Genomic DNA, 63,185 nt, shown 5'->3' on the forward strand with positions numbered 1-63,185 from the left:
CATGTTGAGGTGGTTCTCCCAAACTCTGTAGACACGGAGCAATATCTCAGGTGTGATTTGTGCACAGGCTTCCAATATCCGTTGCTCCAAGTGATCCACATCCAGAATCTTTTCGGCATACACGATTGACTTCACATGACCCCACAGGTAAAAATTGTGTGGGGATAAATCTGGTGATTGGGGAGGCCATTCCACTGGCCCTCATCAACCAATCCATCGACCAGGGAACTGGAGGTCCATCCTGCTGAAAATATGAGAGGAAGCTGCCATCCCCCGTCAAAACTGACGGTAAAATGTGTTCTTGTAACAACTGCAAGTAGCCCTCTGCATTTAAATTGTCATGAATGAAGAATGGGCCAATGATATGTGTTCCCCAGATTCCATCCAATACCATAACCTCAGCACCAACCATATTGCTCGGATCCCTCCACAACGGGTTCTCTGAGGACCAATACCGCATGTTCTGTTTATTTACATAAAAATTTGCTTCATAAGAATGCAGTGCAAAGTGTGTGTCCTGGCAAATTTGCTCCACAGCCCATTTACAAAACTGCATTCTCCTATCCGGTTCATCCTCAGCGAGATGGAGCTGCAGCTTGTACGGGTGCCACATAACCATCTTTAACACCCTGCAAATTAAACTCTGGCTGACACCACATTTCACAGACATTCGACGTGTGCTGCACTGCCGTTGCAGTGGCAGTTCTGAGCCTACTAGATCGAGGCCTGTCCTGGACTGTACCGCTCTCTTCGAACATGGTCAGCAATTGGATACTGTAACATGCAACACTGGGTTCCGTTTGTTGAAATCACAGGTACTCCCCCCCCCCCCCCGCCTCCCTCCAGCTTGATGATCTAGATTCGTTCGGCCTTGGTCAATGGCATGGTTCAGCACCTGCAAATGATACGTAATTATCACTTTCATATGCCCATAACTTCCTTATCATTAAAGTTTTCATAAATCTGACTTCACCACTGAATTCCTGGTGAAATTCTAGCCCAAAACCATACTCCACATGACCCCCTCCTAGGCCTAACATATTACTACCATGACTAATTCCTGCAGTCTACTCCCCCTTTCATTTTATAAGCGGTGGTCAGGGACTTTCGACTCACCCTGCGAGTCATGATTGCATATGATTTTTATAATCAGATCTATAAAATTACTTGATTGAAAATATTATACCTTTTTCATGTAAACAAGGTCATGTTATATTGACTGCAAGACCATGTTTTAGCATGCCAGCTGAGTGAGTTCTACATGGTCAGTGTACCAGAACAGTTGTATGCAAAGATAATAGTAAGCAAATTGTACATCACCATGTTCATTTGTGGTTCATGACCCACGACCAATAGGTTGAGAAACGATAATCTAAATTAAATAAATTGTGTGAGAGAGAATGCCATGGCACACCCTGAAATTATTTGCACCTACTTAAATAAATATTGTTTTCATTTTGCAAAAAAATTGGACTTAAAAATTTTCTTGCTCGTTTCGCTCGCAATCTACACTTGTATTCTGTAATACATTGTAAATTACCAGAGAGAGAAGGAAGAATTTTCTTCATAGATTTTGTCTTAAATGCATGAACAATTGTTTGGAGGAAAAGGAGAGTGCACATTTGAGAGACAATTTATATAATTTATTTAAATAATATATGTTGTATACATAGTGTTAAAGGAACTTTGATACGTACACAATTTAGTGTTAGAAAGTTGCATATGTATTTTCTTATTTTATGTCGCTCCATGTTCAATATGTGTAAAACATTTGCTCTAAATGAAAGTTATACATGTTACATTTGCAAAAAATAATTATATTCGGAATGCATTTATCAAACATTTCCTGTCCTTCAAAAATAGATTTGTGTGCTTGTTTTCCATTATTAATGTGAAATTAAACATTGAAAAAAAAAAAGAAATTCAAATCATTTCTTCCAACACAAATGTTCCAGCACCGACTGCTCTCCTTTTTTCAGTAATTTACGATAATTGTGTCTTTGATACTACTACTACTACAAATAATATTATTATTGTTGCTATCATTATTGCTGGTATTATTATTATTGGCACTTTTATCCTGGTACTTGCCCCCAGACAAAAATTCGTGGTTGCGCCTCTGCCCGGGTTCGAATCCTGGCCTGGGCATGGATGTTTGTGAGTGTCCATGCATCAGTTTCATCATATAATCACTCATCCCCATCTTCCCAAATTAGCCAAAAGTGGCACAAGAAGTGCAGTAAAATAAAGCAAATGAATCAATTTTACATTAAGCAAGTTTATTAAAAAAAAAACCTTTGTTTGAAAACTGTTGCTCAAGACAACCTCATCCCTTTTTATAAAGTTATACTATTCATGACTTGCTTATAGTTATTATTCTATCTAGAGCACACAAAGAGGTTGTTTTGTTCTCGTAAAATTCAACTACATTTCTGACATTTTACCCTGAACACCAATATATGGAGCCAAACAAAAAATCTTATAAAAAATCGGGGTTTACAGTACAAGAGGTTTTGAGCATTGTCATCTATTTCAAGAATTCATTGTTCACTGACAAGTTATCTACTTCTAGAGACAGTGGTAGGAATATGACATAAAATAATTTTTAGTTAGTATAGAGGTTGTTCGCTTTATATCCGACCATTGTCGATTCGGTGCTGCCACCTGGCGTATCATGCTGGAATTATGGGTCTGCTAGCAGGAGCAGTGTTGTGTCTGACCTTGTAAGTGTGTGAGTGTTGGTAGTGAATGTTATCAAATGGCACTGAAAATCAACCCGGTATTGGGAGGGTTATGTAATTACGTACGCATTGTGAAACTGTATGAAAAGTACCTGGTGGGTTCCAAATGGAAGAAAGTTGTCACAATGGATGAATCATATGTCCATCTCACTGTTGGTGGTCACATTCGGGTGATCACATACCGTGACATTGATGGCAAGGGGCACAGCAACTTTGTTCGTCAGTGCAGGAAAAGTTTCCCAGGTGGCTTTGTGGTTGTGACGGGATTCGGATATGAGGGTAAGTTGATGATACGCAAGGTGGACAAAAAGGTGAAGTTGAATTCCAGATACTTCCAAGACTCCATTCTGACACCTATCTATCGGAGAGACATCCCAAAATTACATGAACCAGGTGATGATCCATATGGACAAGGCTTCGAGTCATACCGCCAGAACATCACTACGTTTTTATCAGGAAATGGCAGAGGAATTAGGAATTCCTGTCATTCCGTTTGAAGACATTCCTGTGAAAAGCCCAGATGCCAGTCCAATGGATTTTTGCACATTTGGACTGTTGAAACGACGTCTTCAACATCGCCGCCCGCGCACCCTGGATGGTCTATGGAAAGCTTGCAGGGAGGAGTGGGACAGAATTCCCATGCCTGTCCTGTGCTGGAGCTTGCTGCAATGGAAACTGCGATGCCGGGCGATTGTTCACAATGCTGGGGGTCCAATAGAACATGATTGGTGGTGGCGGCACGGTATCTCTTAAGGTGAGTACCCGTCAAACATGGTCGGATATAAAGCAAACAACCTTCTGTATATTGCACTGGGTGCTTATGCATCCACACATTTTAACAATAATTAGTAGTCGCCATCAAACTGAAAAAAATAAAGAATTCGTGGTAGTCAGTTTGATATAATCACAAAACATTCTTGTGGAAATATACTAAATTGATGGATTGAATTACATTTTTTTAGTACGTTGGCACATTACACCATTTTGAACCCTTCAATGTATGCGGGGAAGATCCCCTCATCTAAAACCCCTACCTCAAAATTACAAAAAGGGGTGTTCAAAGTCTCTTGAGAAAGGTTAAAAATTCAGGTTGTAAATGGATCTGCATAGGACAAACACAAAACATTAAAAAAGTTAAGGATAGTTTAAAACTACGTCAGAAACAGTGGAAAAGCTCTTCTCGAAAATCTAAAAACATTGGCTAAAACACTGTCATTGTTCTCCCAACATAGATTTGATTGATTGAGTTGGTGTTTTTAGTCCACTTTATGGGACTGGACCTACAGTTTAAAGTGGGATCCGTACCACTATGTGCCTCCACCAAATATCGAACACGGGACCCCTTGATTACAAGGCTATGACGCTACCACTGTGCGTGGTAGAAGACAAATCGTTAGGGTGACCAGATTTTCTGAAACGAAAAGTAGGACATCCATGGATGCATATGGGGAATTTTGCAGCTATAACCAAGAGAGCACATGGTAAAGTGCACCCCCCCCCCTCTTTGGCAAAGGAAAAGTCGTGCTGCTTACATGTTTTCTTAAATATTACACAATTCTCTTTAATCTGTTTTCTTCTTGGTTTCATTTTAAGTTTATTATTTAACGTTGCCTTTCTGTCACTTTTAGCTAATTGCAACAACGAATATGAGTGATGATATTAAATTCATGAATGGACACTCACAAAGAACATCCATATCCAGGCCGGGATTCGACCCCAGGATCCTTGGCATCTCTCTTTTTCGTTCCTCCTTTTGCTTATCTTTTTAATGTTACAAATTAACCTTACTTTCTCTCTCTTGTTCTTACTGTTTTTTTCCTTACTTACTTACCATAAAGCATCCATACATTGATAATAATAATATTAAAATATTAATCAATACTGAGAATATATATGTCTCTTTCCGCAGCTGTAGTAATAATCTCATCAATGAACCAAACATGCAAATCCACAGAAATGGGTTATTTTCAATTTTCAAAGCACCCTGCATATATGTACTATGTCATCACTCAGTACCTTGCATATGATATCATGAACAGACTGCATGCAATCTCTGCTTGTAAGCAATAAATACAACCTTTACAGTAAGATGAAGGTTGCGAGCGTGATTTTTTTTAGATCTACAAGTGTTTCTTTGCAAACTAACAATACTATTAATTTAAAAGACACTAACAGTTTTACAAAGGAAAACAATTCATCTGGATGTTTTGCAGAACATTTCGCAGGATGTGGTTGAAAAATAAGACATATTTCGATTTTTGGAGTAGCACCGCAGACTGCAGGACATGACCCTCAAAAAAAAGGCCTGTCCTGTGAAAATCAGTACGTCTGGTCACCCTAGGTTAAGACCCTGTCTGAGGTAATTAAAATCGGAACATTTTATTTTAATGTGTCAAACATTTAAAACAACGTTGCAAGTACGGCACAATGGATGGCCCAGTCCTTGTAGCAAATGGCTGTGTGTGAGAGTGTTGTATTCAATTTCGAGTTGTGTTAAGATGGTGGGAGGGACGGGATGAGGAACGCCAAAACAAGTGATGGGCTTCATAGCTCGAAGATTGTTCCCCTGGACGCTAAATTGAAAAGTTACAAATGTAACAGTTCTATAATCTCAAAGCTCCTGTGACTAATGCAAAGCGAAATATCTCCATACATGGCAAAATTTAATTCCTGTTGGCAGCATTGCCAGTTGCACTTTTGTACAACTGAAGCAACTGCCACATGGCTTCTTAGTTCTGGTAAAGAAAAATGCATACTAGTACTTGAGACCTGTGAATTTTTGTTCAAGGAAGCTCGGTTATGCAGTGTCTTACTGCTTTGCTTGACTTGTATGTTGCATGTTACATTAGACGTGGCTCCTTGTAGATGGGTGTCGTGTGTACACTTCTGGAAACAAATCTCGATGAATCACTCTACAACTCCTGCATTACGATCAGACGAATTTGATCCTCAAAATGCACAATTAGATGGGTTATTAGCTTACTATTATCTTTTTACACAAAACTAAAATTAATCAAAGATATGTACCTGAACTGCTGCTGTTCATTCAATTTGTTTTATACACTGTCAACTTCAAGACCAGTCTGTGTACAGTGGGATGCACAAGTATTGCTTGGCAATTTGTCCATGACCATTTTCATTAAATTTTCTCTTGCATCCTGTGTGTTTTAAAGGAGTGAATTTTTAAGCATGGTGATGCAGAGGTGTCAACAGCTTGTTTGGTATTTTGGGTAACAGTATGGTATAGTGAAAACACATTTCTTCAAATTTACAGGAGAAACTACTTACAGAAATGAGTTTCTGTAGACTTTTGGAAGCTCGTGGAAATGTTTTCTCCCTTCGTTCAACTTATTCGGCCAGTAAATCATGTATTTTTCGACATTAATGTATCTCCGATGCATGATAGCTCTTACCACCATTACCACGACTACGTGAATCAAATGTTCCGTGCGTTCAATTATGTAGTTTATGTATGTTAGTGTAGGAACCACGTGGTAGTTTTACAAGATGACATGTGAGCATTTTTTTTTTTCAATTTAATTTTCTGTTTGCCTAACCTAACCTTCCATGATGGTTTGTGGATCAATTTTCGCCTAAAAACCTTCTGTGAATAGTTTGTGCAGCATTTTTTGGTTAATAAGTTTGGAACACTGCATATCAGCTGACGATAGACAACGTAAGTCAAGATTTGCCCGCCATATTGTGTGTAACGAAATCGAATTAACAACGAATAATAAATACTTGTAATGTGAAAAATTAAGCTTTTTTCAGTGAAAAAAAACAAAACCCCACATTCAAAAATGTTCCGCTATGCATACAGTTAAGTACAAATGTAAATAATTAGGAAATAAATGAATGGAATGTGTTTTCACTATACCATACTGTTACCGTATTTTGTTTCAGTTCTTGAACCTCTCATTGCATAAAACAAATAGTATAAATATGGTGATGGACAATTGGCTTGGTAATACTTATGCATTTCTCTGTACAATACATCCTTAAGAAAATAAAAAATAAAAATAATTTAGCAGTGGGTAATTTACATTAAGGGCAAATGTTCCAGATGCAGTTCTTTTATCTTAGCCTATTCATGCCTGTTGTTCTAATTATTTTTTAGAGGAGCAGAAATTCTGAAACAAGAAAGCAAATAAATTACCTACTTATCATGGTTTGACCTTCCTCCATGCATTTATCTGCAAACCTGATTTTGACACTATCCAATTATTTAGTTCACCATTACATATTCTGGTACTAATCTGATATTCCCCGGACAGATTTCTTAATTTTTACAGAAGAAACTGCTTATGGTAATAAGTTCCTGTAGCATTGTCTAACATCTGGAAGGTGTTGTGTGTGATGTAACGGATTTCTTCAAATTTACAAGTTTGGGGCTCATTTGGGAGCAGGTGACTCCGGCCAATTTCTAACATGCCTCTAACAGGGACTCCATAGATAAAGCCGGGGAGCCAGAGTGGAGCGGAGGCAGGGCCGCTTTAGCGGTTGGGGGCAGTAGGTCAATTACCCCAGGGGTGGAGCCCGGAATCGGTGGGAAATTTGGACTCAAAAATTACAAACAAAAATAATTTTTTAGTTTAAATTTCCCACTGATTCCGGGACGAAAAACGTGAATACAAAGCAGATGGGTAAGTACAAATGTCAAAAATTGACAAAACGAATATCAGATTTGTACCCATATTCTAACATTACATAAAACTTTAAAAATAAAACTAATATTGTTAGTGAATACTTTCTGTAAATTGTATTCAAATTTTATATTTTTTACTCAAAAAACAAATAATGAATTTCATCCTAACAAAAAAATCACATTTATATACATATACACCACACACACATAACAATTTACATGAACAATTTTCAAAATGTAAAATAATAAGAACATTTCAAATTCACTTCTCAATTTCTTCTCGTTTGCAGTTTCCTACAATTGTAACTAAACAGTTTATATATTTCTGCATTATGTATATGGTGATCCTATTTAAAAGATATACAAAAAGATAATATATATATATTTATGTATATACCTCTAGACTGTTTCAGGAAAATATTAAATTTACTTTTCTAACCGCATTTTGTGCCTAACACTTAAATCTGGGCTTGAGGATTATATCCTCTGCCCATATAGATAATGCTGCGACTAAGTTGAGTACTCGATTGTCCTGCATTTCCACTTCGAAAGTAATTGGTTCTTACAGGAGCTTGATCCTGATTCTTGTAGTAACCTTGACTCCTTTCTTGATTCCTATTAGGGCCAAGTGTGCCTTGGCTTCTACTGATTCCCACAATTCCTTGAGCTCGTTCTTGACTTCTACTAAACCCTGCCTGCCACCCTGCATAATATGCTGCTTTCTGCTTGCCATGATCTTCTGCAGTTTTGACATTTAACGGTTCTGTTCCACACTCTGGTACAAAACCATTTAGGGCTCTTATAGCTTCCTGAGCCTCTTGTCGTCTATCATACCGGACAAATGCAGCACCTTTGGGCAATCCAGATATCTTGTCTTTTAGAATATTTATTTGAAGGATATTGCCATATTTGCTAAAAATGTTTTCTATCTGCTCTTCATTAATATCCCGTGGTAAGTTTTTCACATACAAGTTAGTCTTCTTTATGTCTTCTCCTGGTGGTCTGGCGTAAGATACTTTCAGTCTTTTATTTTGTACCTGGAGCCCATTAAGTGTCTTGATTGCTTGTGCAGCATCATCTGGGTTTTGGTAGTTGACGAAACCGAATCCATAACTGTACCCAATCTTGGTATTTCTCATTACACGGCAGCTTTTCAAAGGACCCACAGTAACAAACATGTAATACAGTTCAGTTTCTGTCATAGTTTGTGGCAAGTAATTTACTATAAGACTTGTCCTTGTTTCACTTTCTCGAGAACCTTCAATATCTGCCATTGCGAAATTGAGCACTATTTGCGGTATATTTTCAATGAATGTTCATTGTACACAATAAGGAAAACCCGGTGGAAAGGGGTGAAACATTTGTGTACTTGCTATGCACTTTACGAGAATAACAGTTTTAATACTGTACACATCTTAAACGCCTTTCTCTTTTTAATTCGCGATCAACATTTCCGATAGCCCTACAGGGTCTATTAAAAACACATCACATTAACACAAAGCAGACGTAGTAACTTCCAAATTAGATTCCGAAACAGAAGCAAAACAACTACAACGTGATTTTCATTTGAACAACAAAACAGAATCGATCACATTGCTGCATGCATATTATGCTACGAAGTTGCCACCTTTTATAATCTGAGGTTTCACTTTCCCAGTCATTTATTGTGTTGCATTCGAGAAAAATGTTGACTGAATTATGAAGATGGCACAATGGTACGGATAAAAAGTGCAGCAGTCGTTTTTTAACACATGATAAACCCGATCACGGATGAATGGCTCGGGTGTCGACTTGAGGAATAATTAGCGTTTTTACTAGTTAGTAGTGACGGAAAACTCAAAACTGAGATTTGGGAAAAATATACATCAAAATATTGGAGTTTAAAACGTTTCTTAGTATGGGCAATTGTAATTGAACTATAAACTTTAAAAAATATATAAGCAGTCTTTGATATTTCTGCATAATAACAAGTTAATACAAAACAAGTGTGGTGGTGGTGGTGAATGAAAGATGATACATCGGTTGAAAGTCAGGGAATCATGGTAAAGGGCTGTTCCATTATATGTAAATAAATAAATATAACACCATCTTACACATGTGAGAATATTTGGTACTACTTTACTATAGGGGCGACACCTATAAATCATTCATTTCACACTTTTTTACATTGCTAACGTACTATTCTGCATTGCGGAACATTTCTTTAGATGAAATGACGAATTTCTAACGAAAATAATGTGCTTTTCTTACATTTACGAGTACTTACTGTTACTCGTTATTTCGATTCTGTAACACACATTATGGCGATAGCGTACTGGTTCATCGCGCGTTGTGAGAGTGTTTTGTCGATTTATGCAGTGTTGCAACCTTGTTCACCGGAAAATATCTACTTGCGTGCCCGGATTTCAAATTATGCTAATACCTCGCAAACCATTGACGTTAGCCTCACAAACCATTGACGTTAGCCCCACAAACCATTGATGGTAGCCCCACAAACCATTGACGTTAGCCCCACAAACCATTTTCCGTAAGGTTAGGCTAGGCAAGCATAGTTAAAAAAAAAAAAAAAAATACTCGACACGTCATGTTATAGTGAAAACACAGCGAGTTTCAAACACTAACCACGGGGTTTACGTCATCTAACACACGGAACATTGTGCTCTCGTGCAAAAAGCAAATGGCGGCAGCAGAAACAGTGTGTCGGACAGAGATTTTCGCACAAAACAACATGCATTCGCATTAAAATGAAACAAAACTATATTCACAAGCTTCCACAACGGTACAGAAAATGATTTGCGTAAGTACTTTCTCCTGTAAAAAGTAACAAATCCGTCACCCCTATAGTAAAGTGTTACCCTTCATTTTTACAGAAGAAACTATGTTAAAAATATCACAACCGGGAAATGGATTTCTTCAAATTTACACGAGAAAGTACTTACGGAATTGAGTTTCTGTGTAATTTCGGAAGGTCGTAGAATTGTTTTCTCGCATTTTTCAATGTATTTGGCTGCTAAATCATGTATTTTTCTGTAATAATGTCCGTCTGATGCACGAAAGCTGTTGCTTGCATTTCCATCCATGTACTTGAACCGGATGTTGCTAGCATCTAATGACATAATTCCCGGCAAGTGTATCCAAACGCACAGTTTTTTCACTATTTGCTCAACTAAAGCAACCTAACCTAACCTTACCGTAATGGTGCGTGGGGCTATTCGTGGATGGTTATACGATCCAGAAAGGTTTTTGGGGCTATGCGGTAATGGTTTTTGGGGCTATTCGTAGATGGTCATACTATTCTGAATGATTTTTGGAGCTATGCGTTAATTTTTCTGTTGAGAAGGTTGAAACACTGCTTTGCCATTTTAAACACAACGCTAGTCAAGATTTGCCCGCCATTTTGCGTGTTCAGGAAGCGAGAAAAGGACGAACAATAGTTACTCGATATGTAGACAATAGATACTAATCTCGTTTTTTTTACGAGAATTTTTTTTAACTATGCTTACCTAACCTAACCTTGCCGGAAATGGTCCATGGGACTATCCGTCAATGGTTCGTAGGGCTATCCATCAATGGTTTGTGATGACATAATGAACACAAAAGTAGGTATTTTTCGGTTAAGAAGGTTGAAACACTGCATACCCGCTCCAAATTGACAAAACACAAGCACGATGTACGATGATCCACATATTGTATGTTCCGCAACGGAAGAAAGGAACCAAAATAATTATTCGTAATGTGAAAAATCAATGTAATTTGACGTAAAAAGCATAATGGCACCTTCAACTATGTTCAGCTATACATATTTGGTAAGTACGAACCATCCGAAACACAAAATATCCAATTTTAATGTGTCTCCGATATAACAGACATTTAACAAAATTGTTGTTTAAAACTAAATTCTAGAATTTTTGAAGGGTAGGAAATATCTTCACGGCTAGACTCTACATCCTTATTGCCTTTTGGTGGTAACCAATGGGAGTTAACAACACTGCAGGCCTGTCTTTGGGTCTGCGTTGTTAATGCGTGTGCTTTGCTCGTTTGCGTTCTGCATGGTGATTGCTTCTTCGTGTTCACGGTGCATTGTGCTTGTGTATGGTGCATGAAGAAGAACAGGTTCCAAAAACTTGTAGATTGTGTAAAATACATTTATCCCCAGTAATAATTTAGTGCATCATTCAAAACCATGCTTGCAGACAACCGGCATCTCTTCGGTTAAGTACCTTTTTCTGTTTACACTTTCTGTTCATGATAGCCCCACTAACCATTCACGGGTAGCCCCACGAACCATTCACAATAGCCCCACGAACGATTCATGGGGTATGCCCACGAGGTTAGGTTAGGTTCGGTTCCATTAGCACTCATTTCACCCCTAAATATGTGCTTCATCATCGAAAAATTTCCTCAATACGTTCAATTATGCATATCCGGACCACATCGGTTTTTATAGATTTCCGCCACCAGGTAATTTTTCCTCGCTTTGAGATTTACGTTGTTGAATTCCTTATACAATAAGCTTTCCAACGATATATGACACGTATTCCTTAGGAAAGTGACGTAAAGTAGAGTCTTACCATCTTCACTAGTGCAGATGAACTAACAAATCTGATGATCGAAATTCACACAACCCTTGACCTACATAATTATTGAAAACTAACTTGGCTGCTTATTCAGACCACCATTTACATAAAAGAAACGCAGGTATGAGAGAGAAGGGTGAGTGGAATAGATGGCCCAAGTTCTGATTGTATAATTTCGAATTTATCGTGATCCACAGGAATATTTTCCATGGTTCTATTTATACCTGCTAACACATACTTCAGAGTTTTAGTCATTACTGACTGCATCTTGTCTGGAGAACAATTTTTTCCCTTCCTTACATGATATTTTCTTTGTGAGCAGCCATTCATTTACTGTCATAGCCTTCACATGCAAGGGGGTTCGAAGGAGTAGTATGGGCAAGGGTTCCGATTGTTTTATGATTTTTTTTTCAAATTCTCCTAGCAGGAAGACCAATTATCGTAGAATTTTGGCAATCATTGTTACACGAAATTTGAAATTTGAGCACTGTTTGGATTTTGAAAAAAGTTATTTATGTTGAAAAGAAGAACTTAAAAATTATCTTACGCAAGCATGCACGCTTCCCATGGACAATGTATTTTCCATTGACAAGCGACTGTAAGTATAGGAGACTAGTGGGAATTAATGTAGAAGTAAATCGGAACCTTAGTAGAATGCATTAAGGGACTTTATTTTAATGCTAAGAGAACCAAACCTACCTGCCTAACCTAACGACAAAAGCATATATTGAGCAAAATCTTAAGTAATCGCGAAAACTTTGCAATATGTGTTAACAGAAGTAAATCGAAATTGAACCATGTTAAAATTGCATTCGTAGCATGATTAAATTGTAATAAAATAAAAGGAACTTGGGCCATAGTATGTCCCAAAATGCTTTCAAGCCTTGCATGAAAATCTGCCAGAACTTGGAGTCTGCTAATGGTAACAGTTCGTTATATCGGAGACACATTAAAATCTGATATTTTGTGTTTCTCATGGTTCGTACTTACGAATTGTGTATTGCGGAACATAGTTCAAGGTGCCATTATGCTTTTTACACGAAAACAAACACAATTTTTCACATAGAGAGTAGTTTTTATTATTCCTTTTTTCGCTTCCCTAACACACAATATGGCGGGCACACATTGACTACCATTCTCGGTATGCAGTGTTTCCAACCTTATTCACCGAAAAATACCTACTATCGTGTTCGTCACGTGTGCAAATTGCACATTATGCACGGGTAGCTGACAGATAGCCCCACGAACCATTTCCGATACGGTTAGGTTTGGTTATGTTAGGCAAGCATAGTTTAAAAAAAAGGAGTTGGAAACACTGACAGGGGTTTATGTCATCAAACGTATGGAGCAATTGTACGTCGGTGAGATATTTCTCTTGCAAAATTCAAGATTTCCCGGTCAAATAGATTCCACAATGAAAGAAAATACCTCGAAGAACATTAGAAACCTTAGAGAAACTCATTTCTGTAAGTAGTGTCTTGTGTAAAAGTGAAGAAATGTGTGTCTGATATAACGAACTGTTACCCTGCTAATTACTTTCTCCAAGCTTCAAACATCCTTCCACAATATTTTTCAGTATTCTAAAGCCCTTCCTAATAATCCTATAAAAATTGCGTAAAATGATTACACATTCGGAACCATTACCCAGAAAGCATATCCAGGTCCATGAAACATCCATCCACTAATGATTGCTTGCTTTTAATCTTCTTGTATATGCCTTATGTTTTTCAGATAGCATTTCCATACTTGGGTAAATGCATGTGTAACCTCTTGTGAACAAAAATGTCGGCGGTTTTGACAGAAGAACAGAAGAAGCGAATTGAAGAGAATCGCCTTAAAGCTCTGCAGAGGAAAGCTCAACGTGCTTCATCTGGGTTTGCAGCATCCAGTGAGAAAGCAGCTGTGCCTACAATATCAAATCCCTCAGTGGCACCACAAGCAACATCCAGTACTGTAAGAAAGACCCCTGGAACTTCTGCAAGCTTAACAGTATCATCAGGACAGCATTCAAATGAAAAGAGTAATAGTAATAATTCTTGGACAGGTATAGCACCTCAAAGACACTACACCAGTAATAACAAGAGTAAGAGTTCTTTTGAGCAAAATGAATCCTCTGAACAAAAGTTCAAACCCACCAGCAGTGAAAAGTGGTTTCAGTCTCATAACAAAAATGGTGATTTGAATACAAAAACTGTAACTTTTGGTGGTGCATATGTAACTGGTGGTTGCAGGCTTATATCAAAGGACAGATTCACAGTGGATGTTGGTTATCACAGTGGATTGCTGGATATATTTAAGGCGGTTCCTGGAAGATTGTACGGTAAGCTTTATCCTGCTATTATTTGTATTATAAATATAACAATAGATTATAATGAAAATTTTGAATAATTTTACCTCCATACATTTTGATTTAGGAAAACTGTGAAAGTACTTTCAGATAGGAGGTTTTATATTTCTGCAGGAGACAGGGACGTCGGAACCGGGAGGGTGGGGGGGGGGGGAGATAGTATTTTTGTCCCCCCAGTTGCATTCTAAAAAATAACTATTTTTTCCAACTTATGTATCCTTTTGAAAAAAAAAATTGAAAATATATTTTTGCACTAGTTAAATCATGGTGGACTCAGTTTTCGCTACCAGCAAGAAGTACGTGCAGATAAGAATCACATCCACGTCTCCGCAAATCAAGTATAAGGTAGAATTATCCCTTTAGGAATTTGGCTTCCAGCGTTCCTTTGAATCTACCAGGTTCTGTACATACAGGTGCGGTCGGTGTGAAACAATAAACCCAGCGTACCCCGATGGGAAGGGGGCAGAGAGCAGCTTAATTTTTAATCTCTTATTTTCCATCTACAACTACATTCACACGGATGAAAGGACTCTGAACCAGGGGGCAGGTGAAGCTTGAGCTTTCTAGGTAAAAAGTTGTTGGAAAAAATTCGTGACGATGCGGTGGTCTAATCGGTAGGGCGTCTGAATGCCACGTGGAGACCAAGGTTCGATTTCCGGGGTGGATGATCTAAGGTTGGAATTTTTCCAGCCTTGTCCCCGCATAAAGCAGCTCAGGGGCTCATCGAGCCTCAAATCAATGGGAACCTGTGGGCATCCCGGTTAGGCGTCCAGAGCAGTGCTGATCATATCACCTCCAAAATATCAGAGATCGAGAATGTAGGGACCCTACCCTAAATGTGCCTTCATGACACGGTGCTATATGTATGGGTAAAAAAAAAAAAATCACACGTGAACATAACAATAAATGGTGTTACCTCTTGAGTTCTAAAACTAAACCATCAGCCATGAACATGACGTTTAAAACAAACAGTAAACTTTTAATAAATCTGAATGGCCAAGAAACAAAAGTTGCTCCCTTGGTTCTTCCACCTTTACCTCAAGTGCTATCTGTATTGCCTGATGTGAAGAAACGACAGAGGAGGGGCAAGATTGTCTTTTTGCTTCCCCTTCCCCCCAGTCACGCCCTAAAAAGATAGACTATATATTTTCAACTTATCTTGGTTTTGAAGAATATTTGGGAAACTATTTTTGCACTAGATTTGTGAACGTGCACTCAAGTTTCCTTTAACAGCAAGAAGCATTGACATCGCAGTCAGGTGTCTGCAAATCAAGTATCCCTGTAGGAATTCGCTGCTTCCATTTCCAGTTTTGCTTTCAAGCCTGCCAGGTTTTGTACACAAGTGCGCGTTGTATATAACAATACACCGGGGAAGGGACACAGAGGACACCTTAACTTTAAATCTTCCGGTGCTCTTTCTGAACACGAGCTTTCTTTAAAGGCCCCTTGCTGTCAAAAGGGTTATCGGCCATGAGAAAAGTTGCACCTTGTAAGTTCTTGGAAATTCAAGTCTACGCTAATCTCCCCTTCCCTTTCCAAAATTAGACTTGGTCAGAGGACACAGTTATTGTTTAGAGTGGAATAACCACAGGAAGGTGTGTTTCGGCATTTGCTCTGGAAATTGTAGGGATGAGTTTGCATTTCCTTCCGCACCAAGCGATACAACTGTGCACATGTACGTGTAAATCATTTGCAGAAAATACACAGACTGCAAGGTCGCGTCGGAAGATCACTGCACTGCACTTACTCGTCTGAGATAGAATGAAAAGACTGGTAAGTTTTACTTCTCTCCATACGTTTTCTATACTAATTTATATTTTTTTGTGAACAGACAGAAAAAGACGAGACTAGAAACACAAATATCGTCTCGATATGCCATCAGTTCTCTGCCCTTTCGGATTTTAACGCTCCAAACTTTGGAGTGTATGAACCATCTCCTCTCGTGGAAAGGGAGGAACTTTTATTTCTTGGCCATTTAGATTATTAAAAGTTTAATGTTTGTTTTAAACATCATGTTCAGGGCTGATGGCTTAGTTTTAGACCTCAGACAGAAGTAACATTATTTATTCTTATGTTCACGGTTGATTTATTTTTATGTTGGGAGGAGTGAGTAATTGTTTAGTTTTAGGTGGCAAGGTCGAGGCATGATCGATATTTTCTACTTCTCAATGGAGGAGGGGAGAGGGGACGATCGCCGCTCTCGCCTTCAGTCTTAGGTTATTCTCTCAAATCTGAAACATTTGAGAAGGGGCATTGATCTGAAAAGACATGTAAAGTTCAGACTGATTTCATTCAAATGCAATACCAGGTACCTATCTGCTATGATAATTACAGATCAAAATATCTAATTTTAAAGTAGCTGGCGTAGCGTAGTGACTTGCCCCATATTTGACACCTCGCCCCTCTTCAACCATGCACTATATTTGAAAGTTTTCATTGCAAAACATTAGACTAGCAAATGCTCTAAAATTACTGATATTTTCATTTCTTAATCTCAATCTCTGAATAGCAGTCTGAGATTTGAAAATATTTGAAATTTTAAAATTATGATAAGATTTATAAAATGATGAAATGGTAAATGAGAACAAGAGCAACTTTCATTGCAACACATGGCCAAGATAGAAAGTTTCAGAAACATGGGTTTTCTCAATACGTTTGCACGTGTACTTTGTCCCCATTTAAAAGTAACATGTTTTTAATTGTTACTAATCATTAAAGAAATGCCTCAATACCATCTATTCTCGAGTCAAGCCAGGAGCCGGTGTGCAATCACAGCGCAGAACGGTTATTTTGACAAAATCCTGCTTCCCTGCTGGCTGCTTTAGGGAGGGGGAATTTTAACATTGTCACATCTTGCCCAAGTGGTGGGCGTAATTTGTTGTTTGACCGCGAGATCCTTCCTAGGGAAGTGCTGCAACAGAGGGTCACTGCCATAAAGGCGGTTACTGCGCCAGATATAAGGACGGCGGAACTGTAGGACCAGGCGGGGATGGAAATTTGCTGTAATTATCGTAAGACATTATATGTTAGTTTTCTTGTATTAAGCGCTGTTTAATGGAATTATAACTAATAAAATAGTCCATAATATAGGCCTTCTCTTTTCTCTTATGAGGCTTCGTCACTATGGATATTCATATATTCAATAACCATATATATTGCTTATGTAATAAATATATAAATATAACAAAATATAATGAGCTGTTTAATAATAATTACTATATATATGGAGGGGAGATATTGTAAAAACCTGTTGATGGATTTGAGAAACCTGCCCCTCCCACACCAAAATAATTTCAGACTTCCCTGGCAGGACATACTTTTGGATCAAATATATTGTGTTATTTGTGGTTTCCCCTGAAGAACATTTACGTTACATAAAGCATAGAAATATATGTTTTTTTTAATTATTATTAAAGAGTGTGACATAATTCTGGAGGTCAAAGGCCCCTAATTATTTATTGTTTTGGCTAGTGTTCTGTTGTTGAAAAGTGAGAATTGCACAGTTTATGGTTATAGAAATGTGCCTGAACAGTAAACAGGGAAACTATTTTTGTCAGCTTGTTCAAACAGTACCAGCCTACATAATGCTGAATGTTTTTCAAGATACCATACCATGCTAAAATACAAAATATATTGAAGGTAAAAACATGCATGTTCATGGGTGCCCATCTCCCCATAGGCCATGGGTGCATCCTCCCCAAAGTTGTTTATCAAAATCCCCCACACATACACACACAAATATAGTTTGAATAAACACACAGGAATGGATTTTTGTTTGAATGTCAGTAATTTGATTTCAGTATTAATAAAATAAAATTTTCGAAGCTTTTTGTAAACTTTAGACATCAGAAATGACAGTACTTTATAATTATCCAGTCAGTCGTAGACAGGAACATATACAAGTGAAACAAATCGTGCCTGAAATCATCCAACGCTAAAACTGAAGTCTACATGTCGGAAGTTCCGAGCTGACTCGAAACTATCACAAAGAAAACACCAGCCAGTGCCAAAATTAAGGGGGAACAAACACAATTAACTTTTCCTTGGTATATAAGATTTAGCATAGTGCCGGGGCAAAAGTGACAACAAGTCACTACCACTGCCAGACATTGTTTACCACTGGCCAAGATGCCAACAATCGAGAGATGCATGGCATTCAAAACCTTTTCATTGCAGTTGAAATTAAAATACTAAAGAAAGAAGTAGCACAGCTCACTTTCATGTACGAAACTGCTCAGGATCACTGCCATTGTTAGTGTACTGAACTTTGTTCTTAACAGTTTATCTGCATGACTAACCTTGTATTAATACGAACAGCACATCCCCTCCCCCTTTCAAAGCAATTCGAAATGCATAAGAGGTGGTGTTTCGCTTCAACCCCATCGCTGCGATCGGGTCTCCCTTATCGCACAACACTTGAGGAACCTTGCGTTCTGACGTCATGGAAGAATGCTTTTAATTTTATGCTAAATGCCTAAGTTGTTAAGTTAGGCTAGCTTGGTTTAATTCTCTTAGCATAAAAATTATTTTTCACTATTTTTATGCTAATAGAACCAAACCTAACAACGTAGGCATTCCTTGTCTGATGTCAGAACAAAAGGTTGCTCAAGTGTTGTGCAATAAGGAAGACCCACTGCGATCACCCACAGGTAAGTAGAAAAACTGTACATAATTACCATAATTAAAAATCAATAATAAGTCAATCAAACAAAACGATCCCCGTATTTTTGTGTGAAGATATATAGAATTGGTAGCTAAGTTATAACCATGTCATGAATCCTCCTGTGCATGTTTATTCATCCAAAACCTATAATAAAATGCAAAATATATTTTATATATATATATATATATAATATATATATATATATATATATATATATATATATATATATATATATATATATTGTATAAACTATACCATATCCACCCTACTCTTTTCCCATGCTGTATACCATCGTTTCTCAACCTGTGGGGCATGACACACTGGTGGGTCCTGAGGGGGCATTTGGTGGGTTGCTAAGTAGGGCTAGAAAATTGATTTAAAGTGTCTTAAAAACGTATTACTAAGATAATATTGTTTTAACAAATGAAAAAAAAAGTGTTGTACATAGTCTAAACTCTACATTTCTGTTAGCTCTACCATTGAACATTTGTCACATTAGTTTGGTGAGTAGAAAAAAAAATCTCTTTTCAATTTCTTCATGTGTGTTTAGTTAGACTTGAGTAAATTAGTCTTTTAAATTACATATTTACTTTTCTAGAATGAAGTATGTGTAATCTTTTTAAGCAAATGTAAAAGAGGGCTTCTTAAAGTACTAGATGTTAGCAAAAATATGATTGTAAACTGGGTGCACACCTCTACAAGTAATTCTGCCGGCACCCATGCTTATGGGTCCCATGAAATGTAATATCCTTCAAGGTGAGTCTCGGACTTAAAAGGGTTGAGAACCACTACTCTACACAATAAAGATATATTGATGGGAAAGTGTATTTTATTTATCAAAACTTCATACTTGCTGATAATTTTAGGTTAAGACCTGCAAACCATAAAAATGATTGATATTCAATTAAAGTTTAAAAAATACAGAAAAATATTCCAAGTTAAGGGAGATATGGTATTTTTATTCTGAGAGGAAAGGTTTAAGCTCTTTGTAAGAAATTCATGTTTTTTATGTCCATTTGCTCTTTGCACAGATATTGACATTGTACAGCAGGAATCTATAAAAATATCACAACAGTGCCAGATATATTTTAAAATATTCTTTGGAGTTAAAAATTTCATGACTGATTTCTCTTTATGATAATTTGGTCCCATCTCATCTTTCCATTCATTAAAAAAAATAAAAAGAATTGGAAGCTTATCTTCATAGTCTTTCTTGCAGATCCAAATGACAAGAAGTGGAATTTTCCTTTGTCATCGTATAGTGATCTGATGTCGAAAATCTCTAATGACTGTCCCCAAGTTTCAATAGGTGGACTGCCAAAAGTTATACTTCAGGTAAGTACATAGTGGGTATTTAATGTAGAAGTTTTGTTATCATAAATAAATGTTGTATATACAATGCGCATCCAGAAAGTAAGTTTCCCTATTTTTTTTAAAAAAAACCAACACAGTTTCAGGAAAATATTTATTGGCAACAGGTACAGCAAAGGTTCAGCTATTTTTCAACATAGCAACCACCAGAATTGAGACACTTGTCATATCGTGGTATCAACTTTTGGATCCCACTGTCGTAGAACTCTGCCGCCTGTGAATGGAACCAGCGTGTGACAGACGTCTTCAGCTCTTCGTCGTTGCCAAAATGCTCACCGGAGGACAGGAAGTTCTTGAGGTGCAAGAAAACGTGAAAATCACTGGGAGCCAGATCAGGACTGTAAGGTGGATGATCAAACAACTCCCAGCCAACTCCGAGCCGTATGTGGACGAGCATTGTCATGGAGGAGCACAATACCTGCAGTAAGCATGCCATGCCTCTTGTTTTGAATGGCACGTCGCAATTTCCTTAGTGTTTTACAGTAATGGTCAGCGTTCACCGTTTCACCTCTGGGGAGGAAGTCAATGAGCAAAATGCCCTTCCTGTCCCAAAACATGGTGCACATCACTTTCTGTACCAACACCGTCTGTTTGAATTTCTTCTTGACCGGAGATCCACTATGCCGCCAATGCATTGACTGCTGCTTGGTTTCCGGGGTGAAGTGCGAAATCCACGTCTGATCGCCCGTGACGATCCTGTCTAGGAAATCATCGCCGTCATCGTGGTACCGTTGCAGGAATGTCAGTGCTGCTCCTGAACGTTTCATTTTGTGTTCAGGTGTCAGGTTTTTCGGCACCCACCTGGCACACAATTTTTTGAACAGCAGGCGCTGCGTGACAATCTCATGCAACACAGATCGCGATATCTGCGGAAAAAGGCTACTCAACTCCGTAATCGTGAAGCGACGGTTCTCTACGATGCGCTGCCGCACCAGCTCAACCAGATCATCAGTGATGAGGGACGGACGCCAACTGCGCTCTTCATCATGGACACTTTGACGACCTTCCGAAAACTGCCGACACCAGCGACGCACCATCTGCTTACTCATAAGTTCGGCCCATAGACCTCACAGAGCTGACGATGAATGTCAATTGGTGCAATGCTTTGTGCATTCAGGAACTTTATCACCGACTGAACCTCCCATGCGGCGGGAGAAGGAATACGAGCTTCCATTTCGGACCACTGCTGCCTCCCTACTGGCATGCGGTGGGAGAAGGAATACGAGCTTCCACTTCGGACCACTGCTGCCTCGCTACTGGTGCCGGGCGGGATCTGTCTGCCTGGCATATGATTGATACGTCTTAGCTCTGCTGCGCATGCGCAATTTACACGGCTCATTATGTTTACTTTCACGGGGAAAAAAATAGGAAAACTTACTTTCTGGATGCACCTCGTATTTAAAGTATTTTCAATGCGAACCAAAGATTGAGGTGTGTAAATATGGTATCATTTTTTAAAACAATTATGTTCTTGATATCAGGTAATAATAAAAGTGAAATATTTGAATTTCATAACAAAGATGTAAGAAGTAGGGGAATTTTTCTTTTATAAATTATAAAATTTCAGCTTTTGGTCATAGCTCGAATGAATAATGTCCAACTTTTATATAAAAGTAGGGAAGCTCATAATTTAGTGCAAAATTCTGCCATTTTGTTATTTTTACAAATAATTGACAAATAATTCAAATACTTTGTTTGTAAAGTAGAAATATAAATGTGTGTCTTTTTCAAAATCGTTGCACTCACCTACTTGCAAACATTAATTAGGGAGGTTAATGCGTAAGTACAGTGTGTCCAAAAAAAAAATACCAATAAAGAATTTAAATAACTCAACATTCATTAACGATAGAAATGTCAAATAACGTTTATTTGGAAGAGGGAAGAAAGTAATTTTTTTTACCACTAGAAGGGAAAAAATCGTAACATAATTAAGCGCATGCGCGGCTTTGTTCGTGAGTAGTCTGTACAATGGCGCCGTTTACTATTCGTCAGAAAGTTGAGTGCTACTTTTGGTTTTGCAGAATTGAAGTCTCCTGTAACGGTACAAAGAAGATTCCGGCAACAATATGGATAGGAAGCACCAGAACGGCATTACATTGTTAAATGACATAAACAGTTGCTGTAAACAGGGTCTTTGTTGAGGAAGAAAGGTAGTGGTCGGAAGCGTGTGAGCAAGGATAAAGTGGTTGCAGTTCAGGAAGCTTTCCAGAGAAGCCCGTGTAAATCTGTGAGACATGCTAGTTCTCAACTTCAAATTTTACGTTCTACTGTGCATGATATCGTACATAAAAGGTTAAGGCTTAGAGCCTACAAGTTACAGGTTGTTCAGAAACTAAAGTGCAGTGATAAACCCGCTAGGTTTGATTATGCTAGTGAAGTGCTATCACGCATTTATGATGACAATGAATTCCTGACATGCGTAACATTTTCAGATGAGGCTACCTTCCACATTTCTGGAAAAGTGCATAGCCATAACTGTAGAATATGGGGTGAGCAGAATCCCCATGCAGTTATTGAACATGAACGCGACAGTCCAAAGTTGAATGTGTGGTGTGGTTTGACACGAGATTCCATAATTGGGCCCTTTTTCTTTGAGGAAGCTACAGTTACAGGTGCAAGTTACCTGCAAATGTTGCAACAGTATGCTGTACCTCGTATACCTCATGGGTACATGTTTCAGCAGGATGCCCCCCCCCCCCCACATTATGCCCGTTGTGTTACTAACTTCCTTAATAACAATTTCGCTGGTAATTGACCACGGTCACCAGACTTGACTCCTTTGGAGTTATGTGAAGACTGTGGTTTACCAAACACCTGTGCAAGACCTCAATGATCTCCGTGAAAGAATTATCGATGCATGTGGCTCCGTCACTCATCAAATGTTGAAGAACACTTGGATGGAGGTTGAATACCGCCTTGATGTTTGTCACGCCACCAAAGGATCACACATTGAGATCTACTAAGGTGAAATTTTTTTCATGTTCTTTGGTTAAAAAAAAATTATGATTTTCTCTTCCAAATAAACGTTATTTGACATTTCTGTTGTTAACGATTGTTGAGTTATTTAAATTCTTTATTGGTATATTTTTTCTCGGACACACTGTATTGTTCTTCAAGGAACATTAACAATTTTGTGTCGATACTGTGTTGGTATTGGCAACAATTGCACATTGATTTCACATTATATAATAAGAGAGTATTGTTGTATAATATCTTCACAGTGAAAAGGTTTAAGATGCACATTTATGTTTTCATCTTCTGAATTGTAGACATTCAAGAACCCACAGCAAAAAGGTTCAGGTGCGGACATTGATCTGAGCAGAATAGAACAAACATTGCTGAACGCCCTAATGCCATTTCAAGTGGAAGGTGTACAGTAAGTGTTAAAGTATTGAGTTGTATAGGTGATACAGTATTAAGTGAGAAGCAAATCAAATAGTTTGTAGATTACCAGTCACAATTATTCATCAACATCTGTTGATACTTTCATGTAAACTTTGTGAAATTCCATTACTTTGACATCACAATTTTGCGTAAATGTTCAAGTATCAATATCAATATTGTCAAGATTCAGTTATATTGGCTGTGCCAAAGATTAAAATGCATTTAAACCTGTAGAGTAGTCGGTCCAACTTGTCACTGCAGGTTCTGGGTTCGAAACTCAGCCTACACATTGGTGTTTCTTTGAGTGTCCATTAGTTTCATTTAATTGTCATTCATTATCACCATTAGCCAACAAAAGCAGAAAAGTTGTATACTTTACCAAAAGAAAGGTAGTTGCTTTCAGATATCATTTTCACCTTATAGCTGAAGTACCCATCAACTTTTCCATGGGGAAGTGATGCATATATGATCTGATTTGTTTTATTTTACTCTGCTTTTCTGCCACTTTTGGCTAATCGCAAATATGAAGACGAATGGTGATAAGCAGGGCTTGAAAAATCCCAGTCGCTTGGCAACTGTGATCTTTTGCTGTAATTTTGCTGTTTTTTTAAGTTTCAGTGTACGAAACTTTGAAGATTCTAAGTTCAAATTGCAGTACAGCGTAAGGTAGCAAATGATTTTTTTTTATCAACATTGTGAACATTCCATAGAATCAATAACAATTTCTTAATCTTTGTCCTCCAACCCCCCATTTCCCGCTTTCTCACATGATTTAGTGATGTTTTGAATACGGTGATGCTCAGCTTCTTATAGATTGGTTGATTTGCTTTATTTTACTTTGCTTTTGTGCCACTTTTGGCTAATTTGCGAAGCTGGTGATGAATGATGATGTGATGAACAAACATCCAGGTCCAGTCCGGGATTCATATCCGGGACCCCTGACATTGTAGCGCGATGTGCTAACCACTCCACCGCAGGGGCTGGCTCAGCTTCTTATAGTATCCACAATTGCTAGTAGGTGGTTTCCTGGCGCCTGATTTTCAAAGCTGGTGCCTAGCTCTGAAGAAGATTTTTCGAGCACTAGTGATAAGATGAAATTAGTGAAAGGACAATCTCACTTACACATGGACAAGACTCAACATGATCCCCACAAAAGATTATGATTATACTGACTGTGAGATCAGATGCCAGAGCTTTGTTAATCCTTAAAATGCAGTCCAAGGTATACTTTGTGGAAGAGGTTGACATGTGGATGCCTATGGGAAAGTCATCCCTTACACTCCGATGCATATATGAAAATTATTACATGCAGTAATATGCTAGTGTCAACTGCCTTATGGTTATCTTATGGACCACCCTGTATAACAGATTTCATATAAAGTAAACCAATTATTTTATTAATATTCTAAATGAAATATTGTATGGCTTAATTGTAACCCTATTAAGATAATAAATAATCTATGTTAATTTGACTGTCTCGGAACAGAATATTGTTTATTGTAAGTTTTACATCAATAAAGCAAAAAAGAAAAAAATCATGTGGGTACATCCATAAGAGTTTTTGTTAGGAATTGCACATTGTTGGAAAATAAAGGAATTTTTCACCTTTTTTTTAAAAAAAATAAATTGTTCAGGTGTTCTTGTAACCAAACCAACTAAATTTACTGCAAACCTGGAATTACCAGGAATTTATAAGTTATGCACACTGGGTATTGTCTAAGAAAATAATTGTTCCGTAAATGAACAGAACCGTGCTTTTAAAACAAGCTTTCTCGCTTTCAGGTTTGGAGTGTCCAAAGGAGGTAGAATTTTGCTGGCAGATGATATGGGACTTGGAAAAACGATACAGGCTTTGGGAATAGCTCACTACTACAAATCTGATTGGCCACTTTTGATTATGGTTCCTTCATCAGTTAGGTTCGTGTATTCAAGGTTCAATTGTAGGAAATAACATATAGTACATATTAAAACTAAAAGTAATTGCTGTTGTTACAATGGCAGTGCATATCCTTTAAGGCTCAGCTGAACCTTTGGCTGATGCTAGGGAATCTGTTTTCGAATTTTCCTCCTTTTGAGAAACAGCTTTCATCATCATCCTTTGCCATTTCCTGCCTCGGGCTAGGTCAGCATTGTAACGGGCAAAATTCTTTATTGTATTGGCAATAGTGACACTAGTCTCAAACATTTAGTTGCATTAAGTATAATCCTTATTGTGCAGGCTTTCTGCGAAACAAGCCACAGAGATAGCGAGTCCGATACTTCTTCTAGGAAAAGTCAAAGGAAAGATACCATCTTTCCCTCATTCGGTAAACACAGTTGAATAACAGGATGTGGCCGAGCAAACACAAGTGTGAGTTAATCTGTGATTAGAGGAAACGAGGTCAGATAGCAATTGCTAGTGCCCTCACCCAAGGTCTCCACATGCACATGTGTTCACCCATCCCCTCCACGTGCATGAGATAATGATTGCCCTGATAGCTTGTCCTCTGAAGGGCAAGACAGTAGGAAATGGTTCTTAGGCGAAAATGACCACTGGAATAGAGAAGGTTGCTTGAAGGTTAGGGCAAGTATCGAGACACGCTGACTGAAATGGTATAAAAGAAACCCTTTTTAGGAAACAGCATTCTGTACTAGGTAGAATTGCTGCCTGACGCTGATGGTGTCGCTTCTGCCAATCGTAGGTAAAAAGGACTTTACTATTTTCTTCTGTAGTATGGTGCCTTAGATTATCTCCATTCAGTTACTTATAGGATTAGAACTTATCTCTCAAGACTTAGTATCTTAGAACATAGTATCTTAGGGATTGGACATTATGCTATATGTGCATTACTTGACTTATACCAGGTGGTTATAATTAAAGTGACGGTGTTCAGAGTGGTACAGCACGGGCTGTAATGAGAGTAGCAGTCTGAAACTTCGTAGATATGATAATGAAGCAATGCGCTCGCGAATTATGCAAAAAAAAAAAAAATAGTTCCAATTCTCGCCACCAGGGTAAAAAATGGCGCTGTAAGCAGTCAAAACGTGGAATTTTCCGTAACTCTGACGTCAAAGTCGGTGACATTGCCTAACCATTGTGTGAGCTCCCTGGTTGTTGTTGGTGACGCTAGTTGCTTTTTTTTCCTTTAGTGATGTGAATGTTCGCCGAACATTAAAAGTTTGATTTTTCCCGTGTAAAAAGCAATGGCTATTGCGAAGAAAGACCGTGCACTGCTATACTGGATCCGCGCTTAGAAGGAACTGTACGGTAAACAAATGCACGTGTATGAATACAGTGTTGCCAACCAATAACTGCAGAATATAGCGAAAAGTTAATTCTCACAGTGTGTAAGGTTCTACATTATATTGTAGAAATTCTTTTTATGACTTAGAAGGAACTGTACTGTAAACAAATGCACGTGTATGAATACAGTGTTGCCAACCAATAACTGCAGAATATACCGAAAAGCGAATTCTCACAGTGTGTAGGGTTCTACATTATATTGTAGAAATGCTTTTTATGGATAATCACCATAATCACAATGTGGACATGTCATACCCTATTTGTTGCTAGTTTTCATAGAATAAAGAATACAAATTTTCCTCCTCACTTCCCTCACAAGAAAAGCCATTTTTTGAATGGCCAGTTCTTTCCGAGTGTTATCTTTGTATATCCGTAGGTTTATTAAATATATATATGTAGTATAAACATATTCACATAACTAGAGTAGTTTTGCATACATTTTTAGAGTTTTCCAAATTTCACGCAAATTGGACAAAAATTGCAAGAGAATTTGAAAAAAAAATCCAATATCGTGGATCCGCGATTTTTTTTTATGCTATCAAAAAATGAAGTAGACCCTGTCTTGCAATGGGCGTAGAGAATAGATGTGCAGAATTTCGTCTAATTTACTCAAAAATCGTAAGAGGTTTGACGAATCGAAAATTACCAACGAAATGGAACTTCAGCCACTTTATTTCTTCCATTTTTCAAAATTTTGAAAATCTAGCATCATATTTGCAAACAGCGACGTAGAGAACGTTCGAATAGGAACATCTGCAACAATACCCCAAGGATTAATACTTCTGTTAAAGAAAATAAATAAACAAACGAAAAATAGGCCACTTCCGTGTCTATTTTTGAATGAAGTCAAATAAGTATGATACTACTGTGCAAATATCTGAAAGCCATTATTGTCACCAATGCAGGACCAAAAAGTTCAAAACAACTAATTTTAGCAAAAGAATAGGCTGATTGGCAACACTTCTCGTTGAGTCTGCTTGAACAAGAGACCCTGCCACGCGCAACAAAATATAGTCCACTTTTAACTTGCAAGAATAGAACATTCCTTCAACACAATTGTAATTATCGTACTCTAGAATTATCATAACCAATATTTAGTATGTAAATGAACTCCAGGTTGGCATAAATACACAAGACGTGACAATTTTTACTCTGGGTACAACACGCATGCGTAAAGGCCGGGCAGGCGGGAGGGAATTTCAATTTGTGCGAGATGGATGTTCGCGTTGTCTACGTTAAACACTGCAGCGGGAAACCGTTGAAAAGCGGCGAGAAACAAGTTGTATTGAATGTGTTCGCAAAGTTTTGCGAGAAATATCCAACTATGGTTATCCAGGACGTGATGAAATTGACATCTGAGTTTACTGGTGTGTCTGTTAAGAGTGTAAAATCTCCGCGCAGCGAGGTTCTAAATAAGGGCATTTTAACAACACCAGGGAAAAAGCGTCAACGTCAAAAGCCTGTGTTACAAGTTCAGTGCGATGAGTTTGCGAGGATCCATCGTAAGGTTCATCACTTTTTGGATAGGAACGAAGCGCCAACAATAAATAAAGTGTTGGTGAGTGTGAATAGTGATCCAGATCTGCCGAACCTTAAGAAAACAAGTTTCCACACACTTCTGAAAGAAATCAGCTTCGAGTTTATGCAACGCAACAGAAAAAAATATTATTGTTGACCGAGAAGACATATTGTTGTGGCGCCGGAACTACCTGAGGAAAATACGCGAATACAAGCGGGAGGGGCGAAAGTTGTATTTCCTTGATGAAACTTGGGTGAATGAAGGTCATACTGTTTCTAAGGTGTGGGGAGATTCTGCCGTAAAATCTAAAAAAAAAAACAGGCTTTCCTCTCAGGATTAACCACAGGGCTAAGAAACCCGACCGGCAAAGGCAGACGCCTTATTGTATTGCATATTGGAGAAAGAAGAGGAACGCTTCTGAGAATCAGATTACATGTGCGACACTGTTGTTGACCGTCTTGTTATCAATCCAGCTGATAGCAGTAGCGGCGGCACCAGCAGTGAAGAGGAGGAATCTATGGAAGGAATCGACTTTCTATCTGACTCTGCTTAGGCAAGTAAAACACTTTTATATCTTCAAATTATATTCTTAAGTACAGAAGTTCAGCTTATCTTGTGAATAGTTATAGTTTTCCTTTTTATTTAATTTCTCGTAGCTTGTAACATTGCTTTCGCGCCAACTTTCTCTCACACGTGGTGGAAGCAGCAGAAGCTTTACGATCATCCAATCGCTGAAGCCTGGCGGAGTAATACCTTTGCCCTTGTGTTTACAGTGCAGTCCCTTCTAAGCGCGGAAAAGGTATAGTGAAGTTGTTTTACCAGAATGGGAGCAATAGTAACGCTGCACTGCGGAAATATCGCCAACAGAAAGGGCTGAGAAGAGGGCCCATGTCAATTAATGGGCTGAAGAAGATGGTGAAGAAATTCGAGGAAACAGGTGAATTGGGTGTTGCACCAGGGAGAGGAAGGTGGCCCATCCCCGTGGAAGTTGTGGACGAAGTTGCTGTAGCTGTAGCTGACCGTGCAGCACATGCCTCAACTTCTGCAACCAGTGCTAGAGCTGTGGCACGTGAATTGTCACTCCCCTGGTCAACAGTTCGCAAGGTATTGCGGTGCATTTTACACTGGTATCCCTACAAGATTCAAATTGTGCACCAATTGAAACCCCAAGATATTCCACAATGCCGTGAGTTTGCCCATCGGTTTTTGGCACGCATGGAAGTGGATGACATGTGGCCGGGGAATATTCTGTGGACTGACGAGGCGCATTTTACTCTGATCGGTACAGTGAATACTCAGAACTGTCGCATATGGGGTTCCACTCGTCCACATGTTCTGCAGGAACAACCATTGCACTCAGTTTACGTGACTGCTTGGTGTGGGTTCACTAGCTCCTTCATTCTTGGTCCGTTTTTCTTTGAGGAGATGACACCTCAAGGGCCTGTTAGGTGTACAGTGACATCTGCACGTTATAGGGACCTCCTTGTGCAACACGTGATTCCAGCTTTGCAAGAACGGAACTGTGAACACACCACCATTTTCATGCAAGATGGGGCAACACCACATGTCGCTCGCCACGTGAAAGATTTGCTGCGAGAAACCTTCACTAATGACCGCATCATCTCTAGGCAGTTTCCAGATGATTGGCCTTCCAGATCCCCCGACCTTAATCCATGTGACTTCTGGCTGTGGGGATATTTAAAAGATCGTGTCTATCAGGGACATGTCCGGTCTCTGCCTGATCTGAAAGCTAGCATACAACGACATGTCGCTCAGATTTCACCAGACATGCTGCGAGCAACTGTCGATCATGCCGTGTTACGAATGCAGCATGTTGCTGAATTGGGAGGCCATATTGAACAGTTCTTGTAACCATAGTTCCTAATAAACATGCCAGAGCCATTGTTCTCGTGTGTTTGATCTTTCCTGCCTATTTCCTGTAACTATACCACGTTTTGACTGCTTACAGCGCCATTTTTTTACCCTGGTGGCGAGAATTGGAACTATTTTTTTTTTTTTTGCATAATTCGCGAGCGCATTGCTTCATTAGCATATCTACGAAGTTTCAGACTGCTACTCTCATTACAGCCCGTGCTATACCACTCTGAACACCGTCACTTTAATTATAACCACCTTGTATATAAAAACTTATGGAACCTTGTGTGAATTAGAGAGATAATAAACATTACAAATGTATTATTGAGTATCCATGAACCACCCTGAGCTATAACCCCAAGTGATGTCAAAGCCCCCTTGGCGTTGCAGCATAGAAGTCAAATCTCTCCATTTTCTTCTGGTCTTCCACCACTCCTCTCTTCCACAGTGTTCCAATCTTGTCCTCTTCTCGTAACATTCTCGACTATCTGCTCTTTCCACCGACATCTTTCTTGGTCTCTTTTTTAGCCTTATTCCCACTCCTTGTGCATTGTACACTCTTACTGCCAGTCTTTCTGTGCCTGATCTCTTCTGTCCTGAAGCTTCTCCACCTCCAATGTCTGTCGGATCTCTTCATTCCTTATTCTATCCTTTCTAGTTTTCCCCAATATACTCCTTAAAACTTTCATCTCCACTGCCTGTATCTTTCTTTTGTCTCTCTCTGTCATTGTCCAAGTATTGCCTTCTTGCATTTCATAGGGACATCCCTGTCCAATATTAATCTTCGAATGCTTTGATAAGAGTCCCCCATCCATTTGTCCTCTTCTGTTTACCTACTCATCTATTCTTCCACTTCTCTCAATTATGCTTCCTAGATATTCTTGCTTCACATGAATCTCTGTGTGGTTTGCTTTTGCTGTTGTCTAGATATTATCAATAGTTTAATACACTTACATAGCCACAAATGTTCTAGAAGAAATTCTTAGCAGATGTAATTTTTAAGATTTTAAAATATCATAGCCTAGCAGTTTTTCAAAAGGAGAGCAAAATTCAAAAACAGTTACCCCAGCATTGGCCAACGGTCCAGCCAAACCTTAAACAGGTCTAATGTGTTTTGCATTATACAAAGGCTGTGGCAGAGAAGGTGAGACAGATTTTTTCCTGGCTTGGCATCACTGCCTATGGTTTCGGCACTAGTTGCGTCGTGTAGGATGACTCATTCTGTTTCTGTAGCAAGTTGTCACAGGTTGTGAAAGAACGTTAGTGAGCAGCTGTGTTGATTTTCGTGGAACGTGTTTCGTTTACCCTTCCAGATTTTTGTGTATAACATTGCTTTTCGCGATGAGTATTCAAGATGAACAACAACATGCCATAAAATGTTGTTGGCGTTTAGGGAAAAGTGCTGCGGAAACATATGCAATGTTTCAACAGGCATATTCTGATCAACACAGACTGAGTAGAGCCACAGAGTACTGATGGCACAAGTTGTTCGAAGATGGGCGCGAATCAGGCACTTTGCTTCCGCATCCTGGACAAAGACCATCCGTGATTAACGAGACGCTAGTGAATATTGTTGCAGCAATTATTCGTAATGATAGGCATATGTCTGTGAGAGCGCTAAGTGCACATAGCATACAGCCCGGACCTTGCACCCTGCGACTTTTGGCTATTTCCACTTTTAAAGGCCGCTTTACGTGGTCGTCATTTCATGACGAACAAAGAAGTGATCACCGCAGCGCAAGTTTTCGTCAGTTCGCTACCTGACGATGAATTTTCAAAGACATTCACAAAGTGGCAGGAGCGTATGCTTAGCTGTCAATGGTGCCTATTTTGAAAAAGATGTACATCTACTTGATATGACTGATTCTGAATAAAAAATGTGGTTTGTAATTATTATTTTTCATTTTAATTATTCTTGGAGGGGTCCATGTACATGCTTGTCTTTTAACTACTATGCAGTCACAACTTTTTGACCTATTGTGCTCATTTTGGTCTCAATCAGCAGCTAATGAACCAAATTTTCACCGTAGTACATTTGCTAGCCAATGGAGTTCGCTGTTTTCCTATACAGGAATTAGTCTCACCTTCTCTGCGACAGCCTTTGTACATGGTGTGGTAGAGGAAACTTGCATTTTTCATACAATGGATCAGTTGATTGTCGAGTTACAAACATTTTAAAAGCATCAATTAGTCAACAATTCAGTTTTTAAATTAAGGTCGAGTTACAAACATTTTAAAAACATCAATTAGTCAACAATTCAGTTTGTAAATTACGTCTGAGAGTCAAGTGATGCCCTTTTTTTAATCAGTCATATAATGAGGTTTGCAAGACATTTTTCATGACTTAATATTTGTATATGTTGCAGATATTGTTGGTTGGAAGCCATAAAAAACTGGCTGCCAAGTGTTTCCCTCCAGGATGTTATTGTGGTGACCACTTCTAAGGATTTCATAACAGAGGCTAAAGTTGTAATTATTTCTTACGACTTACTGGGTCGCAGAAAAGAAGATTTCAAACATAAGAAGTTTGGAGTGATCATTGCAGTAAGTACTGAATGTGATGTAAGTGAATGTCAAAAGCAAGTGGAGAAAGTGTGATTGTTTTGAACAAAGTGCCCTGTCTATATTGCAAGGTGGTTAAAAATCAATATTTTTATTTTTAAAAAATCATTTTTGATGATTAATTTTTTTAATATATTTTTTTAAAAAATGTGCTTAAATATTGCTTGTATGGTTTTCGCAACATACATACGAGGAGGTACCCAAAAAAATGGAATAACGCTGCGCTGGGCGGAGCTTCCATAGTACGAATTTTTCCCGCCAGGCAAGCATCGAGCAACTCGTGAGTTCAGTGCACCCAGTGGCTTCGCCGGAGAAGGTTGTGTCTAGTCAGGGTGATTTTTTTCATAAAAGCAGTTTCGCTCGCACCTCGTTTTTTGTGATTGCCGATGTAAGAGAACAGCGTGCGGCTGTGAAATTTTGTTTCCTGCTCGGGAAAAATGCCGCAGAAACAGTTGTGATGTTGAACACAGCTTACAGGGACAGCGCTATGGGAAGACTCAAGTGTACGAGTGGTTTTCTTGCTTCAAGAAAGGTGACATGTCGATTGATGACAAGCCCCGTTCTGGACGTCCGTCAGCTTCCAGAACGGACGAAAATGTCGATAAAATTCGTGAACTTGTGCTCGAAGACCGACAACGGCCCATTGAAGGTCTGGGGAAGTTATCTGGACTATCTTGGAGTTAGGTTCAACGAATTTTAACGGAAGATTTGGGAATGAGAAGGGTCACTGCGAAATATGTGCCTCAGAATCTGAGTGACCAGCAAAAAGAGTGTTGAGTGGAAACATGCCGTGCTTTAGAAGAAGAGCTCCGAGCGCAAGTTTTTGGCAAGAAACAGCATGACACTCTTGCCCCATCCCCCTTACTCACCTGACCTCGCTCCGTGCAACTTTTTTTTGTTTCCCCGAATGAAGAGGGACATGAAGGGACAGCGATTTGACGACGTAGAAGAGGTGAAGAAGAAAACGAGGAAGGAGCTGTCAGCCATCACAAGAAAAAAATGTTTCCGAGAATGGAATCACAGATTGGACAAATGTATTAAGTGTCATGGAGAGTACTTTGAAGGTGATAAGGTTGTTTTGTATAAAAAAAAACTAAAAAAAATCCAGTTTATTTTGGGTACACCCTCGTATAAGTACATGTTTTTCTATAGAAAGGCTATTTCATGTAAATTGCCCTGTAAAAGATTTGAATAGTTTGATTAAAGCAAATAAAAATATATATTTTTCTGTTTTGGAAACTGTATTTTATGAACCTACTATGAAAATGTTTGTTGATTGTGTTAATGAAACTAATAATTTCAATAACTTTTCTTCCAGTGAAAATAAAACATTCTGGATATACTCTATAATTATAATTTAAATTATTTTCTTGGTCTTGTAGTTGCTTTTTGGCAATTTTTTAAATGATCCTTTGGAAAATATTAGCTGCCATGTTTATTTACAGTTCAATGATAATGGCACTATTTATGGTTTAACATGATTATAGTATTTTGTATATTATTATACATAAAGTGTTTGCTATTTTTGCCTATAAAAGTTATTGAATTTTAAATCAAGAGAAATTTAATTTTGTTTACAGTTTACATATTACATTTTCTTCTGTATGGGCTTCATACCATCCGTACATATATTTTGTTTCCTTTATTTTCCTTTCTTAGAGCCTAATAAACACCATTAATGATTACGAGGTTAATGTACTTTCACCAAAAGTGATTCTAATATATACAAAATCCTTGTACATTATTCTATAAATTATTTATTTAAAGTGATGTAAATTAAAAAAAAATACTTGATTTAAATAAGTCCCCTTTGCTACATTGTCATGATAATTTGGTTATAACTAGTGCTGAACCGATGCCGATACTCTTATAGATACCGATACTTGAAAATTGTAACAATTATGAGTTATTCAAAATATTGATAATATTAGTGGGTTACTGAGGATCATTTCACCAAGAGTTTTGCTTCAAATTATTCAATTACATTACAATATTAAAATGCCTCTTATGTAATGACAAAATATAGTTTTTCATGCAGTATTGGTGCAGAATAAAAGAAAACTTCAAATTATGCACAAATTACAGGATATTTAGACTCCAACACTTTCATGGAAACACTGTTAATGTTAATAAAACATTACAATGCCTTTGTCCAAATTTTGCCTTGGTCAGCATTTTAATGTTTTATTAACATTAACAGTGTTTCCATTAAAGTGTTGTGAGGCATTTTTGTGGATCCCATGAAAGACCAAAATTCCAGAAAATTACCGGGAACCGATACTTTCTAATACTGTTAAATTGGCATCAGTATTGGCCTAGCCTAGTTATAGCCAGTGTGGTATTTGATGGACTTATGGTCAAATTCCAGAGTTTCTTGCAGATCGTTAGGTAGTGTTTGTAGTGAAAAGTCCATAATTTTTGCACTTTTAATGCCAACAAATTCCATTCTTTAGTTAAACCATTTACCCAGCTACAATTTCCTACTTTATCTTCATACACCCCTCCCCTCCCTGCCACACACATACATATCTTTCCATTTTTTTTTTATTGGTGAGTTTCCGACCAGTTATTTTCATGGAAAGTATAGTATTTGAATTCTGAATATGTTTGCAAAAATTGACATCACTTGAGATTAGCGTAACTTATTAACATACAGAGTGGTCACAGATTATTGAATTCATTTCAGTGATGATGAGGAAAATAATCACATAGCCTATCGAAGACATACATACACAAGTCAGACACTCCATCATTAAATGGTCATAGTTCATCTTGCAATTCAAATTCCAAAAATCTACAGAGTTTACAGACTGCAAAACATGAGAAAAATTTGTCAATTGTACTTAGTTATTTGATATTGAACACATTCATTGTAAAATGATGTGAAGATTGCAAAGTTTATTTGAATGTAAATTACATTTCCGTAGCTAGTTGGTAAAGCAGTGGGACAGTAAAGGAGACATAACTTTAAGTTCTTATCGAGCCTGCATTTCTCACAATGATAGAAGTTCATTAAGTGTAGATTTTTCATTTCATTTTATTATTTTCTCTTCAGGATGAGTCTCATTTTTTGAAGAATCTACAGGCTGCAAGAACAAAAGCAGCAGTTCCGTTATTGAAAAAAGCAAAGAGGGCAATATTACTAACAGGAACGCCGGCTCTCTCTAGACCAATAGAATTGTACAGCCAAATATCATCTCTCAGGTCTGATTTTTTCAGGTTCGTATTATTTATATTTTGTTTTCGGACAAGTTTTGAATGAGAAATTAATCAATTTGAACATCCAAAAACACAATCTTACATGGCTAGTCACTCTACACTTCTAAGGAAAGAATGTGTCCTTATTTCCTCCTAGGTAAACTGTTCTTTCCTTGCAGGTGTTCCTTACAGCTGGCTGTTTCCCCCCTCCTCTCCATCCTGTAACCTACTCTTCTTGTCTCCCCCCTCCTTCTGGTGGGACTGACCTTCTCTGTCTCCTTTAATTCATCTGGCAAGATAAAATCTTCCATTTTTGTGCAGAAAATTGAAGGTGGCTCAGGAAACTTAACTAACTTACTTTCCATATGCTTTTTTATCAGTTCCACCCATTTCATACCAATTTGCCCTTCGTTTTTGTTAATTTTCTCTCTCCTGTTTATGCATATGTGCTTTGCCTGCTACAGGGTGCGGCACTTAAAACCAGCCCGTCCCTTCATAAGATATCATTAGATGAACAATTTGAATGATTAAGTGAAATTTTGCTGGGACAGGACGTCCTGGAAATTTCCCCTGAAACAACTTCCTTGTTTGCACAAAGGATCCGGTGCGCACAAAAGCTTCAACAATTGCAACACGCTCAGGAATCAAATACGGCATTATCACGGCTTCACCCAACAAGGCCTGATTCTCAACTTCTTTCACTCGACCACGGGTTCACAAGCCACCTGTTGGTGAGAAACAGAATTAGTAACTCATGCAACGCCATCTTCTGTTGACATGTTCATTTAGATGTTTTACATGTTCATTAGCAAAGCAATTACATCGGGATTACAGAAGGCTGGTTTTACGTGCCGCACCCTGTACTTTTCTCTCTATTTCATTTTCCCTCTTCTCCTTCATTTGTACTTTCTTGGGCCTATTTGTCAACATATGCTCACTCAATGCTGTTTTGGATCTTCCTCTTTAACCAATTCATCACTCTCCTTCTCTCCTTTGTATTCATTAAACCATTTCTCGATGCTCTTTGGTGGCTTGAAAGCTGCTTAATCCATACTTTGCCTAGATGTTTCTTATCTTTTTCTCCATCTTTCTTCTGAATGGCACACTCTCATACTTCTTCTCTTCCTGTGCATTCCTATCCTCTTCTTTTGTCTTTATTGTTTGTCTCTGTTTCATTTTCTTCTCTGTTCTTCTTATGATGTGAAGATACATCTCCATTTGATACATTATACAATACATGTCTGTGCATTGAAATAATAGAATAGGGGAGGGTGGCATCCTGTCGAAATCTGTATGTTGCTAAATTGCATTGGCCATTTTAAGAATCCATAATTTGGCAAAATAAATGTGAATTTTTCTTGCATTTGAATTGGTTAAAATATCGTTTCCACAATTAATATCCAGTGCTATTCCATGTTCAACAATGTGTCTTTTCTTCTGCAGTTTCCAGGAGTTTGGTATTCGTTACTGCAATGGCAAGAAAAATCACTTTGGATGGGATTTCAGTGGGTCCTCAAACATGGAGGAGTTGCAGTTGTTGTTGGAAGAACGGTTTATGATCAGAAGATTGAAGTCGGATGTTATATCTCAGCTTCCAGAGAAAACCAGGTAATGTTTCTATCGCCTACATTATAAATTTACCACTTCTACAATGAAATTGTATGCATTTTTAAGGTAGAATTTTCTATTTAAAAAAAGTTATCTGTGGCACTTTGCACCATGAGAGCACTGATTGATAGATTTATAATTTTGGGGGCTTGGACACGTACTGCCTTTTTGCACTCTTCTAAGTATACGAGGAAAAATCCTTGGTACTTTAGTATTATACGGACTACCTTATTTGTCTATGTTAAATTATATTGCATTGGTCAAGTGATTTATTGTAGGTTAGGTTAGGTAACATTAAATCGTGTCAGTGTTTCTTTTGCTTTCCCAGAAAACAAGACAGTCTGAAATGAGGTAGTCCGTATAATACTAAAGTACCAAATCCTCTTATCTAAAACCTTTACCTTTACATTAAAAAGGGGTGTAAAGAGCCCCTAGAGAAAGGTGAAAAGTGTAACTTGTAAAGGGACCTGCACAGGACAAACACAACACATTTAAAAAGGTAAGAATAGTCTAAAAACTTACTCTAAAAGATAGAAATATTTGCTGGAACGCTGTCATTATCTCCCTACATGCATGACAAATGGCTGGGAAGGTTAAAACTCGGCCTGAAGAAAATAAAATGTGCACATTCAAGAAAAATATGCCAAACACATAAAATAACATTACATCCATGACACAACAGAGGGTCCAGCCCATGCAGAAAATGGCTATAGGTAAGATGGCTGTGCCTAATTCAGAATCAAGTTAAAATGACCTCCTCTTGACAGCAGAGACGTGGTGGGCTTAATAATGTAAAGCTTGTTCCCTGTTACCTCGTCTCACTCTTCTGGCCAAACAAGGAGCAATAAAACACATTCTCCTTGGCTTTGTGCCACAAATTCTCGACATCAGTCATATGGAGGTGGTGTAGTCAGCACTGTGCTCAAACCTCCTCTACCCTGTTGAGGTTCACTCCAAGTTGAATCTCAGATCTGATTTGGACATTTTGGGGAAAATTCCCGCCTGAGATGAGCCACCCTAGGAATCAAATCTGAGTCTTCTGTGTGGAAGTTTTGTTTTTCCAAGGCATATCTCGTTAGTCATCATCATCACATACATTAATGGAGATGAATTGTATATGTGTATTTTGTAGGTATCTGCAAATATTTCTCTAATTGAGATAATGATTTTGAGGCATTTTGTCATGTGACAACTACTTTTTTTAGTGGAAAATTGATTGATTGATTGGTGTTTTGTTTTAAGTCTACTTTATGCACAGTAAAGCTAATTGGGACTGGACCTACAGTTTAAAGTGGGATCCGAACCACTATGTGCCTCCACCAGGTATCGAACCCGGGTCTCTTTGATTACTAGGCGACGACGTTTGGTGGAAAATGATATAGTTGAACCTCGGTTATATGTTTTTCATGGGATTCTGGGAAAAGAACTTAAAATGCAGGAAAATGTATGATCAGGGAAAACTTTATAGCATTTTGCTTTGTTAGGACCAAAAAAGTAAAATATACAAAGTGCAAAAATATTAAATCTAGAAATTAAAGTTGGGATTCCATTGTGTACAGAAACAAATCTGAATTCTGAAGTCTTATATAAATCAAGCTGTGTGTAGACCATAGTCATTTTATTATTTATGATCATTTTTGTCAAATCAATTTGGGAGATCCAATTTATTGTATTGTAGTATGGCTGAGCCAATACTGATGCCAATGTATTTGTATTGGCTGATACGAGAGGTATCAGTAGGATTTCATTTACCGATGCCTTCCATGGTGTATGCAGAAATGCTGTACGATACTTTTGCAGAATCTAATTATCCTGGAAATTATGCAAAATTCAAAATTTCCAATTATTTTCTAGCAAGAGTGTGAAAAACTGTATTTTGTCATTACAAAACAGGTATTTTAATATTTTGAAGGAAAACTTTGATAAATTGACATATATAATTGGACTGGAATATTCACCCATTAATATAAATCAATATTTTGAGCAACTTTTAATTGCTCCAATTTTTTTGAGCATTATAATCAGTGGGAATCTGTAAAATGTCAGTATTGGTTCATAGCAGTATTGGTTTAGCCCTATATTGTAGTCTTAAGAACAATGGAATTGTTTTAACCCTGGGTTACCCAATGAGGGGATTGATGTTGTCAGGCCCACCACCTATTGTTTTTCGATTTTTCAACTGAACACACTTGTAAAAAATTGTTTCTGTATTACTTTTTCTTTTTTAAAAATAAAACACAAAGGTAACATACACAAAAGGCAAAATTCATGTGGTGGGCTTATCCACCCCCTTTGGATGCATATTCTTCAAGACCGTGTATATGCAATTGGTTGGTAAAGATGGTAATTTTTGTAATTATTATAATGAATATGTAACTACAGCTCTATAAATAACAATTGAAGCAGTGATTCAATAACAATGATTTATTGAATTTTACTGATCAAAGAAATTGTGGGTCTGTCATCCCCCTCCCCCTCGGTGATGTTTCTTTGTACAGCATGGGTAGCACATATTTATGGCAAATAAAAGATTCCAGTACAAAAACCACATTTTGGGATTAAGATTTGGATATGAAATGACATTGCAGTGTTAAAAATGGTGATTATTACCATAAATTTGATTTTAAAAACTACACTTATTACATAAAATAAGCATTTCCCTTCTAATAGTACATTTATGCAGCTATCAGATTATTAAATTTATTCCTGTCTAAAGAAACCCATTTTTGCTTCTCAAATATTGACAACAGAATTAATCAATTTTCCGTGAATTGCATAACTTTCAGGATAATTCAGAAAAGTGTCACATCGGTAAATAAACTCTAAATTTTATGTTTGAGTTTATTTCGCATCTTACAGTTCATTTCGAGACAAAACTTGCTTAGAAAACGTGCCTCACATTGTCCAAAAACATTAAAAGTGAACATTACAGTGTGTTATTTGACATTTCGTGTTTCTGTGAAAATATGAAATATAAATGCCACTAGGCACAGGTAAAAACTAGGGCTAACACTTCCTTTTTCTTACATTGGCAGGAAAATGGTCATTCTGGACCCAAGCATGGTGGCTGGTGATAAAAAGGCAATGAAATATTATGAGAGCAATATCTTCAAGAAGTCATTGAAAGCTATGGAGAGACGAGGTGTACTTCTGCAGTATTATAATGAAACAGGATTGGCCAAGCTCAAAGCTATTTCGTGAGTATAGAACAAAATAGATGTGATCAGTGACACAATTGTGCATTTTTTTTAACAAACCTATTCTAAGACCAGCATTTTCAAAAATGTTTCTCATTTTGAACTATTTCAGAGTTTTTGCAGTCCATAAAAGCATTGGGAGGGATTCTAAATGGATAAAATTTAGTATTATTTAGAAAATTTGTGTGGTTCTTCTAAATATTATTTTTAAAATCTCTGTTGAAATAACTTTAACAATGGTATAAATAAAACTCCTTCATAATTTATTATTATGGAATTTCTCTACTCTCAACAACATACAAAATATTGTCTAACATTCTTTTAACAAGACTAACCCCATATGCTAACGAAATTATAGGTGATTATCAATGTGGATTTAAACGTAACAGATCAACTACAGATCAAATTTTTCACATCAGACAGACACTTGAAAAAAAGTGGGAATATAATTAAAATGTCCATCAGCTATTCATTGATTTCAAAAAAGCATATGATTCGGTCAAAAGAGATAAATTATATAATACATTAGTAGAGTTTGGAATACCTAAGAAGCTTGTTAGTATGACAAAAATATGCACCAGTGAAACAGAAAGATGCATTATCTCCATTGCTCTTTAATTTTGCCTTAGAATATGCTGTAAGGTAAGAGAAACTAAAGAAGGACTAAAATTAAATGGTTTGACTCAGTTGTTAGCATATGCAGATGATGTAGACTTACTGGGGGATGATGTGAATACAATTAAGAATAATGCTAAAATATTTTTCAAAACTGCTAAAGAGATAGGTTTGGAAGTTAACAAAGAGAAAACTAAATATATGCTTACAGGCCGAAACCAAGTGTTAGGTAATAATCAAAATCTAATTATTGATAACAACTCGTTTGAACCAGTTTCCAAATTCAAATATTTAGGAGTAATATTAACAAATGAAAATTATATTAAAGAGGAAATAAAAAGTAGGCTTAATTCAGGAAATGCATGTTACTTCTCTCTTCATAAACTTTTGTCTTCTCGTTTAATATCTAAGAAACTAAAAGTTAAAATATACAAAACAGTAATTTTGCCTGTAGTATTATATGGGTGTGAAACTTGGTCCCTTACATTGAAAGAGGAACATAAATTGAGAGTATTTGAAAATAAGATCCTTAGGAAAATATTTGGACCTAAAAGGGATGAGGAGACAGGTGAGTGGAGAAGGTTACATAATTTAGAACTACATAATTTGTACTCATGTCCAGATATTATTAGAATAATTAAATCAAGAAGACTTAGGTGGGCAGGCCATGTGGCACGAATGGGAGAGGAAAGAGGAGTTTACAGAATTCTTGTTGGGAAACCAGATGGTAAGAGACCTGTAGGAAGGCCAAGACGAAGATGGAGGGACAACGTTGAGATGGACCTAAAGGAAATCGGTAGGGATGGAAAAGAGTATATAGATCTTGCTCAAGATAGGGACAGATGGAAGGCCTATGTTTCTGCAGCCATGAACCTTCGGGTTTAAGAAGGCTAGAGAGTTAGTTAGTTCATAATTTATTATTGATATCTACATTTATAACATTTTCCCACTACATAATGAGTGTGGTGAATAAAAGATCATGATTTCAGTACAAAACATGGCACATGTCAGGATCAAAAGCAGTACATAAAATGGCATTTCAGTGTTCAAATGGTGAATGTAATCCTAAATTTGATTTAAAAGGTATACTTAGTACACAAAATTAATATTTTCTTTATAATAGCACATTTATGTAGTTATCAGAGTATTAAGTTTATTCCTGTTAAAGAAGTGCATTTTTGCTTGTAAAATTTTTACAGTAGTATTATCAGATTTCCGTGATTTTGTATAACTTACATGAAAATTCAGATTTTGTGTTGGTCAATAAACTCTAAAATTTATGTTCAGAGTTTATTTTTACATGTTACAGTTCTTTTTGTGACAAAATATGATAGAAAAATGCACTTCAATGTTTCAAAAACAAAATATGCATGGATCTGATAATAAGACCTGTTGATCTGTCTGTAACTTATTTTTTAAGGAGTGATGCCATAATATTCATTGGCTGCAATGAGTGTACTGTATATTTTAGTGTTATGTTTGTGCATCAGTATTTAAAAATAACAAATGTTTTCATTTTCAGCACCCACGTCAAGGACCTGCTTGAAAGCGGAAAGAAGTTCATTTGCTTTGCTCATCATAAAGCTGTTCTGGATGGGATTTGTTCTGTTGTGAAAGAAAAGAACTGCAAGTAAGTTGCAAACCTATACAACGAAATCCTGATTTTACCGCATCATTTAAGAAAAATTTGACACAGATAAGAAATTCATATCTGGGTGTTGCATTGAATTTATTTGAAGTTCACTTTATTTACAAATTGTTACAAGAAGCAGATTGTTTTTATTTTTGCACTGACTACATGAAGTAACAGCATACACAATAAACTTAGGGTTGAGGTAACATTGCTTTGATAACAATACTCTCAGATTCCCACTAATATTGATGCTTCAGCAGTTGTTTGGAATATTTATAAATGGTAATATACAGTATTACAGTGCGTCCATTTCGATCTGCAGCCGAGAGATCGGGAGAAACGTGGCGGGCGGCGCTGACGGAGATGCCGACATTTGAGGCCTGTAATGCCCGCTTATTTTTGTGGACATCTTGCAAAACGAGCACTAACCTGTGTTATAACACGCAAAAGTTCTTCTGTAATTCTTCCAAGTTCCACCCTTATATACACAAATAAATACGCTTTAGAAATGATGTTAAAAGCCACAGATAATACTCTGTAAAACATTTTAATCATAGTTTTGACCAGTAACGTCCTGCTTAAGTTTATATCCTTGAAAGAGTTTTGTGTCGATGGGCATCGTTTGGAGGTTTCGAATGTGCAACACTGTATCAAGATTACGCTGCAGACGAACCGTAAAAAGCTAATGGTGTTCGTGAGCTTCCTTGCAATCCGAAATCTCCTAGCTCAAGTTTTTTGTTCCTTCGCGACTACAGAGCTGTGAATATAGTTGCAGGCAGATGTAAACCAAGAGCGTGTTAATTTCGTACTGTGCGTAAGAGTGTTATTCTTGGTTACTTGCCGTTACTTGTTTGTGTTTTTGCAGTGTGTATGTGTGTTGTGTCAGTCAGACGATTGGAATGCCAGCCGCAAGGTTCACGTTAGAACAAAGAATTTTTATGTATGACACTTACGTGAAAACAGACTCGTGTCGAGACGTGTGTAGGCAATTTGTACAGAAATTCCCAGGCGTTTCACCTCCACATAGAGATACGGTTAGACGTCTTGTCCTTAAATTACGAGAAACTGGATCGTTAAATTTTAAAACACCTAAGCAAAAACGACGGATTCTAACCGAAGCAAAACTCGATGAAATTGGTGCAGCGTTAGAACGTTCTCCAAACAAACCTCTACGCCGTGTTTCACAGGAGATGGGCGTGTCAAAATCATCAGCACATACAGCCACTAAGCTACTAAAATTAAAACCGTACAGAGTTTCTATAGTGCAAGAATTACGGCCCCCTGACAACGTAAGTAGAGTAAATTTCTGTAATTGGGTTTTGCAGAATATTGTAGATGGTATTGTTGATCCACAGTTAATAATTTTTTCGGATGAGGCATGGTTTCACTTGCGTGGTCATGTTTGTTCACAGAACAATAGATACTGGAGCACTGAAAATCCCCGAATAATACACGAAGTTCCGTTACACGATGCAAAAATTGGTGTGTGGTGTGCTGTAAGTGTCAAAAGAATAATAGGGCCTATATTTTTTGAAGACACAATAAATTCAGAGAGGTACCGCACACAAATACTCGCACCGTTTTTTCAGTTGTTATCAGATAATGAGAGACAATATGGGTATTTTCAACAAGATTCGGCCACAGCCCATACCGCCGCTGATTCTTTGGACGCTATAAGGGAGGTGTTTGATGACAGAATAATTTCAAGAGGTTTATGGCCTTCACGTTCGCCAGATCTTACCATATGTGACTATTATTTGTGGGGAACCTTGAAAAATAGAGTCTACCGAAATAACCCTCATAGCATCGACGAACCAAAAGACAATATAAGGGCAGAACTAGGAAGAATTACGGAAGAAGAACTTTTGCGTGTGAATCAAAATTTCATCAAACGATGCCAGGAATGTGTGAATGTAGGTGGACATCACTTTGAACAACTCTTATAACACAGGTTAGTGCTAATTTTGCAATATTTATATAAATGTCTGCATATGTCCATAAAAATATGCGGGCATTACAGGCCGCAAATGTCGGCACCTCCGTCAGCGCCGCCCGCCACGCTTCTCCCGATCTCTCGGCTGCAGATCGAAATGGACGCACGGTACAATGCAACTATAACATACCAGTCGACCTGACTTTGTGATAAGGTGAAGAGTGGCAGTTTTGCACCACATATGCGTTTATTTCAATGTCATTGGAATGGGCACTGCTATAAAATAAAGTATAAGAGAGTATGAATTTCTCCCCATGTTGAAAGCGGAAGTGGTTTTCAAGTTACGGTTAAACAAATGGTAGTTTTCACAAAGAAATTCTTCAACCTGTCCTGTTCCTGCTGATGTGTTTTTCTATGCCATCGGAAGTTTGATATTCCCAAGAGAACAAGTAAAATAATACTCCCATAAGTGTAATGCTACTCTTTCCCCAGCTCTCCACGGGGAAAGGTTGGTGGGGGAGGAGCAGTTTCGGGTCCTTGCATCTGGCTAGATATGGAAATTGTTCGGTGTACCCATAAAACGTTCACATAGGAGTAGGGTTCTTAAGTTTTTGGAATTGTGCTTGAAAAAAAAATCACAAGAACAAATTTACATGAGGACATCCAATTCTACTTTATTTTTTTTTTCTAAGGAAAAAATTAGTATATTTCACTTCTTGCCAATCAAATTACTTATTTATGTCATTCCAATTGTTTAGAAAATAAACTTGTATCATCTTAAAATTCAGCTTAACCTTTAAACAGCCGAGCCTGTTTTCGAAAGTAACCCCTCTCTCACCGCGGCCTTTGTGCGCAATTTTTAAATTTTTACACTTATTTCAGAAAAACGTTATATCTCTGAGACTATTTGAGCAATCTACTTCGGATAACTTTTGATTGAAAGCAAAAACATCGGAGCACGCGACTGTGTACAATTCAGAAAGCCCAAGTGAGAAAAACGGGATTGGGAGGGGCCAAGTCCCCAAATTTCAATGAAAAAAAAATCTTCTCCCGTTATTTTGGAAAAAGGACACAAACTTTTGCATTGTTTGCAAAGAGTAGACGTTTTGCAACAAAGTGAAACTTGTTTCAAGTCCCTAGTTCTCATACAGGCTGAAATATGATGCAATATTACCATCCTGCATTTTGGCTAAAAATAGCTAATTTGCATATCAGAGAAAGGGAGGAGGGGGTGGGTTTTCTTCCACATGACATTTCAAAGTCTTATCTCAACATCTGTCAGCGTTTACAACCTCACATACAAGTATGAAGGTCCTAAAAGCACGTGAATGTTGTAATCGGCACCATGGATCATATATGACCCATTGGCTGTATTCGCCTATACTTTCTATGGGTCATATATGACCCATTGGCTGTTTAAAGGTTAACAACTTTTTATAACTGAACCAAATATTAAAATACAAAATTTAAAAATAACACAACACTCCATAATCCCTATGGTAACAAGTTTTACAAGATATACACATACAGGCAAGTCTCTATTCTGTGGCATCATGAAGAACCAAAATATTTCATAAACCCAGAAATCACATACCAAATTACAGAGATTAAAAATTAATAATGGCAAATATTAGTCCAAGTGGAAAGAACCTGTCATGCTGACACTGAAAAAACATTGATTGTTGACAAAGTGGTTAAAATGGTATTTTATCCACTATGGTGGAATTCCAGCAAAATTGTAGGCTTAATCAAGACTTAAACCTGGGTGTCTGGCAAACTGTGCCATCGTTCTATCAACTGAGGTACTGAGCCAGACCTGGCTTCACTTCAATTTTCACTTTCACTTTTTGGTAATTGTGTCAACCAGTAATTCAAAGGCAACACATCCCATTACAGTATCACAATTTGCTCTCAAGATTTTCTCAACCACCCCAGGTTTGTGTACAGATACATATCCTGTCACACATCCTTATTGTCACGATTAGCAAAAGTGGCAGAACAGAAATGCTAATTAAGAAAAATCAATCAAATCAAATATTCAGCTGTATGAAGATGGAAACAGACATGATGTTTCAAACATTGGAATAAACACAATATAAAGATTTGTTTCGGTTCATTCTTTGATTCATTTCTATCATTAAAATAACTAAAGAGTGGGTAGAAAATTGGTCTATTCAATGGTGGAAGTGATTACACAGTGATATGGATCCTATTTTAATCTGTAAGTCCAGTCTTGATTGGTCCATCTGAGCATAAATTTGACTTAAAACAAGCTTTAAGAATAGAAAAGTTGTGTGACATGCCTATACAAGAAAATGAAGGAAAAGGATGCCAGCGCTTTATAGCACTGAAGTTTGTTTCTTTACACAGCATAATTTTGTCCATTGTTGGTTGAATAGCACGTTGGACAAAATTGCTGCACTATTAAGTGAGCCTAGTTAGTGAATATGTGTATACATCATGCATTCTCTATAAGTTGGTTGCAGTTCCTTATTAACTTATTTTAATTATGATTAAAACAGGTATATCAGGATTGACGGAACTACCTCTGCAGAAGCACGTAAAGTCCTGTGTGATAAATTTCAGTTTGACGACAACTACGTTGTTGCAGCCCTCTCCATAACTGCAGCAGGCACTGGTATCACTCTCACTGCTGCCCAGCTGGTGGTTTTTGCAGAGCTCTTCTGGAATCCAGGGGTAAGGTTTCAGATTAAATTTACAAGTACAGGAGAACCTGTTCCCAAGTTCTATATCTTTCTTTATTCCCCTGAGTTCACATATTCTGCATTTTAATTTTTTTAGCCTGGCTTCCAAGAAAATGGTAATAATTGCAAATAGGGATGGTTATTTTAGATTTTATTTTACAGAGAAAAAATTGTTTCAATTTTTCGATAAATTTTCAGTTTTTTTTTTAAAGAAAATTGCTTTTTGGCCTTTTTGTTTAAGAAAAGTTTTTAATTTCTATGCTTTTCTTTACCAAGTTTTTATTTTTTTGTCTTTTGAATTATTGAAAAAAAAATGTTTTTTGCAAAACATTATTCGGCTTCGTGAACGTGTTTTAAAAAATTCAGTCTTAAAAAGTAATTTCTTTTGACAAATCCATTACTTTCTTGCTTTTCCATGTACTTTTTCCCTAAGGGGAATTATGTTATTATCAATGAAAATATTCTCTCGGACTATCGACCAGGTGAGTTGTGGAAAAGATTCCAAATATTTTATAGCTTTCAGGGTAGAAGATGAGAGTGACGTTAGCTCTCGAAAGCTTGGAATCTTCCACAACTCACCTGGTCGATAGCCCGAGAGAATCTTTTCGTCATTCGTCGCTAGGAAAGCTTCAAGTCTTACTTTACGTTATTATTATAAGAGCAAATTTAAATGTCTGATCATTTTACTTAACCAGCATCCATTTTTACATTTCTGTTTGCTCAAACAAACTTGCTAGTTTAGGTACTATTAGCTAAAAATGTGATTCCTTGTTGCTGAATGTAATAATGTTATTTTACTCGTAGATCTTGACTCAAGCAGAAGACCGAGCGCACAGAATCGGTCAGGTGGACAATGTTGTCGTACAGTACCTAGTAGCTCAGGGAACAGCAGACGATCATCTGTGGCCACTAGTTCAGAAGAAACTGAATGTTCTGAACAAAGCAGGATTGAGTAAAGATAATTTCATGGATGCACATGCAACAGAACTTCAGGTGAGTCATTGTATGTTCCAATGCAAGCGTGAAATCACATACAACACATACGTTTTGCCCATTTGTATTTAGGTGTTGCCATTCAACTGCTGCCATGATATTAAAGTTGGATATGCACGTATTTTGTGTATACCTATATGCAGTTGTGACTTTGATTAATCTACTGTATTTCACCGCATACTCGTTGCACCCTGTTTCTTCAGTCCAAATCGTTGCATCGGCTAACGAAACCAATGATAGAGGTGCAGAATATTTGGACACAGAAAATTAAATTTTGTATGTCCGTACTTCACAGCACTGTAGTAAATTTTCTCAAGTGTAATATTTTGACTATAATGCATAAATCAGTAACAATTAATGTGTTAACTTTTTTTAGACTGGAACTAATCTGTCATAAATAAATGTGTGTGAATTTGGATGGTTTAATTCTAACGTATAATCACGAGTATTCTATGCATCCATATCTTGTACCAAAGACTAGTAATAAATGATTTTTAAGTACCAGTAATTTTAGCACAAAAAAAAAGCACCTTACTATTTTTGCAAACAAATTGGCATAAAATGTGTTTGATTATGAAGTGAAATATGGAATCTCTGAGTAGGCAATCGCTAGTTCTCATTCCTCTCTTTCTTTACCTGCAGGTTTTGTACGCGATTATGAGAAACACAAAATTAACCATTCACCATCCATGATATGAACCCTAGGATTTATCTTTTTATTCCTCAAACCTTTAGGAACTAGATTGTCTACATATGCAGAGGAACGTAAAGTGTTTATCATTCTTTCCATATTTCCAAACTTTACATTGGGAATCTAATACTTCTCTCAATGTGTGAGACAGTGGTTCTTCAATAGCATGCAATGTTAATTGGACATTATCCATTGTCCATATTTTACCTATTCTAATTACTATGTTTCGAGAAAGTACATCTTTTCTAGTCTTCAGGTGAATATTTCTTTATATCCGATGGTGGGGATCAAACCTGCGACAAATACCACAAAATCGACAATGCCATACGAAAACAAACTCCGTTTGCAGTATTCAGCACATTTCACATAAAACTTTATTGGCATTCTTTGTTTTGTTTGTTCTGCAATCCATGACAAAAGTACTCAACACCACTCTACTTATGACACAAAAACTTAGAAACCATTGCCACAAAATGGATTGTAAATACCCACCGCACTCACATGGTACTATGTAGTTCAGACACCACCACCCAGATGGTAACATTAGTCATGTGACAATTTTACCAGTCTTGAAGCATAGTAAACGTACTGTGTAACCTACGATTATTACCACATTATTCATGTTGATGTTGCCTTTATAAATGTAAAACAAAAATCATATGCAGTTCCTCATAAGAAAAACGAATGGGTGTCATCTGCATACACAGTTAATTAGGAAGTGATTATATAATTCAAGTTTTGAACAACATGTTTGCTAATTGTCACAAATTTTCAGCACACTGCTGCTAATTACCGAATTGATGGGTTTCAATTTTTCCCAAAAAAACAAACTAATTTTAATACAACATTGCGAATAGTGCAAACTGCACTTTAATTTCTAACCAACCATCCGATTTTCCTGAAGTTGGGGGAGTTAAGTATAAACTGGAATTTTTTGTAAACAGCTGCAAAAGCAAACACATCCACCTAGGACAAATTGGAGGTCATGGATGTGTCGGAGACTCATTCTATACCGTGCAGTTCACTTTCGAATAATTCAATCATTATCAAGCATTCATGATGGATGCTGTAAACGCATTTTAAATTACTTATGTGAAATTTTGAAATTTCGTATTTTCGCGTTGCACAATTTAATGGTTCTATCCTATTAATTTCAAGACTCTCTCTCTGTCTTCACTTACTATGCAGAAATATGAAATTTCAAAATTTCACGTAAGTAATTATCAAGCATGATGGGCAAACAAGCAGTGCCAGTCTCAGTTGAACAACATATTATTTATAAATTTCTCCTCAAAGAAGGTGTAAACCAGAGTGAAATGTGAAGATTAAAGCAGCAGTTCGGTAGTGAAACCCAAGTGTGACATAAAAAGTTTGTATGTGAGCGTGCACAGAATATAACTCATGCATGTTGACCCAAAACAAGCCTGACAGCAGACTGCTTTAACACATTGGGGTCTCACGACGGGCATAGCCTGCAGTGCACTTAAAGTCAATGTGGACGAACGACGGGCATAGCCCATCCTGCGGTATGCAATCGCTTTGCCGATTGAACGACGGGCTATGCACGTACTTCGTCTCATGCGCGTGTTCATTCAAGCCCCTCTGTTGAAATTCCGACCGCTAGGTGACTCATGTGCTATTTTTATCTCACACCTGTGACTGTTTGTTGTCGGATTGATGTACTGTGCATTCTTTAGAATGGCGTCGTTAGATCCAGACTGCATAGAGGATTCCGCCCCAGAGTTTGAAGTTAGCTACGATTTTGATGATGCAGATGAACTTAAAGATTTAGAAGGTAGGTTATATTCGTAATAATTATTCTCGACAATATAAACAGTGTTGCAAACTCTAGTATTTTATGAATGAAGTGAGAAGAGGTAATTTTTTTGGGTCTATTCATCTTGCCTCTTGCTTGATTCTCCTACATGCACTGATGTATTTTTAGTTTTTCCATTTATTATTTTGTATAGTGTATGTGAAATGAAAATTTATTTAATTTATTTAGTTTATTTATTTATTTGTTTAATTTTTACAGATGATGCAGAACCAACTGATACATCGTCTGGTCCTGTCCTGCAGCCACTTTTTCATACAAAAGATAATTACTTGTAATTTGTAATTATTTTTTGTTATGTGTACATAAGAAGTATTCTTATGCAAGATTCAAAAGATGTATTGATAGTTTATGTAGTTAATTATTGAAATTTCCAGATTACGAACTTAAAATATCTCTATATTAACATTTGTTACAATGTTGTACTTTTTTCTCCTTCACAAAACATTGCTGAAAAAAATATTAAAAAACGTCTGAAAATGAAAATAAAATTTAACAAATTTTTGTTCATTGAAAAGAGGAAGTTTTGTAGATTTAAGAAATACGTGATAAATAAAAACAAATTAAAAATATTGTTTCTATGATTTTTTGAAAAACAACCAAAAACCGCAGACCAGAGGTAACAATGCTGTATTATGAGGCCAGACCCGAATGTGTTAACTCAAGGAAGAGTTGCAAAAATGTACTGGAATGTGCTGGAACATATTCCCTGTGGCCCTCGATAGCTCACCCTGTGATTATCATTTGTTTGGACCACTGATGCCCGTTTGCACCAATGTTGATTTACTCGCAAGAGTAAACTCACAGTTAACCCACGAATCGGCTGATTATCTGTTGCACCAGCAGAAACACCAGGTAAGCTGGGAGGAAAAGGATCTTTACCCTCCAAGATCTGCGAGTAAAAGCAGAGTAAACCCACGTGCAGCAGAGTAATGGCTGCCATCTGCAACCGGTAATGTATCACTTCAGAATTTCAAAACTAAATAAACGTAAAACGGGAAGTAATAGACTCAAACTTTTTTATATAAAAAGCGAGAAATATATAGTATGTTATTAAATATATACTTTGGTAGGTGTTTACTGTGCACATTCTGCATTACAGAGTTTGAAAAATTGAATGTGCAATACAAACATAAACACACACCCAGAAACCCATCGCGATGTAAACATTAGCTATGAAACGACCATGAATGGTACACGTATGTGTCCTCTCTCGATGTGCACGTCCACATCCAGGAAGGTGATCTGGTTGGGGGAGTGCCCCCCCCCACCTCCCAAAACATCCTGGTCCACAACACTCCACAACCAACACCCCCCTGCCCACAAATGCAACCACCCTAGGTGCAAGACCTGCCACATCCTCATTACCTCTCGCACCCTCCAGGTGCACACGGCCACTGGCAAATTTACCCTCCATCCCAAGGGGACCTGCCATGCCTCAAACCTAATCTACGTCCTCACCTGCAACATTTGTGATGATTTTCACCTGGGGGAAACATCAACGGCCCTCAACCTCCGCATTAATAACCACCGCTCCTCCACCCACAACCTGGACTTCACTGTCGCCATCCAAACCAACCACCACAACATCCCTTTGAACGACTGCTTCCGGGTAGCGATCATCCATCTCCTACCCCAACCAGCCAACACCTCTGTTCACAAAAGATGGGAGAGGGCCTATATATCGACCATGAGTGCAACCACTCCACCTGGCCTGAACAAGGCCAACCAGTAACGTCCCTACCTTAACCCACCTCATCCCTCCATCCCACCCACTCACAATTTCCGACGAGCCTGGTGATGAAACACTGTTTTTTTCGTTCTACGCACCGCTTCTTCTTCGATGGGGACCTGGCAACTCTGCAGGGCCCCAACTTCCGGTTCCGTCTCTTTCTCCTCACACTGATGATGCTACGAAGTTAGCGAAAATTTTGAATTTTTCTACTGTCCGGTGAGTGTTTCCTTTTACCTTCTTTGATTTTTACTTAGCCCTTTTGGCCCTCCTTGCTTTTATCCATATATATATATATATATATATATATATATATATATATATAAATCTGCTACAAATATAACTAACACTACTTACAACAATTGCAACAATATTAATATATCACAATTTATTCACGTAAATATGTTTTCCCCAATCTTTATTCCATGCCCATTGCTTGTCACTGCTTAGGATACTAATGTACCGTTCCTTCCTTCCTCCTTCCTTTTCTTGTTTCCTACAACACTACGTGTAGAACTGCACCAACCACGCCTTCTCGAAAGAGGTAACCAATCACTCACTTGCATCTGTATGACGTTTACGCACTTGTTTAGAGGCTAGCTACCCTCGTAGGTTTAATCCAGAGTTTCGTGACTCGCTATGTTCTTCGCATTTGCCATATTGGTGCAACAGAAGTTGATCCTTACTCGAGGATTACCCTGACCCACGAGTTAGTTCAATGTTTGTGCAAACGGGCATTAAGGATGCATGGGGGGAAGGGTGGTTGGATCAGTATTTAAAGATTGACGATGAGATGGACTGCTCGTGTAATTGGCTTGGGAGCCATCTTTCTGTGTCTCGGGCATTTAAAAAATCTCCAATCCAGTGGCAAAAGTGCAATGTATACAGAAAAATGATCCATTTGTATTTTTGCAATATTTTCATGTAATAATAATAGTGAAATTTCAGTTTATATTTCATTGACACATGCAGTATCTGCAAATGCTAGAAATCAGTTACAGCATTTAATTTTGATCTAAAATAATGGCCTTTTGACACTTTATTTTGTTCACAAAATGAAGATTGTAATGTTAAAACAATATCAGTGTTGATACTTAACGTTTCTAACTATTTTGCAGGATTCAAAGAAAAAAGTTATTACCAACTACTTTGAGGAACTTCAGATTGAAGATGATGATGATGATTTGTTATTAGCTGGGATGGAAATGGAAGGAGAGACCGATAGTTATGGAAAACGGCAAAAACTGGACGATTGATATTGTTATAGTTTGCATTATGCAATGTAAAGTGTGTACTTGCATGCACGTGTGTATACTTATCATAAATGAAGTGCAAATTTGTCCACTTGCAATGGTTGATTATGGCAATCTTCTTGTTAAATAATAATTGTGTGCATCAATATGTCTGTGATAACGGTTATATATTTATAACATGAAAATAAAGACATAGAAATCCCTGATAAGGATGTCTTGTGTTTGTGATAAAAAATTACACTACTAACTAGAAGTTAGTGTTGGGAACTTTTGTGAAGAATTTTAATGCTGCTAATACATTGCTTTGTATCACCTAGGAATACAGATTTTTGTAATTAGTGTATAATACTTGTGTAAATATCTTTACATTTTACGTTCCTATAATAGTAACCACCAGAGCATTTGTTTGAATGCTTCAATGTAGAACTAAACTGTAAAACAGCATGTGTAATTTTATTTGGACATATCTTAAGCAGTAGTTCAATATTTTCGTTTACACTATTTGAAAGAATTATATGAGCAACCAGTTTTACAATTGAAAAATAAGATACAATTTGTAAATATGTATTTGTTTTCTTAACTTGCTTGCCCTTATTTTGAAATGCACATGTTGAAATTAAAATACCAGTTCTGTGAAATGGTTTCTCTTTTGTGTACATACGTACATAAATAATTTTATTAACTAACATTCCATGGCACAACAGCAATCAAAGGGCCAGGGTGGCTTTTTCATTGGATGATGTGTGTTCAGCACATCGAGTCTCATCGCCGCTGTTTTCTGGCTTTCAAGACCAGAGGCTGCCACTACTTTTTTAAAGTAGCTTCTCCATTGTCCTCGCAATGCTGACAATGCCGAAAATTTTGGGTGTTCCCACTGGGAATCGAACCTGAGGCCACTTACACCAAAGGTGGCAGTGCTAGCCATTTGTATAAGCAGGAGCCCATAAATTATTTTACATGGCTGGGAAACCACCAAGTTTTCTGATGCGTGCCACAGTTTTCACATCTCGATATATCTGTAAATTTATATCCATTCGAAGTTTCAGCAGTTTCCCAACCTGACTGGTGACACTTAGTACCATCTGCCTGCAATCAAGATAATTCAAACTGGACTACCCCTGGCTTCCCGTTTTTATCAAAACAAATTCCCTTGGCATTTCCAGGTTCTTTTAAATACAAATTGACCCACAAGTCAGTTGACAAAAATTCACTGCAAGTGTCAGCTGATTTACAGGCCACCCTACATTTTTCCAGAATAAACACATATTTAATATCCACTGGCTTCCCCAGTCTTTTGTATATTTTTAATGGAATTCCCTGAATTTTTACTCCAAGTTGATTTGCTTCCAATTTCCAGGTTTTTTCTGGCCAGTGGGAAGTTTGTAGTTGCATATAATAGTTCATGGTGGCACAGAGATTTCAACTGGACTTGGCTAATATACCACTTTCAACTGATATGATATCGATGCTTGAAAATATTGATTAATATTAATGGGCGAGTATTCCATTTCAATTATAATCATCAATTTCCAGAGTTTTACTTTAACGCGATGGATCAAGGAGACGAGTTTGCCAGCCTTACGTCTGACACATCTGGTGGTGAAACTTCTGAATTACTAGCAGCCACCGACGATAGTTTCGCGAGCGGGTCCAACGCAAGAGTGTGGCTTATTCCGCGATGGAATATAGTTCCCTGTTTCATTTGCATTTTCCTCCGTCGCTGCAGTTCTTCCTCTACAATCTACCCATCTTTAGTGCAGCACACGAAACGTAGATGTACTTTGGCCGTATGTTATGCATTAGAATAGACAGATGCAAAAGGTTATTTTATATTTCAATTTAATTTAGCGAAAAAAAAAAAATGTGTAGTTGAATGTTCGTAAACTACTACAAGGAAGTGTTATGGTGTTCTCTGTGTGCAATGTCACCATTTGATTTCTTTTCTAAAATATAAGTTACTCACTCTGTATTTTACTTACAAACAGTAAAAAAATGCTATACGCAAAAATATAACTCGCGCCCACAAAATACGAAACACGCGCCGACCCTCGTCCAACCTCCCCTCCCCATCCTTCCGGGACTGAACATTCAAGGAACGCCCAACCCCCTCAGACTGCTTTGTTTTGATTTCTGTCTGACCCTGAGGCAAGGTTGACCGCTGAACCTGTCTGTGTAGTACTAGCCCTTAGCCAGCGACTCAGGATGGGTTGGAATTTCCTATGTGCAATTGTTTTGGTATTGGTTATTCCGTGTTGTTACCAATAAATTCCAAAATCTGTATTCTGTTTTTTAACGCAACTTTTCAGGCCTCCCCGATAGCGTAGTGGATAAAGCTGTCGCCTTCTGATCAAGGGGACCGGGTTCGATTCCCGGCGGTGGCTCGGAAACTCCACTGTACTCCAGTTCCGATTTGCCTATGTGGGCAACTAGTGAACCAAAAACTTTATGTCACTTTTCACGGCGAAGATAAATGGTGATCCGATGAAGTAGGGAATAGAACAAAATATCCAAACCATGGCCATAATTCGAACCTGGAGCCCTTAGAACAGAAGTCAGTTCTGCGCCACCGAGGTGGTAGCTTTGGAATAATAATCCTCATGGTGAAAATGTCGTCTGAGGTTCGATACCTGCCGAGTGGCTTATCTTTGGATAACACCTGGCCGAATGGTTAGCACAGCACACTACGACCCCAGGGTTCCTGGGTTCGAATCCAGGCTAGGATACGCGTGTTCTTTGTGAGTGTTCTTTCATCAATTTCATAATATCATATCACTCATTCTCATCTTCGCGATTAGCCGAAAGTGGCAGAAAAACGAAGGAAAATAAACCAAGTAAATAAATCAATCAAACTAATTGTTGCTGTTATTTGGCTTTCTAGGCGAAGCCTTCTCCTTTTCAATAAACTCGCCATTATCCTCACGATGTCTGGCTATCACCAACATTACAGACTCTTATTGGGTATCGAAGGCCAGACAGTTCATACCGAAAGCAACATTTGGCTACCTGGGACTGCATATGAATTAATAATTCATTTCGTAATATTGGTATGAATATTATAAACTCACTCACACATAAAAGATCGCTATTAAAAGTTGTAATTAAAATTATGATTCAATCTGAAAAAAAATGAACATAAAAATATATTAAAGGCCCAAATAAATACAACGTCAAGGCAAAAGCAAAATATCTCACCAGGAAGTACTGTTCTTTTTGCGAACAACATAATAAATTACAGTATTTGAAGAACAAGAACAGTAAAATAATACTAATTATATTAAATAATACAACCTCAGAAAGTGGAATATATCTGACTTCACTGTTTCACTCATTCTAGTTACTTTCGTACTTTTTCTCGTCTATTGTGTTAAATCAATATAATTTTTTATTTGCAAATAATAGGATTTAGTAAAAATGGTCTCAATCGCTCTACTAGGAGTTGAAACTTTTTAATAGGTAAGTCAATTCAAATATTTCTTTCCCTTGAAAAATTATTCCAGCATAAATGAAAGTATGCTGAATGAAATAAGTGCACGAGACACCGAATTCTATTCCCACCCCGGGGTCAGAAATCTCTCAACCAGTGGCGTGACGAAATATCCTAGCAAGGCCTGTCTTCCAACGATCACTTCAGAATTCGTCCCTTCCCTCCCGGCTTTTTTCACCTGTTCAAAATGTTCCTACACAAGTCAAGCTCCTATCACGTCTTATTGAACTACAGTGTCTAAGCAAATGAACAGAGTGAGAAATCATCTTTATAAATTTCAATTTCGGCTGAGGAAACTATAATAGCCCAGAGCCTCCTGAAATAAGTTTGAACCACCCTTGAGCCCACCCCAAAAAAAATTACTGGTGACGCCACTGCTTATCTCCAGTGGGGCGGTTACTTCTCGAGAAAATAGGACCAACTGCCTCCCTCCCCCATTGAGATAAGCAGTGATGTCACCAGTAATTGGGTGGGTTCAAGGGTGGTTGAAACATTTTTCGTGGGCTCTAGTTCAGTTGTCGTGGCCAAATTAGCGATTAAATTTTCACCCAAATCAAGTGGCATCAGCCTGATGGAAACGCGATTATCAATTTTTATACACATATCCCCCTCCTTATCTTTCTCTCTTCAAACACGCACACACGAACGAACGGAGACTCAGGCAAGGCAGTATTCTCTCACGACAGTAATTCTAAAAATCGAGCATATGAATTGGACGTTAAACTACAAGGGAAATGTAACTGAACTACAACAATATTTCAAAACTTCCATAGCGAAATTTTTCATTTCATGCGCAAAATCTTCGACTTGAGCATTTACAGATATCTCTTTCTGTAGTAAAGTGTGTACCAGAATTTTTATTTCCTGCAGGGGGGGGAATCGCTTGTCAATACTGTTATCTAGAGGGGCCGAAGAAAATCATAATGTACTGTTGTTGTTATTATACACATGCAAATATAACACGTTACTTCTAGTTTCTGTGGTAAAATATCTTCCCGAAATTTTTTTTCCCGGCGGGGGAGGGGGAGGTGTATTGCTAGTCAATACTGATTTATACAAGCTTAGCATCTTCCTATTAATGTGTACTATAGACGCCGACTTTCGGGGGGCAAAGCACTTATTGCCCCCCCCCCCCCCCAAATTCACATAGAGGGACAGATTTAATGTATATTTACATATTTATTATTGTTCATGCCAACCTTGGCGCCTCTGATGTGTACTGTTGTTCAAATAGAACACGTCTCCTAGTTTCTATTGTCACACATACGAAGCATTTGATTCATAATTGTACACTGAGCAGTAGGAGAAAAAAATACGTATCATGTGACACATCAATGTTTCCCACAGATTTTCAACGACTTGTTCAGATTATAATGCACCGTGTACGGAGGGGTTTACTCACTTTCTTCTTCCTACTCTTTTCTAATTACAGGAATCGATAGTTTTTTTCATCTCTTTTACTGCATTCTCTTTTTCAGTAGTAGTGACGATATTACACGTTTCTTCATGCCATCGTTATCCTTGAATTGTTTACTCTGAGGTTACTATGCAGGTGATATCTACCTCTTGTGTGTTACAAGTCCAACGACGAGGGCGCCGTTACCTCGGGACAACTGGCCCTCCCAATATTTTTTCTCCCTTAGGAGGAGACGGGTAGCAAGGTTATAGCCCCCTGCACTGGCTCCCTGTTTGGTCCACGGGTTCTTATTCGCTATTCGAACCACCCCTTAGTACTAAAGGGGGCCCCTCATCCGCCACCCGAGGGACGCGCCGTTACGTAGTTACAGGGTCTGCGCACGGTACAGGATACAAATACAAACATTCTTAGAATTAAAATAAAACAAACCCTTTGAAACACAATAACACAAGAAATGACACATTAATAATAACATATAGATGATTCATAAGGAACAAAGACATTAGAATTAAAACAACATATGCAAATACAGAAACACCAAACTATTAGAAAACACACACACACACATACAAAACAAGGACGTTATGAAACACATAATACACAATACATAATAATAACTTTTGTTGATTAATTTACGAAGTATTATCCAAGAAATATTCCAATAACAAGCATGATGGGAAATTGAAAGTACACATAAGCCACGGAAACATTACATAACACAGAATACATAAAAGTTATTACTAGACAATAATTGACAACTACACCTAAACATATATTAAAATTGTAAACAATATAATTATGTACACAATAGAATTATGGTGCAGAACTAACTTTTGACGATGACTGTGTTCTGCTCCTATTACTTCGGAGGGCATCAAGAATGTACTGGGGTTCTCTGATTTCCATACTTCTTGTATGGCGTGGATCAACCAATTCTGGAAGAAGACACTGCATGTAAAATTGTTGTAGCTTCACTTCCATTTTCTCTCTCCAGAATTTGTCATCCCGCACTATTTTCTGCACCAACATACCTTTAGGTGTCCAAAATACAAAATAGCAGAAGAGGCAGCATGTAATATGGAGTTGTCCCTGCACCTGATACATATAATTGTGGTTTACCTTCAACTGCATCTGTCCGTCGGAGGTAATGGTACAAAAATTAACCTTTTTGTTGACTACAGCTTCTACTGGTGTCATGTCTTTAGCTGTAGCGGGACATTTCACTTCCAGCAAAGAATTGTCACCAATGAGACCATCAGGACTTGCTCCCAAGTAACAGCGGTCACTATCAACAAACAATCCACAAGGACTGACTGATACATGATGCTGTTCCTCAAATTGTTGCACAGCAAAAGGTTCCTTTTCTATACCATACGTCATGGCAGCAGTCCTAGTGTTGTCGGTGTAAAGGAGAGCTTTGACTGTGTTGGAGCATAAAGTTGTTGGATGCATTTTACAGACTTTGCCGAATGTTGATGCCGTAAGTCTCTTTATCCTCTCCTGTCGCCACAGTTGACACTGACTTTGGCCTATTGTTTTTAACTGCAGTTCTGTCAAGTCCTTTTCAGCCAAACGAAGGGAGTCCAAAAATTTCTTCTTTTCCTCCTCGTACTTTGGAGGTGGCATGTCCGCTTGTTGACAGAGGGGTCCATAATCTTTATCTGGGCCAGTTTCAACAGAACAATTGAAGCGTCTTCTTTTCTGATGGCTGCTTTGATACTCTAGCCTCCTTTTTCTAGTAGTATCAGTTCTCTTTTTCACAAATTTCTTCGTGAAAGCACCTGGACTTTCTGTCACCATGGCTTTGTGTACATAGCGATGAAATTCTCCTCCTGTGTTGAACGAAGTTACGGCTGGCTCACACCTCACTTGATAAGAGCCTCTAAATGAGAAATTTATTCTTTTTCCCCCAACAAATTTCGCCACACAAGAGTTGTAGGACTCAGCAGTGTTTGTGTTCACGTTGTGTATCAGACTTGAAGAATGATACGCAACCCGATGCACAGCAGACATGATCTCTTGGTAAATTCCACATTCAGCAAGAGAAGGGATGTAGTTGTTTTCTCCATCCTTGATGCCCTCACAAAAGTATCCTCTTTCCCGGCAATGTTTGTGCTTGCCAAACACATGACTAGGTCCATTGACAATGTCTTTCCTTAGCTCCTCAATCCTCGTGGCTCTCGATAATTCCCGCTGCTGCGATCGAAACTCTATTGCTTTCGTCACAGCATAACGAAGACGCAACAGCCTCTGACGAACAATCGAGCGCAAACCAACACTTCCCAACTTGCTCTTTAATACAATGTCTTTTAATTTGTTGGAATAATTACGCAAAATGTGATTTTTGCACTCAATTTTCTCAATCAACAAGTTAGGGCCATATGGTAGAGCATCCGTCAATTTGCTATGCACGCTGCTATCGCCATCACCTATAAGCCGTGCATATTTCACACCGTGCATAGCAACACTGCTTCGAAACCCTTCAAGTATAATGTCAGATTCCATTCCTGTGGAGCTATCAGTCCAGTTCCTGTAGCACTTGTGGTCACTAACATTCTTCTCAAGGGCTTCAGCTCGGGCACACACGGAACAGTATTTGTTTCTTATCCCAATGAATAAGACCTTTTTTGTTCTGTTGCCAATAATACAAGCCTGGAAAGAAAAAGAACAAACTGAGTTTTCGGTATTCACAATTTATAAATATCACAAACACTTCCCGCATTATTTCACGTTTAGCTTTTCCGAACTTATTGTTTATTTATTTATTTACTGCACTCGCTCGTTTTGTATCAGCGCCCAAGTTACGGGTTTCGCCAACGGTAAAACATTATCTCAGCTTTTCGTGCATCGAACTTTTATGTCTTTTAAGAAAGTTTACCAACCTTTTCGTAAAATGCCTTCCCCCTACCACACGATACAATAATATCATTCGATTCTCCTTCATTTGTACCGTTATGGTTCAGGAGTAATCGCAAATGGAATTTGGGGGCTGTGTGATGCTGGGCCCCAATTTTGTTTGACTTACTTCCCTCTTCTGCGACTTTTTGGCTAATCGCGAAGATGAGGATAAGTGATGATGATGAAATTCTTGAAGGGACACCCATAAATAAAATAACTCAATACCGAACCCGGGGACCCCTGGCTTCGTAGTGTGCTGTGCTAACTACTACGCCACGGAGGCCGGCTTAATTTTAATTTGGAATTACTCCAGAACCAGGGGCGCCGACTTGTCAAAATTATTGGGGGGGCTCTAATCACTGAAATAAATTAATTAATGACTCACTCTCGCCCTTTTTTAAGTTTTGGCCTCAGTGTTCGGAATCTCATAAAAGCTAGGGGTGTGCGGAATACCGAAAAGTCGGGACCGGGATTGGGAAAAAAAATTTCCCGTCCCGATCCCGACTTCCGGAAATGATTTTCCGACTTTTCGGGATCCCGAGCAGTCGGGAAATACCGAATGCTCATTTCAAAATGTCGTTATTTCTCGACGTTTTCTGCATTGTCAATTTCTGGAACTTATCGTAAATTGTTAGTTTTTAATCCAGAAATCACTTAAAGTGAAAGTGACGTGTAGAATTCGAGATTTTCAGAGCTTCGTGAAATTTCGAACATTTCCCATCCCGAAAATTTCCCGACTTAGTCGAAAATTGAAAATTTTTCCCGTCCCGATCCCATCCCGCACACCCCTAATAAAAGCCCATGAATTCCTCAAAAATATCTTTTTTTTTTTTATTCACAGTTCGAATGCAGAATATTAAATGTCCACAGATGGCTATGTTACAAGTTTCGTCAACCATAATAGCAAAATATTCCCGACTTTTAATATATATCTGCTACCAAGGAGCGCAAAACAGATCTCCCTAATATATCAATGACCTCGTTCTGAATGTCATGTGAGAGCCATTTGTAGCCCGAACGTCCCATC

The 63,185-nt window shown here is 37.8% G+C and overlaps 1 protein-coding gene and 1 pseudogene across 4 annotated transcripts; one reads left to right on the top strand and one right to left on the bottom strand.

Annotated features, from left to right (window-relative positions):
- Positions 1 to 7,492: 7,492 nt before the first annotated feature.
- On the bottom strand, positions 7,493 to 9,006 carry LOC145996026 (protein sex-lethal pseudogene; annotated as a pseudogene).
- Positions 8,948 to 54,899, top strand: Marcal1 (SWI/SNF-related matrix-associated actin-dependent regulator of chromatin subfamily A-like protein 1). 4 transcript variants are annotated; one of them, XM_083132202.1, is made up of 13 exons: positions 8,948 to 9,101; positions 13,695 to 14,283; positions 20,193 to 20,308; positions 23,614 to 23,720; positions 25,511 to 25,645; positions 32,772 to 32,949; positions 36,023 to 36,186; positions 37,609 to 37,773; positions 40,809 to 40,970; positions 43,108 to 43,215; positions 47,674 to 47,848; positions 48,661 to 48,849; positions 54,225 to 54,899. In XM_083132202.1, the coding sequence occupies exons 2-13, from the start codon at positions 13,746 to 13,748 to the stop codon at positions 54,360 to 54,362; spliced, it is 2,175 nt and encodes a 724-aa protein (XP_082988328.1). In that variant the 5' UTR covers positions 8,948 to 9,101; positions 13,695 to 13,745; the 3' UTR covers positions 54,363 to 54,899. The 4 variants fall into 4 exon arrangements, with proteins under 4 accessions (XP_082988328.1, XP_082988329.1, XP_082988327.1 ...); XM_083132203.1 differs by lacking the exon at positions 8,948 to 9,101 and adding an exon at positions 9,111 to 9,203; XM_083132201.1 differs by lacking the exon at positions 8,948 to 9,101 and adding an exon at positions 9,216 to 9,428.
- The last annotated feature ends 8,286 nt before the right edge of the window (positions 54,900 to 63,185 follow it).

Source organism: Lepisma saccharinum, chromosome 12 (genome assembly GCF_977018435.1).
Source record: "Lepisma saccharinum chromosome 12, izLepSacc3.1, whole genome shotgun sequence".
NCBI lineage: Eukaryota > Metazoa > Arthropoda > Insecta > Zygentoma > Lepismatidae > Lepisma > Lepisma saccharinum.

Bases quoted from the DNA above. Each gene is read 5' to 3' on its own strand.
- Marcal1 (XM_083132202.1), top strand. From the start codon at position 13,746: ATGTCGGCGGTTTTGACAGAAGAACAGAAGAAGCGAATTGAAGAGAAT. The intron at 20,309-23,613 runs GTAAGTACATAG...TCTGAATTGTAG, and splicing joins TGCCAAAAGTTATACTTCAG to ACATTCAAGAACCCACAGCA. The intron at 37,774-40,808 runs GTAATGTTTCTA...TTACATTGGCAG, and splicing joins CAGCTTCCAGAGAAAACCAG to GAAAATGGTCATTCTGGACC.